The sequence below is a fragment of the Labrus bergylta genome, chromosome 3 (assembly GCF_963930695.1).
Source record: "Labrus bergylta chromosome 3, fLabBer1.1, whole genome shotgun sequence".
In the NCBI taxonomy this organism is placed as follows: domain Eukaryota; kingdom Metazoa; phylum Chordata; class Actinopteri; order Labriformes; family Labridae; genus Labrus; species Labrus bergylta.
The window spans coordinates 17,635,201-17,696,148 of NC_089197.1; the positions used below are offsets into that span (position 1 = coordinate 17,635,201).

The window sequence follows — 60,948 nt, forward strand, 5'->3', positions numbered from 1 at the left end:
CAAATGCAGGTTTAAAACACTTTCAGATTTTCAGTATAACGAAGACAAGATGGTCACTCACCTGGAAAGTAACTGCGCATGTACGTGCATCACTGCTTGACACTCAGAATCAGAATCAGCTTTATTGGCCAGGTATGCTTACACACACAAGGAATTTAACTTTGGTGAACTGTGCGCTCTATGTACAAAAGAACAACATTAAATTTCAAAAATAAACACAAAATAAACACAAATAAGCAAAGACTAATATGTACAAGACTGAATAAGATAAAAGTGCAGTGGTGACTCCGGAGGGTGATAATGCTGGTTGTAATCCATATAGCAAACTCTGCTGGTAAAAGAGAACTGCTAGTGTAATACAATGAAACTCAAATTAAATGCAATTTGATTGCTCATCAAAGTAATATTGGCACACATCTGCGATAAATTAGCCGCTACCGATAGTCACTGGATAAGGTAATATCGGCCGATATTATTCGCTGGTCGATTAATCGGTCAGGCTCTACTTATAAGCTCTGTTTAGTCTGTTCTAGCTCCAGGATGACTGATGAAAGTTTTCATTATGGTTTAACATACCGCCTCTATGTATTCCTTTCTGTATTAATGTTTTTCAGTGTTTTGCACCTATGTGCATGTTCTGTTTATGTGTTGTTGTTGTTGTTGTTGTTGTTGTTGTTGTTGTGTTTTAATGGTTGTAAGTAGCTGCAACATCAGTTTCCCCTTGAGGTCAAAAAACTTGATGTTGGGAATTTAAAGGATAATCTACAGGGTCTGCTATGTTCAACAACTTGTTTCTCACTTTCTTTTGTCAGCTGTCCATAGCAGCAAGAAAAGGAGGACAGGCGGCACACTTAGGAGTCCCACAGAAAGTTTAATAATCACAAGTTTCAACCAAACAGTCATCGCCCGGGGATCGTATGGTCGAAACGTTGTGACTATTTAACCTTTAATGTCATTGAGAGTGTGCAGACCTTATTGCTGCTGATATGTAATTGCCCTGCTGCACCTATGTAGTGTGTAAATAATATTGCAACCCTCTTTCAGCTGTCCATACAGCCTACAGCAAACATTGCATCAAAAGAAATGTACAATCACAGGCCATAAATCTAAAACCCCTAATATATTACAAGATTCTGTTGTGCTCTATGGAGCTGGGGGGACTGCAGAGTTTGGTGATGATCTTCTTTTTTTAGAGTCAGCACTTTCCAAACATAGAGGAAAGGATTTGTTTAAAAAAATATATATCCCTATAGAAGTTGACTGGCAAACCTTAGAGACAGCAGGTCACATCAGCTGTTGCTAATTACTGTTCATCCCGTGGTTAACTCAATAAAACCCCAGAATCAAACTTCTGTTGTGGAGTTGGTGTGCTTTTTACAAGCCTGTGCCTGTATTCAATTCAATTCATTTCAAAAAGCTTAATTTGTCCCCGGGGGGCAATTCAAAGGCACACAGAGCAGTAAATTAACAACAGTGCAGGTAGACGAAACATTTTAACCTAAATATAAAGTGTCAATTTAAATACAACTTAAAGCTTAAACTTAAAATACAAAATATAAAAAGAGTAGATATAGGTGGACAGTGGTCGGACTAACAGATGTAAACAGATGTAAACAGAACTATGTGCAGTAAACGACAAATAAATAAATCCACCAAAGATCATTTTTGAGGAAAGCTCCCAAACTCTGTAAGACAACCAAACAATCCATGAATGTTTCTGTAGTCCCAACAACTCCAGGCATGCTCTTCTAGATGATCACATGCCATCCATTTAAGGAGGTGTGTTATATGCCATTGCATCATTAAGTTGATCAGAGTTACAGTAATGAATCACAACCTGCAGTGTTTGGATCAAGCATCTCATTAGCTAAAGGTGTTCCCATAGACAATGCTTTTCAATGTGTCCAATGTTTCATTGACATATTTAACATATATTTTAACATATTTAATACAAGTATCTCAGCCATCAGGTATCCAATGTTTAAGGACTCAGATCAAGATCAGGGCCAAATAATGTAGATCAGAACATCCCTGATGATTATATAGTAATGTCTGACTGCTGTGCTACCCAATATTTAGCTCAGTCTATACTATAATGAACAAATTAAAATAAAGATACAACTTTAAATTAAAGCTTGAACATCGCATACAATGCCCCTTATGTGGGACACACCAATGTATCGGTTGAACATTTGTAATGGCCGATATTGACCCTGTTGGTAGACATCGGCCCAACTGGGAGGGAAAAAAAAAGGTGGCAGTCACCAATGCAAGTATAGGTGATTTTTATCTGTTGTGTCGTGTCAATTTAATGTTTGCAAGCTAGCATACCTTATCAACGATTCAGAGAGGAAGTTTTTTTATTGAGGAGAAGAAATCAACCTGTTGGACCAACACATTTTTTTTCATGGTCGAATGTGAAAGAAAATGTCTGCAGTGTGGGAGTGTTACAGCGTCTCTGGGAAAGATCAGAGACATGCAGTTTGTAAGACATGTTCCAGTGAGACACTACTAACAACAATTTAAATACAATACATCAAATCACATAAAGCTTATTTGAAAGAAGAATTAAGTTAAATTAGTGATGAATAAGACATTGGTATTCACATCAGCAATCAGTGGAATCGTTTTTTTTTTTTTATTGTTTTCTTTATCAGCAGTGATTTTCACAATCTGTGCATCGCTATTCTGTATGTTTCCAAAGGTTCTCCCTTTAGAGCCAATGGAGCGTATAGTAATAAGTCAGGCAGAGCAGTGGGGGCTTCCATCAGCTGATTGGAATCAGCACACTTTACAATCACCAACTCATTCAGCAGCGATGTGGCCACAAGCTGACCAGCGACATCCAATCAGATTTATCCAGAGGTACGGAGAAGCCGGTATAACCTGACACTTATCTCTCTATGTCTCTGTTGGTGCTGTTTGGTGTCACAGCTCCCTGCACCAGCGCAACCTGCCAATGTGGTGCTTTAATTTAGATTTAATGTTCAGTTACGTGTTTATTAATGGGGGATTAGTTCTAGCAGCAGAAGCCTCGCTGCTGCTCGGATTATTTCAGAGCTGCCTCAAAGAACAGAGCTTTAATATAAATATAACCCTGTAAACATTTGCTATAAATGGGCGAGTCCTTGATGTGAACATCTGATTCAAAGATTCCTAGATTCCTTTTTTCAAGATTATTTGTTGGGCTTTCTTTGTCTTAATTTGAAAGGAAAGCTAAAGATGCATGCACCAAATAGCCTCAGGATATGCTACCAAAAAGCTTAAAACCTTCAACTTTTGTAAAGATTTTGCAACTACTCAAATCAACTACAGTGATGGTTTTTGGTTTATTAATTTATTTATTTATTTTAAATGTTATTGGATGAATGTATTTTTTTTTTCTAGGGCTGGGAATCTTTGGGGGTCTCTTAATTCGGTTCAATTTCGATTCTTGGGGTCACTTCAGGATCTACTCCAGCCATCTGTGAGACTGGCTGAATTTCTTGCTGCTCCAGTTAAAGAGTCAAAGAGCAAGCCTTAGCACTCAGCAGGGAGTGACTGATTAGCCAAAAAAAAAAAAAGATTTTTGGAAGTTATGCATCTATTTAAAATCTCAGAAGATAAGAATCTTTTTATATATTGATTTATATTGACTTTTATTATATATATATATTATATTGATTTTTTCCACCCCTGGTTTTTTGTATTCTTTCAGTATTTTTGTTGGGTTGTGTAAGGACTGAAAATAAACTTTTAATGGAGTTTGTGGCTTTGAAGAAGGCTAAAGAGGCTTAAGAAGCAGCTTTTATCTCAAAAAGGAATATTTTTGTGTTAAAGAAGGTTAAATGAAAAGCTGTTTTTAAACATTCAGAGACGGCCTAATGAAGGCCTGAATGACTTTAACCATGTTCACTAAAGTTTTTATAATTGTGGTTCTTTGACCAGAATATGGAACTCATAACAACAAAAAAAAAATTAAGAAACAACAATTAATTCAAGAATATCATTGGGATCAGAAATGGCTGCCAGCTACATTTTTTTTTTTTTTTTACAGAATCAGTATCAGATCTGATTTTCTCAATCTTAATATGATGATATAGAATTAGGCTGCACACGAAATCATAATTCTTTTGCTTTGACAATATGATGTTCACAATACTCACCTTACAAAAGTCCCAATCATTTTCAATAAATCATAAAATAATTTTATGTAAACAAGCAATGCTTTGTCTCAGAATGCATACATGTTGGATGGTGGCCTATGACGCAGTCACAAGGAGCTCAAGACAGCTTCTACTCTCAGGTTAATTGATGCCAATTTAGTTTTGGTATAAAAAATGCCTTTCGGATTTATTTTAGATTCAGGTCTAACATGTTGCAAACATGGGTACATGTGTTAAACATGAAGAACAGCAGACTCAGAAAGTGTGAGTTATAGCTAATATGCACTCTTGATTCTTTTTTTTATCCCACTTCATATCAATATCTCAATGTTGAACAATGCAATCGTACATTGCACATTTTACTTATCTCATGCAGGCCAACTTTAGAAGTCATGCAATGTACTGCTAAAACAACCAAGCCATTACATTGCCAAGTGACTCGATCACTCACACAATATGAAGGCAGATATTGTTATTGGTCATATTGGTTGGTGTGACTATTTGTGTTGACAGAGAAATATTTGCTAATTAATGCATGAGTTATCCAAATTATGAACTCATTAGCATACATGATTATATGTAATGTATGATGGTGATTATAGCAGGACATGCTGTTTCGCTTGTTTAAGGCAGTGGGAGAGCTGAGAGAGAGACAGGCAGCAGGGGAGAGAGAGGACATGTGCTCAGCAGGGTTTTTGTCCTGTGCCAGCAGGGTTAACAGTGTGATGTTTCTCAGCTGAGGCCAACAGATACTTACTCCTGCTCAAGTCTTACTGAAGCTGATTCCATTTTTAAAGGCCACTTCACTTAAATGAAAAAGAAAATAACATGTTGTCCTGGCTTTCAGATGTTTTTCTTTGCAAAAAGAACTGTGCACAGAAGAAATGTATTTTACGTCAGATATACCCAGAATATTTGAGCACACTATGAGCAGATCAAAACAATTAATAGACACTGAAATAGTTTGTTTATATGCAAATAGAAACATATGTAAGCACAAATCCATATATAAATACTAGCACATTCATCCAGTACAGGTATAATACTACAATACATTACTCTTTTAAACTCAGTCAAGATCAAATTATTGCCCAAGATCTATTCTTATGCACTTTAAGACAAGGAACGAAAGTCTGCAAGTTTGAGGCTGCAGATGGAAGAGTATTCAAATGTGTTATGGCCTTAAATGAAAAAGCAGAATGTGCTAATGCAGTGCGCCGCACTGGGATGTTCAAGTTTAGAGCCTATTGAAAGGATTTGTTCATGTACTCCAAGTGGAGCTATTTAATAGTGGTGCAGTCAGGAGGTTGGTTTAATTAAATATAGACAGAGTCTAAAAACAGAACAATATTTTCAAATCTTAAGAAGTAATACTTGAAAAATGTGTGATGGTGATTATTTAATAATTTCCCATCAAAAACTCTAAGTCTAGTTTAAAGAATCTCAGTTGGTTTCACGATAGTCTTGATGGCCCTGCAAAGCAAAATACTGTACTTGAATACTTAATTAAAGTTCTTATTTCTGAAGATTTTCAGTGATTAAGTGTCTGTAAAGTCTCTATCTTTTGCTGATTGAGTTATTACATTTCTGATTGAGCCTGTGGTGACCAAATCTGCATTTTATCTTCAGTATTTCAAAACAAGGAATCCAGTCAACTTCTCTAGGAACAATCACCAGCAGGGGTTGGCCAATCAGAGCATCTGAGGGAGTTTACTGTGGTGTACCATTTTCTCTGGTCCGTGCTGTTTGTGAGTAAACGGTAAGTATAGCCAAACAAACGAACAAAGAAAAAATCAATGACTGCATAAAATGGCTCTTCAAACCAAGTGCAAAGCCAAAGCAAAACAAATGGCAACTGGTGGAGAAAACACATCATCAGCTAGGACGCTGTTTGGATCTCTGGTCGGGTTCTACTCCAAAAAAACAAGTCATTTTAATTCTTCACTTGTTATCTGTTGCCACCATATTCACATGTTTTGTTTTTAAGTGCTCCTCTCAGATTAGTGGACATTCACGGTCATTGAAGAACACCATTGCAAAAAGCTTCTTTCGTCAAAATCAACACTCCAATCCATGTTGCTTTAAAAATGGCACAATACAGGGTGCTGGATGGCCTAGCGGTTATGTTGCGCACCCCCATGTGAGCAGGATATGGTCCTTGCCACAGCGGTTTTGGGTTTGAATCTGGCCTCGGATCTTTGCTGCATGTCATCCCCCACTCTCTCCTCCCTACATTTCCTGTCTCTCTTCAGCTGTCCTATACAATAAAAAATACAACTTTAAAAAAAAAAAAATGCCACACTATTTCTCTATTACTCCCAAAAGTCAAGAGTCAAAATTAAAACACCAAATAGAGTTTTTTTGTCCGTTCAAAATATACATATGATGTTTGAGGCGTTTGCTGAGGTGGCTTCATACTGTTTTTTTCTGCCACTTTTCTGTCATCCTATAGAAGAAAAAAAACAGAAATCCCTGAGCACTGAGTGTTCGTCCTAAAATGTTATTCATTGATAGCTAAGCTTTGCACATCACATTTTAACAATAATCTATTTACCACTGCGCAGGGCTAATGCAATATTATACAGTGTTCATTCTGAAAGTAGCAGCCCCACCCCTTAACTACATATTGATCTTATCTGAGCAATTTAGCACTGCCTCTCTTTCCTCCACCTCCCCTCCCTGGAGGAAAAAGCAATACAGCCTCATCATACACACCAGCCGACACACAACAACACATAAACAGTAACACACGTATGCACATATACACTGTGGGTGTGATAGAGGGATGTGTGCGTGTGCGTGTGCAAAGGGGGGGGGGGGTCACACTCGAATACATGACTAATAGACTGTCGACATAGATAAATGACTTTTTAAGTAACAGAAAATTGCTCTGTATTCCATTCACTGAACAGTAGTTGCCTCTCTTCTCTATCTATCTTCCCTCTTTCTTTCCCTGTCTTCAGCTTGTTCATCCTCCCTTCCTTCTGCTTCCTCATCATCATCATCTCCTCCACACGCCCTCCTCATCTCTATACCTGTGCACCACAGAGTCCCTTCTGTTCCTCCAGTTCATCCTGCTTACATTTCCACCCCTGTTTCCAAAGCAACAAGTGGCAAAGTCTTCTTTTTTTTACTTTTTGTGTGTGTGTGTGTGTGTGTGTGTGTGTGTGTATGCGTGTGTGTGTGTGTGTGCGTGTGTGTGTGTCTGTGTGTGAAAAAGGAGACAGAATAAGATCTGGGACTGCACAATAGTGGAATTATGCAAATTAATCCACCCAGTGACAATGGATTAGAGCGGCCTCTCTCACAGCTGACAGAAGGAGCTCTGTGAGTCACTTTAAACGATTCTTGCCTCATAAAATCAGATTCACACTCCAGCTAAGACTTCTGCCTCCACCTTTTGCCTTTCTGCAGCCCGGATTTTTAAAGAGCTGCAGGATGTGTGTGCCGTGTAAACAGCCCTGACATCTGAATACTAGATGCAACAGTTAAAAGAGCACAGACAGAACCTTTGCACCACATAAGGAGACATTATTATTGAATCTTGACAGCTCTGCCGCGACACAGAAAATCTCCAAATGCATGTTTTATAAGTGCGTCTGTTTGCTGTGTGAAGGTGTGACAAATTATGTTTTGATGATTGGATGCAACCTGTTTTTCTCCTGTCAGACAAATAACACACACACCTGTGGCACTCCCACGTTCCACTATTTTATTTTCACCTTTTTATGTGTATAGCGCCTTGATAGTTTTATTTACATGATACAAATTCTTTGAACACCAAACATTTAGCTGCATTTTCCCTTTCCACGCTAAATCAGAAGAGTCTTTTCTTTATCAAATTAAGGAGAACCTGACAGAAATGTTAACAGCAATGTTCAATTCTTACTTTTTGTTCAAAACACTGCCGACTCTGGAGAAGCCATAACAAAGCATGCCCTTTCTCTTTGAATTCAAAATGCGTCATTGTGAGGAACACACCACAGGCCCTAGCTGCTCAATTTCAAACAGGCTAATAATAACATGTGGACTTGGCTGTTTATGTTTAAGTGCAATGTGAGCAATACCAGAATAAACAACAACAACAAAACAGCATAATAAATAAATTGCAGAAACATTAATTTAGGTAGTGCAGCGTGTTTATTTAGCATTTACACTTTCGCCCGTCTAAAGCATCTCTCAGTGGCTCGCTAGGTGGTTTGAGGAGTTGAATCTTCACACGTTCACTGTGCACATCAGAGGCATTAAAGTTGAGACTTTTATGTACACGCTCCATATTAAGAGACAGGCTACAGCCACACCAGCAGTTATGTGAGGCTGTTCTTAGTCACAGCTGTGCTCTGATTTGTAATGTTTAAATGTCAACACACAAACATGATCATGAAGACATGGCTGCTGATGATTAGAGCTGAAGGTCCTGGACATGTGGCATGTATACACAGAAATAAAAAATAAAAAAAGGTGAACTGCTGTCCCAGGCTGGTGATACTTTTACCTCTTGTAGCAGAAAAACTAATTAGCTAGAGAATGCTAACATTAACCAAACCAACTGTAGCTCCACAGTGACAAGTGATGTGGATTTTAGACAGGAAGTCAAAGTAAATTCAAATAAGCATTATGACAGGTTTTATTTACCCTGTCAGTCAAAATGACAGACAGCGAGTAAGTCTCACACAACCTCATAAAGCAAGAACAACTTCTGGCATCTTCACTATCTAATTTTAGCATTTTGTTGTAATGATTTTACATATAAGAAGTGAACACAATGTATATCTAAGCTGCTGAGATACACAATAGCTTTACATATACAGTATTTGTCAATAAACCAAAAGAAATATGACTGATGCTACAAATTTCATGGTGATGTCGTCAAACATGTGAATCTTATGGTGGCCACAGATAACAAATCACAGGGATCCAAAAAGTCATCAAGGATTCATCCTCTGGGTTTGTTTCTGAGGGTTGTCTGCATAAAAATATCAAAGCAATCCAATCCAACAGTTGTCTATAGATATTTAATTCTGGGAATAAGACTGAGCATGAGACCAAAATTGTCATCCCTAAGGCTTCAACATGCGCATGGCTAGAGGCAAAAAAAAACAAAAAACGTTGAGAGTCAGAGATGATTCATACAGGCTGAAGGAGTCGAAATGCACATGACACTTCAGTGATGGAAATCAAACGAAAGCATACAAATAGAAATACCTTGAATGTTGAGTTGTGCTCCTCTGCTGTGCATTCCCTCAATATATGATAGATTCTTGCATTAAGATTTTTTGATATTGCAGACTTGTTGAAGACATAACAGTTATGGTAGACACGTGTATGTCACCTCTTTTTGCACATTTGTTTGCACTAAAGGCTCATACCTTACTACAGCCGTTAACTCACTTGTGTGAGCTTAGATATCCTGTCAGGAGCTTTGGAGCAGCATGACAGCAGGTTCCTGGTGTCATGGTGCAGTGCATGCTGTGAGCCCTCAGGTGTACATGTTCAGGATATACAAAATAAACAAGATTAGTGCCCTTTCTTATATGATATAGCAACTCCTCTGTGCAAATAGGCAGGGAGACTGCACGCTGTGTTGACTGAAAAACACAGACACAGGTGGTTTGAAGCTGAACATGTTTGTATGTGTGTGTGAAGATAGCGTGGTAGATAAGAGGAAGCTGAAAGGGGGAAAGAGAGGCTCAACATTTAGCGCTGCATCTCGCTGCATCCTCCCTCCTTCTTTCTATGTGGGTCCAATAGAGGGCAGATTTCATATCGGCCTAATAACACCCTCCAAGGGGTCTCAAGATGCAGCTATTCCATCTCCGCAAGAGCTGCCATCATCTTTACCTTGACAATCCTGCCCCTGTCAACAGCCGTCAACCCCTGCCACCCCTGAGCCGCCTGATATTGACAATAAAACAGGAGGCAGGATCAGCGGGGCGGTGTGAATGTGTGCACACATGCGTGTAAGTCTGCGTGTTGGTGAAAAGGTCCAAGAGTGGACACTCAGTCCCAACAACAACACCCAGAGAGAGCTGGGATTTTTGCACCTGGTAGCTCCACTCTGGCAGGGCGGGATAAAGACAGATTTCATGGAGGCATGGAGAGGAATACAGAGAGGCAGCCGCACAGAGAGAAAATGTATAATGATCTGCGTTGTCACAGCCATGACTTTTGGACAGCTCTGGTTACTCTCAGCGGCCCAGTGGAGATGGAGAATAGTAAGCCTTGTCATGCATCATAAATGTAATTCCATATGGGAATGGAGCTCTCACACACAAAAGAGAATAGGAAATTTGTGCACCCCCATGAAGAAGAATGTATTGCCTTTTACGAGGTAGCAGAGGACATATTGTGTGGCAGGCCTCATAAACACATGCATGTTTCTCTCATGAGTTTTTCTGGGATTTGAGAGAAGGCTGTACCGAATGAGGGAGCGGGATTAAGAGGCAGGAGAAGCATAGACACTATTTACAATGAAATGGCTGTACTTGGTGAGAAGGGAGAGGATGAGGAGGAGAGGTCGGGAAGAGATGAGAAAGGAGATGGTGTGATCTGGGATCTGAATGTGAATGGGGAAGGAGGTTGAAGGTGCAGGCAGAAATAATCAGGTGTTGGATGTTTGCGCTGATAGATACAAGATCAGCATGCATGCCATTTTGCTCACCCCTGCCCCTGAAGAGCTCTTCTGTTGCAATCTCAAAGCCCCCTTTCTTTACCCCTCCTAATATTTGTTGCAGAGGTATCAAACAAAAAATGGATCTCCCGAGAGTGGAGGGGTTTTCATCTCGCTGTCTCTGGTGGGATTGTTAAAGCAGACACTGTCTATAGATCTTTAGGGGAGGGGGGGGGGGGGGGGTCATGGCATTCAGAAACCTCCATTTGTTGGCGCCATCATCCCCTCAGTAACGATAAAGGACAATCAGTGTGTGTGAATCAGCTTGTGGCGAGAATCTGGACCCTTGCACCTCGGGGTGAAGACCTTATCATCGTCTTAGCTTGCTGCACAGCTATGACGAGGGAGAGGCAAAGCTTAAGACATCATGCTCAGATTTGGTAGTGCTTACTTTCAGTATATCTGGCTATTTCACCGTCCTCTCCCTGTGGCTTAGCTGCATCTGCAGTGAGGCTGATCAATAGATCACACCAACAAGAGGTCTTGAGGCCAATTAGGCCGGGCAGGAGAGCTGGTGTCAGGCCACGTGTCAATACCCAAGCTTGTCTGCCTTTAGGAACAATGGATAAGGACTAGAGGCAGAGAGATATAGCTGAGTGTGTGTGTTTCAGTGTGTTAATGTGTGTGCTGCAGACACTGATTTACATTGAATGACCAGCAGCCCATCCTGGAGAACATCTAGCACGTCTTAAGCTCTTGACCGCACCCCGTTTGCAATAAATGCCTCCTTCAATGTCGGGACTGGTGCTACATACCAAACAGAGCAGAGAAGTTTGATCTGGGAAGCTGGATCATATGTCATTGTCCTGCTTTCATGTACTATACTTTAGCGCCCTCTGTTGGTTTAAGAGATTACAACCGTTTTCATCTATGTATGCAGCAAAGTTCATACAAATGAGCTTTTGGTGAGCACATTTCCACCCAGCTCCTGACAGAAAATAATTGTCATCCCCTGAACCCAACATATTACAATGTTGGTTTAATTTCCCCTCGCCTTTAGCAAAAATCACTCCAAGCCTGCCCAATCCTGGAAAATAATTTATCTGTGTCTGATACCTATCTTGGATTGATCATGCAGGTGAATTAGTTAACCTTAATTGGAAGCTTTACTTAGTGAAAGGCTGCAGTGTGCTGGGGGTTCACACACAGGGAGATACCATCCAATTGATTCAGTATTGGTTTGTAAAAGACCTGTGGACAAGCGATAACTGTGCGCGCGTGTGTGTGTGTGCCCACTCACTTACACACACACACACACACACACACAGAAACACACATTCCCTTTCTCTCTCTCACAGTCAAGTTAATTAAAGAAGTTGCACAATCAGGTAGTCGGAGTAAAGGCAAAATTAGTTGCCCTCAGGCCAAGCCCTTTAAATCTTAATCAGACGTTCACTAATTTAACTTTATTCAACAACTAGTCATAAATTAAGTATGTTTGCTCTGACAGTTGTGTGTATGAGGTTATATGCAGTGTTGGGTGACACCTAATGCTTAGTTGTGATGTTTAAAAAGACAAAATGATCAACATGTGTTTGTTTGGTTTGTGCATTTTTGCACAGTCAGTTGCACATATGATAGAAAAGCCTGAGTGATCATCAAGATCTGCAGCAATGGAAAATCATAGCACAACATAACTTATTACATATTGCAATTGCAAACGTATGTAACTTTGTTTTCCTATCATTGGATCAACAAATAAAATCTGCCACAAACAATCTGCCATCAAAAATGTTATTGCATATTTCCCTTAAAAATTTAGCCCTTAAATCATCATATAACAAGTGACAAACATACATTACATTTTCAATTTTCACTTTCTCTGAACTCATATAAAAAAGAGGGAGTCATTACCATTAAACCTGCCTGCTCCTAAAGCTAATGTACCTGAACATAGCTGTGCCCACAGAGCTCTTTACACAACAGTATACATTTTTATAATCGAAAAGAGTCATGGTGAGAAATCTATTTTTTAAGAGTGAGCTTCATGTGAGGTATTGTCATTTCTGCCGTCATCAAAAGGAAAATATAGTTGTGTACATTCTTTAAATTAAATATTGTAAAGTAAATGATGCCTATTTTTAAGACATAGGTTTCCAAAGTTTATTCGACACCAAATGACAAAAGTAGGCTAATTCCCCCCCAAAAAAATATGCCAAATTAAATTAGGCTTCTAGCTTGTTTCTCAAAGCTTGACTAACCAGTCATGTCATAACAAATCCTGCTCCGGGCAAACACACACTTTGGTGCTGCATGCTTTGGCATCTTAACTGCTCTGCGTGTCAGTTCAGGCCATGAACAGCAATCCAGCCATTCTCAACCTGGGGGACTCCAAACTTGGAATTCAGTTCATGAATCATGCAGACCCCGGGCTCCGGCATGAAATCACTCATTTGTTCCATTTTTCCACAGACGGAAAAAAGTTGGACTGTGAACGCCACGAGCTATAGCAAGAATGAGGATTTTACTAGCTCGTAATGCTTTCAGGAACTACCCACTTCACTGCGATTCTATGAATAGAGAGAAGATTGGGAGCAGGACGATGGAGCTGAGGGACTGAAAGAGGAGGAATGGAAGAAACGTACAGCTGCATCCCTGAGAAATAATTTCATCTTGTATGTTGAAGCACTTCCTGGAGAGTGACCGGCCTAAAGACAGACTGCAGACTGTGGTTATCAGGTGCTTTTTTTCTCCCCTCTGATATCAGTGTTGTTAAGTTTTACAGCAGGGAAGTTTCGGTGGTTTGACGTTCACAGACGTCTTAGCTGCTGCTATATTGTCCTCTCTGTCTGCTGGATATTGAAAGAAGGGATTCGAGATTATTCAAAATATAGATCAGAACTGACATTTGGAACTCAAACAGGTAAGCCTGTTTGATCTGTATCTGGATTTGACTTCGAAATAACATATCAGTCGTTATTTTATTGCAGATTATGGTATAATTCAACTTTTACGGTTGCAGTAAAGAGTATTTTATTCCACACTGATCATAGGTTGCACCATTAAAGTTAAATATGAACATAAGCAAAAACCTAGGTGTTTCTGGCTTGTATGTGGTTTCTGGCTTGTATGTGGTATTTTAAACTGCATGTAAAACTACTATGTAGCTTACTAGGCAAGTACAGGCAAGAACACAAAGACCCTAAACTATGTTGCCAGCGGGGAAATGGAGAAGGTAATGTCAGGTAATCATTGACACAGCAAAACTGTTGACATTTCCAAGATCATAAAAAAAATGCCTAGACTCTAGATGCTGTGTACACGTGCATGAATGTCAGCTATCTTCTTTAGAAAAAAACTCACTTAAACGGCCATCAATCAGAAACAGCAAAATGTAATCACTGTGGGCTATGAATTTCTCTCTTTCTGCAATGTAAGCGTTCTTAAGGACGTGCAATTCACACATTGTTGTTTTTTTCATTTAGCTGTCGAGGAGTTCAGTACATGAGCTCAAAAATCCTTAACAGCAAATCCTCAAGTTAAACTGAGAGTAGTGAATCAACAGAGAACAAATCAGGAGGTTTTTTTTTTGCTTCAGAGCTCCACTCACTGGAGGCTGAAAACACCTCTGTCTGCTCCATATGACATACTTTGCATTTATCAACACTTACTCTGTCAGGCCTCCTCAAGTCCTGGCTATAGTGTCTTTTCACAACAGCTGAGTTGCAGCTACTATATAAGTGCTAAAATAACACTACCTGCCTGTATTTAAGATGCATTTATAGCTGTTGAAATGTCTTCCCTTAACAATTAAGAGATTTCAGTTACAGCCCATAATTCTCTTAGAGCAGCAATCCTAATTGTGCTTCAGGTGACTGTTACCTAAGTTTTTCCACATCTTTAAGAATATGTATCCTCTCCATCAACTGTAGAAACAGAAGTTGTTTGTCAGGACTAATTACAAATGGTGCAAAAATGTTAAATGTCGTTGTTATGAACCCTCCTCTGTTGCATAAACACATGGTAGTGATGTAAAGAAGGACAGGGAATTTGTACAGAAAGCAACACCCATACCCGCACATTCACACACACCCCTCCACTGCAGGCACTGAGGTCCCTGCTGCTTCCTTTTTCTCCCCAGGTCAAAGGGATTTCTCTGTGAAAGCTGCACGTCAGCCCACCACACGGTCATCATGCATAAGCCGACAAAAGGTAAGATCCCTGCAGGTAATGTGGCACAGCTCTGTCCCCTACTGCTTAGAGCTGCTCCATTTTTATTTTCAGTTTCAATTTTTTCCTGAAAATAAACACATGTGCTTTTCTAACATAGGCTTAAAATATATAAACATAAGCCCCATCGTTGTTGTCAATGCCCCTTCTCCATTATTATTACAGTCATCATTATGTCATATTAATGGAAGATATAAGGAAACAATTGTCCCTTGTGCTGTTCTTTTTCATGGTGTTTGTTTGTATAATGATTAAACCAGCAGTCAAGGTTGGTTTGTACTTGTGCATTTTGCAGTGTGTAGTAAGATTTGGTTCCTTTAGAGTTTTTAGTTGCATTTTGCATTTTAATTACTTACCAAAGTATCTGGCTGCTACTGACAGTCAGGATTCTGAGAAGACACTTGGTCTAGCCTATATAATAGAGACTCTGAATACAGAGATTTTATCACCATAACATTATTCAAGATATGTCTGCCACATAAAAAAAAAATGTTCTTCTCGAGTCTTCACCCTTCTTTTTCTTTTCACAGCTAATGATGACAGTTGCTTAAAAACAAAATGACAGCAACAACTTTAGAGTTTAAAGAGAACATTTTCCTGAGACGTGTGTGAATGCTCACCAATCTGCCTGTATGAATCGCACTTTCATTCCCCAGTTGTTGACACGTAGTTCAGTATTAATAAGCTAAAGGTATGTTTTGGGTAATCATTAATCCTGTGAGCGTGGTTACCGGAGGATCCAGTTGTCTCAGTTTTTCATGTGACTCATTATTCGAATGGGTGTGTCAGATAATCTTTCATCTTAGATTATGTGCAATGCTTTTTGCCAACAGCAGACTGTGGAAATAAAGCGTGAATTATTATTAAGTGTTTACAAAACTAAATGTGAACTCCTCAGCTGAGTGAGTAATGCATGCTGTTTTTTGTATCTCCTTCTAGATGAGATTTATGCATATGCACTGTCAAAGACTCTGACAAAGGTTTCCTCACCTGCGACTGTGGGACTCTACTCTTCATGTGAGAACCGAACAAGCATGATTCTCAGGCGAATGGAAAGTATGTTATGTTATAACTTTGTGTACCCCAGCATATTGTATCTTTCACCACTTAAAATCATGTGATTTCAGTGCGTCTATGGTCCATGGGTCAAAGGACTTAAAAAAATTCTTACATGGGCACCAAACACAGAAAAGTAAACTTGGAATGACTCCCACACTGTGTTTGTTTTCTGTTTTCACCACCCAGTGTTAGCTGTAAACACAACTGCAGTGTGTGAAATTATGGTATGTTGACCGTGGAAACTGCACCTGTTAGCAACAGAAATGCTGTGGCAGCATGTAGCGCCACAGGCATTGGAAAAACTTTTTTTAAAAAGAGATGTCAAAGAAAAGGTCAACAGGCAGTTAAAAAAAAAAAAAAAAAAGTGGCATTTGTTTGCAAAAAGATAGCTGAAAAAGAGGAGAGAGAAAAAACAGACTCAGGAAAATTCAAGAAAACTAAGTAAGGCTGAAACAAAAAAAGGAACTGCAAGCTACAATTCTACAATTCACTTAGCAGACGCTTTTAACCAAAGCGACGTACATCAGAGAGTAAGTACAACACAAGCAAGAATCTATAAAAAAAAAGGGGAACAATGTCAGTAAGAGCAAACGATCAGCTTTAAGTCCGATTGGACACACTGTGCCAGGCATTGCACAGAGGCAAAGCACAACATTGACAGCAGTTCTTGAGAGCTCTAATCAGTATAGAAACCATCTTATAAGTCGTCGTTATCAAACAAAAACAATCGTCATTACCATCATCATCATCAATAATATCGAGACCATCATCATTAAGTTAGTAGGTATTCATGAAAGAGCTGGGTCTTTAGCTTTTTCTTAAAGCTGTCATCTCTTTCCTGCCACTGCTTTAATGAATGAAACTTTACATTCTCAGCCTCCTCTAACTGGAACCTAGCACCTGCCCAGGTAAGTGTAGGAAGAGATCAGGCCTTCAAATGGTTCAGAATAACAAAACATTAACCTCACATTTCCCTTAATTACCTTATGGGTACCAACACACACCAATGAGTGCTTACAAATTTCATTTAAGTGTAATTAAGAACAGTATTTTCAACTATCATCCCTGAGGGCATAATGATAGAAAACCATTTTCTCTATTCCCGACAGAGCAGCAGATCTACCCAAAGATCACAAGCGGAACAACAAAAACTTAACAAGCACAAACAGGGTGTACCCCTTGTAACATATCATATTTGTATGAAACAACAAAACAAGCTTTGAACAAGCTTTTGCTATTTGTATGACCTAATACATAATACATCAGCCCAACTGAGATGTAAAAATAAGTAAATATACAAAAAACAGAATTAATGTTGCCAATCAAGTAGAAAAAAGAGGAGAAAAACACATTTGCACGTATCACAATCCCATGTTGAAATCTTTTAAAAAATGCAACAATATAAACTTCACGTTTGTTTCTTGCACTGACTTTGCCACTGCAGTCAGAAAATCAGTGAGCTATGACTGAGCCTGTGACCGACCTGTGCAGCTCCTCAGAGCTGGCTGCTGCTTTAATTAGTTTTTCACAACCGAATGATTGATTGAAAAGTGGACATTGTATTTCTGTCCTTCAGGCCTGTAGGGGATCTCTTTTGCCTTTAGTACACACATTCACAAATTCTCCTTAACACTGCATATATATCCTGGCAATCAGAATAAGAACACTAATGTTTTATATGAAAGGTGGTAAATAGTAGTAAATATCCATAGTTGCCTTCAAGAGAATGTGTGCCACTCTCAGAGTGTCCATACCATCCAAACAATCCCCATCACAGATGACTTTAACAGAGGAAATGCAAGCAAAACACACAGAATCAAACTGTGTTTTAAATCCCTGACTGAAAATTCATGAGCATATTTTCAACTGATGAAAAAAAGACAAGCAGGTGCAACAGTACGTGGTCCTTTCAGTGAAGAGCTCCAAAAGAAAAGATGGTTTTAAGGTTGTTTCTTTATGTTACCTAAAAGGTCTTGCAGTATACATGGTGCACTGTAAGGTTGTCACAATGATTTATTTCTCAAACCTTGGTTAAAAAAAAAAAAAAAAAAAAATATATATATATATATATATATATATATATATATATATATATATATATATTGCACACCTAAGACCAAGTTCTATGTTCACATATCCAGATAAAACATGATGCTTCCAGTTTTTGTAAGACTACCAATAAGTATGCTACTGTTATTTAAGAAATGTCTCATAACTAGGGGAACTACAGAAGGCTGGACTGTGTGCTTATGATACTAATGACACAATGATGATAACTGACACAAAAACCACAAAAGATGGCATTACTACTGAAAACCATTCAATTATCCTGGGAATATAATCCAATTTCACGTTACTAAATGTGCACAGCAAGCACAATCATGTGCAAAATTGAACTAAACAAAGGCAGAAAACAAGTAAACAACAACAACAACAACAACAACAACAACAACAAGAACCAAAGTTCACACAAAATAATTCAGCTTATGTCCATAGCACTGCTTTGGTTGAATACTTTAAAGTCCAGCAAGTGAATTTGCAGTTGCGTGACAGCTTTAACTAACATTAACCTGTGGGTACTCAGCTCAGCAAGACTAAAGAAACATATTACAGCTCATGAGGCTTACTTACAGTTTTAATGCTGCTTCTTCAGACAGTCCTCTTTTCCCCTTTCCTCTTCATCGTCCCTCCATCTGTGGCATCACGATTTCTCCATGTTAGCGTCCCCTTTGCTGGAAGTTGTCCATGATAGTAACCAATATAATCCACTTTCCCTCGTTTCTTACCTATTAAAAGTAATGGTGTAGGCTACTTTCTGTGTAACAGTTAACTTTCACACTCTATATTTAACAGACTTGTTTTCGCTGAACCAATTAAATCATATGAATTAACTTCTAGACTAAACAGACTCACTCAGAATTAAGTTTGTTTTTAGTCCCACACCTGCATCATAACGTCCTGCAAGTATAAAAACCAACCAGCAGGGGTCCCATAAATAATCAATCGTTACAGTTAGCTAGGCTACTTACCGGTAAATAAAAATAGTAATATAAATATAACATAAGCTAGCTTGATGTCAATATCAAAGTATTTTTAAAAAAATTGTAAGTATTTTACATTTTAAAATTCCTGGGGAAAAACAAATTCCTTTTCATGTCTGTGTTTCTGTAGGAAACTCAAGGTGTTTATTTTCCCTGTGACTGGTTTTGGGTGAACTGCCATATTATAGGCCTATCATAGTTGTCAAACGCAAAATAAGTAAAACTAACCAATTTACTAACTTAAAAACCTTAACTCCATTGTCTTCTTTACATCTCTGCCAATACCCACATGTTGTTTTAGTTGTCATAGGTTTGTCCTTAGATTTACCAGCTCGCTCAATTACCTTAGCTACCTGTAATACTGTGTTTTTTATTTTTTTGTTTGTTTCAGTTCACATGAAGAGGGAAACTTTGAGGATTGAGCAGGAACATGAAGGGAGATCCAAGCCCCGCTCAATTCCTCCCTCAGTCACTGACTTTCTATGGCTCATTTTCCGACTGCTCTTCTGTAGGCCCATTTGGACTGAAGAGAACCAGCAGCACCATAACGTCAGGTTCATTTATGTACATTTTAGTGCCTGGCACTTTGCAGGCAGTGACCTGCTATGGGCTGGGATTGCCATACGACTGTTACGTGCCATGCAGATGAGCTTTGGGAAATTACAGCTTGTACTATACCGTGTTGCTCAACATGATGAAGAAAAGGAAGTCCTGAAAAAGGTTTGTGATTTTTTTTTTCATATATTTGGTCATAAAAGTATTACATTCACCACTTCCGTTGCAACCTTTGATGGAAATAATTGCTTATTTATCCTTAGAGGAACATGAACATTGAACCAAATATCAATACAATCTATCCATAAGCGGAGATATTTCTCAAAGTCATTGGGATTTACTGTCTACACTATAAATGTAGGTACAAAAATATGTACTATTTAATAGATATATCGTTTTGAAACCTAAAAGTTTAGCCAACCGTTTATACACCCAAATTGCTATTGTAACAAAAATATGAAAGTGCTGTGGCCAAGTCGATAGGACGCGTGCTCCATACAGAGAGGTAGTCCCCGGAGCGGGCAGACGGGCTCAAATCAGACCTGTGGCTCCTTTCCGACATGTCTTTCCCCACTCTTTCTGTCCCAGATTCACGACTCTATCCACTGTCCTATCACTACAATAAAGGCATAAAAAGACACAAAATAAATCTTTACAAACAAACAAACAGTGTAAGTGATGTATAACATGCTTCTCTTGGTTCTGTATTTTCTTGTTGCAGAAAGTGGAGGATAGTCGAAACAATTGGAGGTCCATAAAGATTTGCTGCTGCCCTCTGTGGTTTCTCCTGCTGTCCATTCTCATAGTACCAATGGTAATCCTGGTAGTCATGTTGACTCTTGGTCCTGCCAAACCTGAGATAAAACCAGATGAGGGGGAGAATAACACAAAGGGCCAAGTGGGTGTTCTCGAGGGTCTGTTCATTGCTGCGTTAGGAGTCCCTGCTGCAAGCGCATTGAGGTTTGCCTATCAGATGGGCAAGAACCTCATCTTCAGCCAGGATCTGAACATCAAGAGTGGGATGGACAATGAAAAGGTCAGCAGCCAACTGGGTTTCATGAACGAAGTGAGGAAGGAAATGTGGTTTCTGAAATGTTTTATCCAGTTTATGGAGGTATTCGAGAGGAGGAGGATCCGAGTTGTACTAAAGATCACCAATCTAGATCGGTGCTCTCCGAAGAAAATCGTTTCAGTTCTGGATGCAATCAACATACTGCTTTCAGAAGAAGAGAGTCCCTTTATTTCCATTCTGGCCGTCAACCCTGCTGTTCTTGTACAGAAGGTGAACTTTGCAGATGGATGCTTCAGCAAAGAGGACAGAGCTTATGCACTGCTGAACTCTATCGTGACACTGGCCTTCACAGTCCCTCCACTGGGTGACGATTCAAAGCGCAGTTTGTTTGACAGCCTGACCAAAAATTCCAAAGACGGATGTAGAACTGGGGGTCGGAATGAGAAATCTTCCTCCGATGTATCATTAATGGAAATTGTCTTGGAAACCAAAGAGTCAAAGCCATTGATTGATAAATCTACTGCGGCACCGGATGTAAAGGAGGAGGAAGTGGAGAAATTTGTGAGGAGTGTCTTGGCCAGCAATGAAAGGAATCTAAACCAGTACATGGTAGATGATGCCATGTCCATGAGGAGGGTGATCAACTCCATCAGAGTGACCGTGATAATCATGAAGGCCTTAAATGAAGAACTTCCTCCACCAGAATACATTGCAGCATGGGTGGTCTTGGCCAATGAGTGGCCCTGTCGCCTCAGCTGGATCATCCAGTGTGTGGAAGACGCTCAGCAGAGAGCAGATATCGATGGGAAGAAAGTGGACAACACTGATGAGTCAAAGACCTTATGGGACGTCTTCACCGAGTCCAGGGCAGAGTTGTACGTGATGAGTTCACAGATCGAGGACCTCCTCGAGCAAGACGGAGATCCTGAGATGTTTGAGAGGATCCTCAAAGTTGATTTCAAATTCACTGTGAAGAATTTGAAGACTTTTGAACTGGCGACGGTGAACTTGGATCATTCGATCAGGAAGGAGCTGGCTCAGATCAGAGGGACATCCAGTCTGAAAGATTCTGGCTGGATGAGGGACCTTGCTCCTCTGCCAATCGCAACCATCATCAAAATGGATAAAGAGGATGTTTGTGAAGAGGTAAGACCCTTCGAAAGATTTCAGACTAGCTTGACCTGGAAGTATCCATGGTGACTGGTGGGAACAAACAAATGCTGGGTAATCAAAGAAAACAACACTTGCTGAGCAGCTGCGTTATCAGTGTTACAACAGAAGAACATCTTGTGTATCGGTTTAAAGAGCAGCCTAACAAAAACTCTTCTTCGTTGAATGAGAAAGTCAGCCAATAATTAGTCTTCCATTCATACCATGAGAAACTACAAGATGATTTTCACACAGCGTGAGTATTTTTCTGCACAGCAGAAGGGCATAGTGGATTTGGTTTCCCTGCTGAGCAGTTGGAGGTGTACAGCTTGTTGTTGGCAGCTCTTTATTCAAACCCTCACAGTGGCTGCTTTTTCTTGTTCCACTACTTTCTGAAATATTAAGCTAGATGTGCTCTTCAAACATGCAGTGAATAAACAACTTTTACTGTCTCATTTGCAAATACCGTACGTTGCATTTCTTTGCAATCAATGACACCCCATTTGTCACCACATTCATTCTTCTAGTTTTAAGCAGCAATTTAATTTAGATACAGATAAAGAGATGAACGGATTAACAGTAAACATTGAGGCTGTTAACTGAATGCTGCTCCATCTCCTGGAAAACCTTGTGTGGGGTTGACGATTTTAATAAAGTATGCAGTTTCAAGCATTACATTGAACCGAACTATTAAGATGTTAAAACCTTAAATGGCATTTTCTGAAAATGCGGAACATAAATGTATTAATGCTGGGATTCATTTCATAAACATCTTAAAGTTTATGGTCTGATTTTAGTACATTTTGTAACAATGCTGTATTAGTTGATTAGATTCTTCAACCTCACAAAACGGAACTAAACAGAACTTTATGAACTCTTGAAAATGCAAAAGAAAAGTATTTTCAGATCCATCATGTCATATAAGTGAATACTATGGGACTACATCTTGTTCTCCTCTGCATGTTTAACATTAAAATATTCTTGTTTTCCCAGTTGCAGAGGTTGAAATATCCTCCTGAGTATATTGATATTGTGAAGAGGAATAACCTCAGTGGTTCGGCACTGATCTTTGGTGATGCAGATGATCTTAAGGACCTCCTGAATATGACCTTTGGTGAATGGGCAACTTTCAGACTGCACTTCCTTCCACACTTGCCAACGCAGCTCCGACCACAATACAAGAAAACAACGTCAACTCCTCCTCACCCTCAGAACCGGCTGTCTCGATTACATGCTGCCCAGCATTACTCGTCTAACCCCAGTCTGGTTAAGAACTGCATGTAGGAATCCACGACAGAGCCATGAAGTCTGGCATCTCTAATATTGTGATTTAAATATGTAAGATTTCAATAACACCTGTGCTTTTAATACAGTATATTCTAACAAGTCAAAATGTTTGTTGTGAAAAGGGCCTGGACAACACTGCTGTATTTTTATAATTAAATGTGCTATGGAAGGTGGAAATTGAAAGTTAGCAGGGCGACAAACAAGCTGTGAAATATGTTAAGAAAAGGAAAAACATAAAGATTAACCAAAATATCTGTGAAAAGCTGTAATTTACTCATGCATAAAACTTTAATAATGTGTTGTCCTTGTTGCTACATTTTCTAATACCATAAAGAATGTGTTCTGTGCCTTTACAAAAAACATAAAAGCATGCTAGAATTTTGAATCTCTTGTACTGTAAAAAATAAAAGAACTGAACATTTAGGTTTAAGAAAAGCTGTAGTAGCTTCTGTATATATTTTCTTACAATTGACATAGATTGATTTTAGATATAATTTACTGATAATGAAGATAATAAAATACAGCGTAAGTATAAGCTCCAGTAAACCATAATGCTCTTTTTAATGCTAATCATTGAAACAGGTCAGGCAGCAAATGAAATGTAAGCTTATGTGTGCAATAATTAAACTGCTCATCAAAGTGTTGTTGGGTACTTGGTCAGGTTAAAAGGAGCACTAGGAATATGCTGATTCACCAATGATATTCGAACATCAAAGTAAAAAAAAAAAAAAAAAGAAAGTCAGCTGAAGGTTAATTTCATCCGGATTCCTTTGAACTTGTTTCCCTCAGAAAGCTGAAAAGGTTCATCCGTCTAAAAATATCAGAATAATAACCTCGGGCATTTACAGTACCAGCCAAACATATTAGTGAAAGTGTACAGTAAATATGTGTCTCAGCACCTGTTAGTAACTGGAAAATAATCTTTTTGCAGCATTTCTTATCATTGAAACATGATTTGTCCAAACCAAATATTCATGTTTTATCACACTGGGAGCCAGGGACCATCAGTGCAGATGAACAGCTAGGGAGTAATTCTTCATGAACTATTTACCTGAACATTAGAACCTCTGTAGCTCAACACATGAACAGAGACCTACACAGTATACATCATTATCTAAGATCAAATATATGTTGGAAACAGATTAGTATTAACATATCCAGTGGATTATCTAACACTTGGTCGTTGATTGAGGCTTCCAGTAATAACCCATATTACAAATTCAAATTCAAAATTCTTTATTTGTCCCCGGGGTGGGGGGGTGGGGGGGGCAATTCAAAGGCACACAGAGCAGTAAATTAACAACAGTGCAGGTATACTAAACATTTAAACTAAATAATAAAAGTGTCACGGGACAGATTACCTTTTCCAGAAAATGTTTATTTCTTAAATCAGAAATGAAGAATCACAGAATCCTAAAGAATAAAGTGTCTGCTTTGTTACTGTTCACACATACTGGAAGAATACAATCTGAAATGGCAACAAGGCTAGTAAAAGTTAGCTTTTAGTATATACTTTCTCTAGATAAGATATATAAACTAAGGCTAAACTGTTGGATGTCTGTATGCCAGTTAGATTTGAACCATTATTTGTTCTTTAAGACACATAGTATATATATATATATATATATATATATATATATATATATTCAAGGCACAAGGGTTATTCAATATAATGCCAAACAACAGTCTATTCAAGTTCAAGAAAATCTTATTTTAATCTACGATATATATATATATAGAAGTTAGCTACTTTACTTTAGTAGGCTTCTGGGTAAAATCAAAATATAACGGCACAACAAATGTCTTGTTTAAAATAACTAGAAGTGGACAATTTAGGAATAAGTAAAAAAATTAAACCAAACTGTGTATAAAAACAAACAACAGAAAGCATCTAATAAGCAACTTTTAGACAACAGCACAGTGATTGACATGTATACGTTTGAAATGGATCACAGATTGAAATGACAAACACTCATATCATGTTTGATTGTGGGTCTTTATGTTGTGAAGCAGAAGCACTCGTTGATATTTTAGCATCGCAGGCATTAGTAGGAACACTTCCACATTGTTTGGTTGGAAGCAGCTCACTTGCGTCCTAATGACTCAGCCAGCTTCTTCAGCCTTTTCTTCAGCTCCAGGGGGAACTTCTCATAACACTTTTTACAAACGGGCTTCATGTCAAACTCAACAAATTTGTTCCTGAAAAAAAGAAAGAAAAAAGAAGACCATGTCAGTGCCAAAAATTCAACATTTTCATTTTACATTTCCCTCCAGCATGAATCATTGATATCCGAGAAATATCTTGACATCAGGTTAACTTTATCTGAAGACACAACCTCTTGTTTTAAATTCTATTAGGCAGCAATGTCAATCTTCAAGTGTGGAATTACTATGATAACCAATGAGTTTTGACCTTTAGTGCAATGAGCAACAGCAGTAACTTTACTCATCCTAACAAAACCTCTAATCAGCTCACAGAAAATTAATCTGTAATTGTTTTGTTAATCACTTAACCATTTAACTTAAAAAGCACATTTAGAAACATCTTAACTGATTGAACAGAACATGCAGCATTAGGAATATAAAACAAATACAATCAATGCTTTGTGCCACTAAGAAGATGCAACTGGGAAACTGAAGGATAAACGTGGCTCTACACGCTCGGGACAGGTTACTTGTTGCTGTGGTTTGTGGCTCATGAAGTTAAATAGTTTGATCATCCTTTACTGGTGTTAGGAAATGAACAAATTACATGTTTAAGCTTTCAAATCTGCCATGGCATTATTGAGATTATGCAGCTTCAAGTATTTTACTGAACACTAGTTTACTTATCTCAATCATGCAATATGAATGTTGAGCTAGATGAACGCATTGTGCATTAAACTCGTTTCTTATCTGTTCAGTGTCACTTCATTTCTGCATGTGGTTGTGTTAACTGTATGCACAAGATGGTTTGTTTTTTTTTGGTCTTATACTGGTAATGTTGTTGAATTGATGCAATTTGTTTCTACTCGTTTGATCAAGTAGTGTCTCTGTAGATTTTAGTTTTCGTTTTTTTGTCGTATAATTTCAGAGTAAATCGTTGATTGACTAAAGATGAAAATCATTGCAGAAGCCCTGAACTCTGAAAATTACTAAATGGGTGTCTGATTAAAAAAAAAATGAAACAATCAATAAACAAAATAATCATTAGTTGCAGCCTCACACCTAATAAATCAATGAAGAAAAGCTCATGCTTTATATATACGTATATATATATATATATATATATATATATATATATATACACACACACACACAATATAATACATGCACACTTTTGTGTTTGTGTAAAACCAAAAAAGCATGCCATAGGAGTAAACAAGGAACAGCACAGAAAAAGAGGAAAGCAGAGGAAGAACACACCAAGAGATGGAGTGCTGAGTTGTTAAGAATAATAACTCTACAGACTCGAAGCAGGTTTTTTCTTGTGGCCTTTGGCATTGCGCTCACGTCGGGCCAGACGCCGTTTTAGCTCCTCAGGCATGCGCTCATAGCAGTGCTTGCACACTGGACTCAGGTCAATTTCAACAAACTTATGTCTGCGTTACCATGGAAGCAGCAAGTGAAGCGTGTTAAGAGGAGAAATTGGAGGGAAAGGAAAAAAGAGGGACGAGTTGTAGCCAGAGAGTGAAATACACAAAGACAGGTTTAAACATTAAAGTAGTGGTTAAAGTCATGTTTACATTGTTACAGATCGAGGCAACAAACAATTGGCTGTTAGTATTGTACACAAAAAGTTAAAGAAGCAATTAATGAGCCACATCACTTACTTGAGAGTGAGTTTGGTGTTGCAGGTGGAGCAGGAGAAACAACTGACACACCAGGCCTTGTTGAGAGCAGACACCACTGATGGAACCACAAAGAAAAAAATTAAATGATTAAAATCCAGCTCCTAGAAATCTTCAAGCAAAATTTAATGTAAATGTCTACAAAAAAAAGTCAAAATAAGAGCGTTATCATACTGTAGTTGTACTCACCATCACCTTCAATCACACGGTTGCAGTGGTAGCACACGTCTCCAAAGAGCTGGACAGCGGAACAAGAAGATTTATGTTTATGTACAGCAAACATACTTTTCCTTACGCAGAGCAATGAGGGATTTATTGCATTGTGTTATTTGAGACATGACGCTTTGTCGTGTCCCCCAAAAAACCTTGACATGATTTGGCTCCTTGTTCCTTACCTGGTTGTAATGAGTCTCACAGTAAGCCAGCCCCTTCCTCTCGTAATGCCGATGACCGAGGAACGGCTTCTCACACTTGGCACACACAAAATGCTGTAAACAAAAACAAATGTTGCTGAGGGAAAGAGGGAAAACCCTTAATGAAGGCACGTGAAAGAGGAGCAGATGTCAACACACATGGAGAGGGAGCTCATTTCTTTTTAGTAGTCTGAATAATGAATATTTCACGAGCATTACATGAATATATTTATGTTATAGACTTAAACTGTAAAAATAACAATTTCCATAGTAAGCTTTCATTTTTGTTTTGTTGTTTCCCTATCAATATCTCTGTAATATTAATAATAAAAGTACTTAATTTAATGTCTTTTATTTGAATGGTACAAAATTTGGTAGCCTCCAGATGGACGAACATACAGCTTGATGAGGAAGAAGTCATTTTCTAAAGACGTCCTCCTGCCTCAAATCAGCTCATTACTAGTTCATTGGTTCTGATGAGGCTTTTTCATGAATTCTATTTTCCTGTGCTTGTGAATTTGGCGCAATGGCGACAAACATTACGCTTAACATCATCGATAAAAAGGTAATCTGTGAAACATTTAGCCACTTTCGTTTATGCATGTGTTTTTTTTTTGAATGCATACTCTCTAAAGCTGAAACCTCTCTCTGGGAATCTGGACAACACATCCACTCATTGGAAAGATTATGTCCATCATGGCCACAGCAACAAAAAAAAGGTCATGATTACTAAGGTAAACTTTTAATGACCAAGTTTTCTTTAGAATTAAACTCCCTGTTTAAACTAGCTCTTCAAACAACAAACAGCGACAGGAACTTTTAATTGTTTCAAGTATTTATAGTCTCATTTTTGCTAACAAACCTCCACATGCCACTGCTTGCCCATAGCATTGACAACACGCCCCTCGATGGGTCTCCTACAGGCTCCACAGATTGGAACACCCATCTTGTCGTGGCAGGGCAAACAGAAGAGCTCTCCCTTCAGTTCCCTGGCTTCAACTGTCAGTTCCTTACTGCATAGAAACATAGTAACGCACATAAGAGAGAGAATACAGGTTTTGAGCATTTGAAACATAATCAGCCTGAGAGTGTGTCGTTTCTCTACTAAACTGACACGATAGGTGAAAAACACTGACCCACAGTTGCTGCAGTTGAAGTGGTCTGGGTGATAGGGGTCGTTCTTAAAGATCAGAGGCTGCTCCTCAATGATGGCATGGCACTTCTGGCAGATATACTTACCCAGGCCACGGGCTTTCTCGCGGTTATGGCAGGGGCGACACAGGTGCCTGAGGTAAGTGGAGGAAAGACAAGAAAAACAGGGGTGTCAAGGGAGACTGCCTCAAATAATGTTTTGACATACTCTGTCACAGCTGCTCAGAATTCCATTATTTATAAATACACAAGTGTACAAGTCACCAGGTTTGGCGTGTGTGTAACCACCTGCTTTACAGGCTGTCACGGTGTTATATTAAGACTGTAATAAGATGGGAAACTTACCTGCCAGCATTTTTGACAAACCCCACGTCCGCAAGCACAGCCTGGCAAATGTTGCAGCAGAAACAGTCCGGGTGCCAGCTATTGTTCATGGCCTTAATGACACGACCAATGATGAACTCCCCTGAAGGAAACCATGAGTGAGAGATCAGTTTAACTTTGACATTTCTAAATGAGGTTTGGACTATATGCTATGTTGTTGGTCGTAATCGTAGTGCCTTATGAGCAATCCTTTCTAGAGTCCTAGTGTTGCCACAATGCTCTTCAGTGCTTTCTGTAGTGTTCTCAGAGTGACACTTCAATGTTGAATGCATTTTAATAGCCAATTTGATTTCATTAAACCATGCTGGTGTCCCTCCCTTGAGGAGTGAATTACAAGGTTTAAAATGCATTCTATACACAATTAGGTATTTCTGAATGGAAGTATGAATAGATATGAAGATCAGAGGGGAAACTCTAGGGTCTTATCTTTTCAGAGAAATTAAATAGAGTTCAGGGATGCTTACACTCACATGTACCATTGCGCGCTACAAAAGAGAGGTACAGTGAAGGATGAATGTTTGGCCTGCAAAGCATGGAAGAGTGTGTGAGCGCTTTCAAATAATCACTGAGCAGGACAGGCTAGTGGTGGGCGATATGATGATCTTAAAACGTGAAGGATTTTAACTTGCTGACGATCTGCCAAAGCAGAGAGATCGTAGAACCGGGCTAATGTGTTTATTCTATCATGCTGCAGTTTATGCTGTTACACAGACGTGTCTCCCTCCCTCCTTTTTTGCTCCGCAGTGGAGAAAACGAAACTTTTACCTCGAAACCAAACGAAACTCCATCTCGGTTATATGCAAATGTTCTGATATTTTCTCAAACCGACACGCTGTGAGCAACAGTTAACTTATCTGCATAGTTTGCATAGTTAAATTTACATCTCAGATAGCGACACAAGAAACCGTTAAAGAGCCGGAGAGACGTAAACAGTCTGCAGAGAGACAGACAGAGCGGAGCTCAGACAGACAGTGATGAGAGATATAACCCCGGTGTTTAAAATGTTGCTGTCTGTCTTTTCTGCTCTCTCTCTTGGTTTTTAAAAGTTACTATCAAGCCTCTCCACCCGAAGCTCACCTGTTGTGATAACTGAATTTATAGGGATTAGGCTAAACGATGTTACAAAGCAGCAGGCAGGTGAGAGTGAGTAACCATGGTGACTGTCTGTCTGTCAATCAACAATGTCCCGCCCCCTCTGTGAATTAAACTTCTAATTCACAGTAAAACTTACTTTGATCATGTGTCACAGAATGAACACATTCTGTATTATGTTTTATTATATATAAACCAAACTAAAGTTAGTCCAATGATGTCATAAAAAAAAACAAAAAAAAAACAATGGCTGCAGAGCCTGTATGAAGCTCCAGCTGTAGGAACTCTGAAATGATTGTATCAATAATAAAGTGGTCACAACTCCCTCTTGGCCCACATAACCCCATAAATATAAGCCCTGGATAGCCCCTTCATTGAGAGGCCGTGTGACACTCACCACACTGGTGACAGCACGGAGCAAAAAGCATCTGGAAGTCATGTTCACAATATTTCCTTCCTTCAAACTGCAAAGAGGAGAAGATCAGAAACATTCTCTGTATGAAACATGAAGCGCACTAAGTATTGCTCATTATTGTGTTGATAAGAAAACAAGTTGTAAAGAACATTTGAGTACATTACCTCATAGAAGAGGCCCTCTGGAAACTGCTGGAAACACTGGGCGCACACAAAGCAGTGTTCGTGGTACAGCTCTCCATTACTATTGACAATCTTCTCAGTGGCGGCAAAGCCACTTTTACACCGCTCGCAGGCCGCATTGGCCAGGGCATTAGCAATGCTGTTCCACGAGACAAGAATATAAACGTTAGTGCGTTACTTGTTACAGAGTCCCACAAGAAATGTTGGGCTGACAAACAACTGGGGCGCGAGGCTGCACCAGTGTTTACCATTTGTCACATTGCTCCTACATTAACTGCTCTGCGTGTTTCAGCAGCTGTTACCATGGAGAATGGAAACAATATGTGAATCAGTTTGACAGGAACTCACTAACATACTAACTCACAGCACAGTCATCATCACCTAATTTGGTCAAGGAATAGAGGTACTGAAACCTAACAGAGGGGCACTGCATTTCCTCCACACACACACACACACACACACACTTTGTACTTCATATACACATTCTCACAACTTTGTTTTCTATTATTTAGATATAACTCGTTGAATAAACTCTTTAATGTCAAAGCCTGCGTGTTAATGCAAGTAGACCAGTGAAGTAAAAAGTAATTGCTGACTGAGTAAAATATGTTAATAATAGCCAAGCTGAAGTTATAATTAACATACAAAAAGTGAGTGCATGTCTTTTTTTTTTTTACAGTCATATTAGGAAACTATTCACACGATGCTGTAATCAGTACCTGAACGCCCCACAATGATAAATATAGACTGAGAATTAAAAAGGGAATTTGTCAAGTTAACTGGACTTAAAGCTACAATGCTAACTAGCTCTCAAGCCGTACAGTTACTTACAACAAATGTAGAAAAAAAACACACACACACACGCAAGGTAACGTCATGTTGCTGTTGTTAGCTGTAAGTAAAGTGAATACTGTCGCTTGGGGCCAGATTTGTAATTATAATAACATTTTGTGGGTATCCTACACACATGTCTTGTTATCTAGCTTAGCAGTTAGCTTTAGCTCGTTCCCTCCTGAGGTTGTTGATGTTTGCTACTGAAGTTACTCTCAAACTAAAGAAAACACTCACCTGCCCGTCATTCCTGCCACCCCAAGCATCACCTTGTACCACCACAGATTTAGAAATGTGGCAAACAGACGGACTTTCAGGGGGTGGGGTGGGGGAGGAAGCAGACTCGTCTCCTCCCTGCAGAGCTGAAACGTAGCTGAGGTGGCAGAGGGGGTTTTGACCACCCACTCAGGGTGTGTCCCATAGACTGTGTCCCATAGACTGTGTCCCACGGAAGTGTTTGTCTTCAGCCCCTCTCTCAGTCTGCTTCATCGAGTCGTCCAGGTATGGTCCTGATTTTGTTAAAAGCCTCACTGGGACCGTCCCATAAAATATGTGTGATATATGTGGTCGTCTCTTACCAATATATAGAGCATAAAGTCACTTTTATGAAAGCTATAGCCTATAAAGATTACCAAATCATTAGAATAGCCTATATGTGAGAACATCCAGAGGTTTTTTTTGCTTATACATGTGTATCATTGTAATGATAAAGATGTGGTACTGTGTATACTGTGGCTACTGAATTTTTATTTTGGGTCCAATTATGTACTCACTTTTTTTATGGGACTTTGTGTATACTATTGTACAACAACAATGCTGTCTGTTGTGTTTGTTGAATGTTAAATTAAAATAAAAAGTTGAATTTAAAAAAAAAGAATAGCCTATATGTGATAGTATATGTGGCATAGATTGTCCTGATTTAAGAAGACACACAGTCTGTTTATGGATCTAAAGCAGGACCTTTATGATGTTTTTCTATAGCCGAGAGGGGCGGCAGTAGCTCAGTCTGTAGGGACTTGGGATGGGTTGGGAACCAGAGGGTCACCAGCTCAAGTCCCGGTGCGGACCAAGCATGGAAGCTGGTCTGGTAGCTGGAGAGGTGCCAGATCACCTCCTGAGCACTGCCAAAGGTGCCCTTGAGCAAGGCACCAAACCCTCTCCCCACCACCCAGCTCAGGAGCGCCCGCTGTGGGCAGCTCCGTCACTCTGACATCTCTCCATTAGTGCATGTCCATAGGATCCTGTTTGTGTGCATGTGTGTATATACTTAAGCCTATGTGTGTGTTGCATGAATATAGAGTGTGAAAAACTGAAATTTCCCCTTAAAGTCAATAAAGTAAATCTTAATCTTAGCCTATATGTGCTTTTAAAACTGCATTGTGTCTCTTTAATTTAGATAAAGTAATGAAACGTAGGCTATATGATATATATGATATGGACATATGGGACTGAAATAAAATGTATACCGGTAAAAAATAAATACATTTTTGTCAGATACAGTATATGTAATTCATGTAAACATTAACTTCATAATACTCCCATGAATGTATTTTAATGCTAAACATAGGGGTGATGGATTAATGGGCAGCACCACAGTTTATGCACAATTCACGTACATCAGCTAAATTTGACTGAAAGGTCCAAACGTTAATTATAAAAATTGTATGTGAGGCAATATATCATATTATCATGTCAGGTGAATAGGATCTCTGAAGAGATTTTATTATAAAATTATAAAATAACAGCCACAAATTAAGTTTCTTGGCTACATAACGTCATTTGTGTGGGTTAAACTGGTTCTCAAATCACTCGTTTGCCTCTCTATCAGGAGTGCGCGCACACACACACACACACACACACACACACACACACACACACACACACACACACACACACACACACACACACACACACACACACACACACACACACACACACACACACACACTCTAGGGTATTGCTGTTGATTCAAGAGCCCTGTAGGCCCACACAGTAAAACTGACTGAATTCACCAAACTCTGTATTCTAAGGACAGTTTAGAAAAAGATATAGCAACATTTTTCAAACTAACAGGAGCAAAAAAGGACAGTTTGTGATTGTCAAATAAGAAATGTTTCTTCCCAGCCAAAGACCTCGGACGCCTAATCTAGAGAAGTACTGACCTCAAAGACTAAGGTCACATAGATGCTTCATTACTTTATCAAGAGTGAAAGGGTTCATGAATAAACAATACTTTATTAGTGCAATGAAAGTGATGCCTCTTTTTAACGTAGCACCTCAATCACTTTACTTCACCAACAAAGATACCAAATAAACGTATTTCTTCATTCAATTCATGTTCTTTTCATGATCTTAGCTTTTACAGCTGACTTTCAATTGACATTCAAATATGAAGTGATCATAATTAAAAATACGATTTCTTTTTTGTGTGTGAACGCTGTGTAAACAAAGCCGTAAAACCTGATGACAGCTGATGTCCTTTGTAAAACTTTTGTGTTTGAAATAATAAAGCACATGGATTTAAGTAGCACCACCTATCTGACTTCATCAGCTCTTTGTCAATACCTGAAGCTCTTCCAGCACATTTCCTATGTAAGAAATATCACTTATTGGCCTTTTAAATCCTTAAAGACTTAAAAAATTAATGAGCTGTGGGTGGAAGAGAAGACAGCGCTCAAGTTATATCTTTTATCTGATTTCACTTAATGGAGCTATTATTTGAATGTGTCCTCTCTTGCTTGTGTCTGTTTTTATGTCCTCAGTTTTGCACTCGTTTATATACCTTTTCTTCTAAGCACTTTGCTTCGAGGTAAGTGCAGTATAAATAACATTTACTTGCATTTTATTGCATCCATACCTTTTTCTCCTTAATGGCCCATTTCCAACACAGTTTAGAGCTTTAGAGTCTAAACCTTTTGACTGGCTAATTTCACATCTGTCCTGCGTTTTTACCAATTTACACCAGCTAAATGTGTCTATTGTTAACCATAAACAAATAGACAAAACATAGTTCTCATAGTGTTAGACAAATGATAAGAGGAGTGCACAAGGCAACAAAAGCATTCTTAAACAGGTCGAGAATAGAGAGAAACACAGACTTTCGTAATGTGGCTATGAACTTTACTCAAATATTACACATCTTTGGAAAAAGTACAAGCAGGTTACCGTCCAATAAATCTGATCGGTACAGAGCGGCCTTGTTGAGCTGAAATCAAAACACCATGCCACTGTACTCTTTATATAAGAACAGCAGGCCTTACTAAGCCTTTCTTTGAATGGTACAACACCCATCTATACGCACTGAATACAAATGCAATAAATATAAATCAGCAGGGGGCTTGGTTTTATAAATACAAAAAAAAGAAGCTCTGACAATGAAAGGATAAAGTCCAACACATACGATTAAGACATGATGATGGGTACAAATTAGAGGGAGACAACAGAAGCAATATTGTTGTGAATCAAAGCCTTCTTTTTTTTTTAAATCAACATTTGTAAAAAGAAAGAAAGGGATGTGTATACGAAGCCTGTAAAACCGTCATACATTTTTAACCAAATAATGATTTCCAGTCTCTTTCATTGCACAAGTCCAAGGACGTTATCTTCAGCACAGGCCAACACATCCTTGAGAAGTCCACCGTAGGACATTATTCCACTACGTTTCTTTTAAAACGACAGTCAGACATCAACTTTGATACCGACACATTTACATCAACATTCAGCTGCCCCACACTCTCCTGTCTACTGCTCCACAATAATCTCATTAACAGCATGTATTTACATTTTTTATTTTAGTCAATTACATTAACACCACAGTTTCTGGATGATGTGCACCTACTTTTTTTTTTTTTTAATACAATAGATAAATATGACCGAGGATAAACAATGAAAGCCCACCATGAACTACAGTTAAAAATAAAGATCCTTATTTAAGGCCATGTTAATTGTTTCTGTATGATAGGCTTAGAGAGTAATACTTCAAATATGCAGACGTGTAGTAACATTTAAATGTGTCTGGCTTTAATCATGTTGCCATGGAAACTTCAGTTAAAGTCACACAAAAACTGCTCTTTAAAGATAAAGAAGATGTCGCTGTAAGTGAAACTATGAGCCTCTCTTTTATGTTTTTAAAAGCATCAGTAAACATTACTCATTTTTGTCCACACTTGAACTTTAAATGAATTTTCTCATCATGGGGCCTCCTCCTCATATTTATTGATTTATTTTGCAGCTAAGGTACATTTACACAAAGTACATTATAAAAGCTAAACAACAATAAATATTTCTCTGGTAAACTATTGGCTTAGCGTGTCGAACGTTTGTGCTTACAAGCAGCTTGAGTTTGTCTAAAGTCACAAATGAAAAAGTCCACCGTCATATTCAAGGTGACTTATTAAACTGACAGATAAACTGAAAACGATCAACATCTACAAATACTATGCTATAAAGTGTGTTTCATCCTCATGTGACTTTGCAGTTCATTTTGTTAAACGTGGGTCCTTCATGAAAATAAGGGCGTCAGTCAATAAGAATATAGAAAGAGTATGGTCTAGACCTGCTCTGTGTGTAAAGTGTCACCAGATAACTCTTGTTATTTGATGCTCTACAGATAGAAAGTGATTGAAATATAGATATTAAGAATTACATTCCAAACATGGGTCAGACAATGCAGAAATATAGCTGCTGTACATGAAACACAAAAGCATGTTAAAACAACACCCTTTATGTAAATATACATTCATTCATATGTACAGTACACCAGACTAAGATGATTATAAGAGCAGCACCTTCACTATTAAAGCCTTTAGCTTTAATCCTGTTAAAGTGACAGGACAGAGGAAGAGGCAGTGCTGTTGTTGCTGTTTTTTCAGAATAAGATGCTGTGACTAGGACACATACTCTAAAGCTATCAAACCGAGACAAATATCCAGCCAACATCAAAACTATGACAGGAGACAAAAACTCATAACTTAGACATGAAACCCTCAATGAAGTTTTCTGATGAACTATCCAGTCTATGTGTAAATGTTTCTGATATAGTCAGACTGAGTCAGCACTCGACTTGTTAAGTAAAGTTATACTTTTATACCGTCTTCAAACTCTTAAGGTTTAACATTGCTGATGTTTATTCAGAGCAGGGGCTCCCAAGCTTTTTCAGCTTAAACCCAATGGAGAAATGTGAAAAGATCCAAACTTACAGAAATACATCATGTACTGGCATACCATCTTTAAATATGAACTAATGCTCTAGTCTGTTCCATTTAAATGTCTGGTTGATGAGAGAGAGGATGTTATCTTTAAAAAGTTACCACTCTCACTGGTCTTTACCACATAGTCACACTCACACACACAACATCTTTCTAACGCCCTCTTTCCCATCTCTCTCTTGCTATCTTCTCTCTAATTGTTAAGGTACTAACATGCTTTCAATCAATCAGCCGCATTCACATGAAATCATGCGGATATGAATGGCAAACTGAGTTCAAATATGCATTCGTGCGTCCATTAAAATGACTTAACGTTACTTGGGCTACTTACTTTCCTATATCAAAATACCGTTTCTTGAACCTCTTCTTTTCACAGGAACAATCATTTTGACTTTCCTCGCTGCTGCAGATGCTTCGTTTTGAGCTTCAGCTTTAATGACCGTACTGAGCACCTCACCTCATGAAACACACTGCAGGCCTCTCCCTCTGCACTTTAAAAGGCTTTGGTTTATAAACTCTTTCCTTATATTTTTACTTTGACATCATAGACACTGTACCATTCACTCACTCTCTGCATAGCGCGCAGTTAAGCCAGAGGGCCCGTGAGATCGTCACTGACCAGCAGTGTGAGTAGGAAAGAAGGAGGAGAGACAGCCCCCCCCCCCCACACAGCATGTGTAGCAAAAATGAACACCAATTCTATTTTAATAAGGATAATTAGTTTGTCAACTTTCAGGCATTTTACTTTGGGGCAACCCAGTAAAAACGGGCCTGACTCTAAGTTTAGGAAAGGCTGATTTAGAGGACTTGTACAAATGTCTCCTCATGATATGGCAAAATGTTTATGTATTCTCTTGTGTTTACTTATGTGTACATAAATGCCAATTCATTTTTTAAGGATTCCCTGACATGCCTGTTTTTTTCCTCTGGAAAAATGTCTACTCTGAATTCTGCACGAACACTAACCAATCTAAAAGATGTTGCACCTAAACAAAGACAAGAGTAAAAGGTGCTAATTGTGACAAGAGAGAAATACATTTAGATATAAATATCATATAAATATAAAATTATATACATGAAACGGTGTGAAGTAGTTGCAATCATTGCTACATGTTTCATTTCTTCAAATAAAAAAAGTAATTTTTTTGTGCATTCAGAAAGGGAGATTAGCGTAAAGACTGTGGCTGGGAAAGAACTAAAAAAAGAAGATGAGGCGCGTCTGCAATACATTTAGTTCTCAAAGTGGCACACATACACACACTCAAACTTTTGGACACAACTTCAAACTTCTCCCCGAGCTTTACCAGGTAGGCATCATGTCTGGGAACCAGACGCGACCTAAATGCTTTGATACCTCCCAGTGGATGTCATCCAGCCCATAGCGGTGATCTGGAACCAGCACCTCCTCCATGATGGATAGCTGTGTCAGTCTATCGCCGCACATCTTCACAAACTCCACGAAGGCGCTGCAGGACACCTCGCACTCTCCCAATCCGATGGAAGACAGCTGCGTGCAGCGTTGGGCGATGCGAATCAGCTCCTCATCCAGCGGCCGCAGCCCGTTGGCGCACACCACGAGCTCCACCAGACGCGGGCAGGTGAGCCCGACGCGGCCCAACACGTCTTTGCTGACGGAGCGTCCAAAGTACAGATGTGTGACAGGGATTTCATCAAGGAAGAAAGGGCCAAACTCGTCCTCGTACAGAAAGAAGTACATGACCAGACTGAATTTAGGAGAGTGTCGCACCATGGCGTCCCAGCTGCTCTTCTTGATGCTGTGGAACTGTTGGCCTGGATTCTCGCTAATCACGTCGATGCGAAGGTGCTCCAGGTGGACGTGCTTCTCGGAGGAGAGGGCGATGAGAAGCTCGTCACTGAGCAAATGGTAGTTAAGAGCTAGTTCTCTTAGTCCATGACACTGATCAGCCACACAAAGGATGCCTTGGAAAGAGAGGGAGAGAAGTTAAAGGAGACTTCAGATCCACACAGCCAAGCACAGAAAACCATCAGAAAGTGGTAGAAACTTTTCTTTTTCTCCCTGTGGCTTTAAGACTTTAATTGTAACATTAAGGAACACATGTAAAGTGAGTGCCACACTTCTTTTAAGAAAGAACAATTGTTCCAGGTATGAACCAACCCTTCCGACACCTTATTAACATTTCTAATAACTGTCAGTACCTGCAGGTGAAACGTGAGGACAGCTACTCATCTTCAGCAGCTTGAGGGTGTCACTGTTATTGGCCACCAGGACTTTGAGGGAGGGGTCGTCCACAGGGGTGTCATCAATCTTCAGGGAGGACAGGGATTTCGAGTTGACAAAAACCACCGTCAGGGCTGAGATGAAGTGAGACTGTTGAACAGAGCAAAGGAGAGGCGCATTTAATCCTCTGGTTTTGTTAGCGCACATGTTAAACTCGTGTCTCACTCGCCAGCTCATCAAGAAATTAAAAAGACTTCTAGTTTGCTGTCTGGTTCTACTTCAACATTTGCATTAGCACCCTCTGCTGGTAACAGAATGTATGTGCATCCCTGTGCATTATTTTTAAAGGTTTATTTTGGAGATAGGACATTGGATAGAGTCAGAAATCTGGGAGACAGAGAGTGGGGAATGACATGCGGGGAAAGAAGCCACAGGTGGGACTTGAACCCAGGCTGCTCCTCTGAAAGGACCACAGCCTCTGTACATGGGGAGCGCGCGCCAACCACTAAGCCACCGTCGCCCCATCCCTGTGCATTTTTAACTACATACAAACTACCTACAAATACAATCCTAAAAACTTCTTCAAATGACCAGGTGCCATTTGAAATAATGCAGTGAGTAAGCTTTGCCTGAATATAAAGATGACAGAAGGAAGAATAATCTTGCTGAGGCTTACTTTTGGCAGCTCCATGAAGCTGGGCCTGGCTGTTGAGATGAGCCCCAAAGTTTTTAAAGAACAATTGACGAGCTGAGAGAGGATGTCGCACGCCGCCTCTGCAGAATCTCTGCTGCTGTCCACCTGAGAAGCAGAAAGAGAGGGAAAAATGAACACCCAGCAGCACCTTCAGTTTGAACAGGACAGAAGAATTCACGTACGTAACGTAACCTCCCTAGCCACACGCTCAGTACGTACCTTGAAGCTGACGTACTGCAGGTGGTTGGCGTGCCTCTTGATGATCTGTTTGATGAGGTCTGGGTGCGTGGCCTTCAGGTAAGAGCTGGCTGGCTGGTTCAACTCAAACTCAAAACATCGCCACAGCTCTGGCATGTGAAAAGCTTGGTTCCAGCTTCGACACACCTGTGAGTGGAGGGCAGGGATTTCAAACAAACTCTCTTAGCTACAAACCATGTTTTTCTGGATTGAATTTTATTTTAACATCTCAATTTTGAAAACGGTTTATAGATGCAACCAAAATGACGTCATTGATGCAAACTTAATACTTTAAGGACAAACCAAAACTGGCATACAAAATGAATTTTCCTCTGAATCTATATATTTTATACAACAATTCTCTTTTTTTTCTGAAGAGGGATTGTTTGCAAAAAAATGCTTTTTGAACACCTAGTCAGAAAGTGACTCACTTGTGAGAACTAAAACCAAAGATTTACTCTGAGATGAGTACACTTAAAGCTGGCACACAAGACTTGCTGGTATAGAAAAACACCAGGTATGAGTGTTAGTTAATCTTTCCCATGTTGTCTGTTATTTACACTCACTTGAAGTTCAGGCCTGCCTCCTTATTTAATGGAGCCTTATAAGACTTTTACTGTTTAACTGCAGTCCCATGTCAAGACTAGGAGAACCTACCAAATGGTTATCTTAAGTGAATACTTATAAACCACACACTGACTGAGGAGGATTATGCAAAAATGATTCAAGGTTACCTGAGAAGCGTAAGCTCTATCCAGAAGAGGGAGGTACTGGAAGATGTGAAGCAGGATCTCCTGTGGCAGACACTCCCACTGGGCTCCCTCTCCTTCAAAATCTTTCTCCCTCCTCTGCTTGCGGGACCGTTTAAGAGTCTCCTGAGACCCTGCGCTGGTGCCACCTCCGTCCTCCTGCTGCTTATTGCCTTTCAGCGCACGTTTCATCCTGGGTAAACAACATCCAGATGGTTGGGCTGAGTTCATTTAATGGGAGAGGGAACTCTTCATTAGCAGTATTATTTATGTGCGGCTCTTTCGTCAACAGACCTGGCATGCTTAGCAAACTAAATGTTATTCCACTTGTCCTGTTAGTAAGTTTGCAGAGCATGTCTGATGGGTTGATGCATGCTGACACATGTTAAATACATATTTGTGTACTGCTACATGTTTGTAAAGCTATAACTATTTTCATAAGCAGGATCAATCGTCTAATTTCTTAGCTTATTAAATGTTTAAAATAATTAAACAATCTAACTTCACAATATGAAACAGATCACGGGGGGGGGGGGGGGGCACAGATGGCCTAGTGGTATGGGGACTACAGTCCTCCAAGCGGGCGGCCCAGATTCGACTCCCACATGTCATTCCCCACTCTCACTGTCCAATCGAATAACTGCAAAAGCCCCCAAAATATAAATATAAATAATAAACAGATCCTAAAATGTGTAATGCTCTCTTAAAGATATATTAAGTTATTTTTTTTATTCCAAACATTAACCAGTGAAAACGATCAGACTTTTTTTCAGTCACTCTATGCATCAGTTCATCAGAGATCTGCCATCAATTCTGTCTTTAATATGATAATGTTCAGTTTAATATGGACAAGACAACATTGTCTTGTGTTCAGGTGCTGCTAAAAGTGGGGAAATGATTACTTGAAGAATATTAACCAGCAAATGTGTAACTACTGTAATCCCTTTTAACAGGGTTATAAGAATTGTAAACAACACTGTTCATTCACCTGTAAAGTACTTTTACTGTACTGTGTAAGTGTGTACGTGTACGTGTGTGTGCATGTGTGTGTGTGTGTGTGTTTTACTGAGTCAGAATGAAAACATTGTTTGAGAAAGACACGCCTCCCCTTTGACTCACCTTCTGACCAGTCCACTGCTAATTCCACAAGCTAAAAGTTAACATTTGCCCATTGTAAACTACCTCTATGTGCAAATTTTTGTCACTTAAATCTTTTCCATGTTTACCGTCGACACCAAAACGTAACCACGTCAAGCAAACCAGGTGACGTGTTAGCATGGTCTCACACGCTGCTAACAACTGAGTAACAGCGCAAGGTAACTCACAGACCAAGTTGTTCGTCGCTCTCGACCTCGTCCTCCTCTTACCTGTCTTTCACCTTTTTCGCCTTCTGTCGGCTGTTTATCCACAAAAGGCGATCAATCAATCCACGTCAACCAGGACCCACACAAGAAAACTGCGTCCGAGCTGGTCGACCGATCAAACACATTGGACCATAGGACAGCACGGTGTGTCGCTTAAAGTCAGCAAACACCGACTTGCAGTCTTATAAAGCAAGTTTTTTTTTTTTTTGACGAGATTTGTTTTGTATTCCAAAACGCCTGACCTAGTTTCGGTTCCCAACTCAGCGTCAGTAGTTTTGCCTGTCAGCTAAAGATGGCGTTCGTGTTGCTGCGTCGAGCGAAACTGTGGGCGGCCTGCAGTTACAGAGGACTGTCAACAGGGGGCGCGTTTCCCCCCATAATCTTTAATAGAATATTAATTCAATTTTCCATGTTATTTTCATTTCATTTATTTATTTATTTGTTAGGGACAGTGCCTATTAATGAACAGCTGTAACAATTACAGCTGTAAAAATGCCAGAGTATAGCAGAAGTGCTAGTTTCCATCTGTTGTCCCTAGGCAGGTAAAAAGAAAGACAAATTACAAATAAAATACAAATACAATCGTCATCATTATCAATCATTAGAAAAGGAACAGCCGAGAAAATGTTTACACATATATTTCACACAATGCCAGAAATTATTTGTATTCATTTCTAAATATCGGATAGTCTCATTTTAACATTTAACTATGTTTATATGCACAACCTTAACATTGAAGCAGTCAGGGTTTTTTTTTTTGTCATTGAAAAGGAGTCTACCAATTTCTGTGTTAGAAAAGTGTTGTTATTTTTGCAGCATGATGCCTACAGAAATGTGTTGTGACTACAGAAGGCAACTGAGGTGTGTGTCAGAGCAGAGCTACAGCTTTTATTTTGTGTTTTTTGATGCCCCCGTGATTTAAAAAAAATTGTAGGCATGTAGGCTTACTTTTTTAAATAATATGTTTTCTCTTTTGTAGATCTCAGAAGACTGTTATGAAGTGTGCAAAGAATGAGGTTTCTTTCACACCAGGTAAACTGGGCGGTTACATTCGATGACAGAAAAACATTGGCACATCTCTTCAACGAGACACACATGTTAAATATGATTAAGAAAGCATAGAGGTACCCAACAATTTAACTTTATGAAGAGAGCTGTGTACAGCAGCTTTACATAACCACATTTAGCTGTTCTCTCATCCCTCCTGTAATAAACTTCACGAGTTATGTCTGTCAGGGAGAACATTTATGAGGTCCAAGCTGAATTTTATTGTTATTCTACATAAAAATGACATCTGGAATGCACTAAAAGATGAAGCAGTGTTCTGTGATGACAGACCTGTAAAGAACTTTTGGGCGTCATCAATATTCTTGACTTGAGTTTCTTTCAGGTTTGGAGAGCGGTGTCAGGATGAAAAGGTCAGACTCGTAACCTCAGCACTCAGGGGGAGACAGATATGAAAGCTGAGATTTATCTGACCACATGTTGTTTGTGAAATGGTTTTTTCTCTCTCTCCATTTTCAAACATAAAAAACAAGTTCAAGTGTTACGTGAAGTGAGATATCAAACATTGTGAAACAGACATTTTCTTTGACATCAATTCTTCGCTTTCATTGGCAATGTAGAAATTAATCTTAGGCTACGTCGATCGTCTTTTCTGGATGTTTCACACCAATGTTGAAAACTGTCACAATACATCTGATCCAGCATTAGGAACAATAATTTTGTAATTATCACCCCTAGGAAGAAAACTTAATCACACTGCTCTGACTGTCAAAGCCAGAGCAGTGTGATTGAGCAGAAGAAAAAAGAGCATTGCTTCTTAACATTTGACATCCTCTACATATTTAATTACAGTTTGTTTTTTTATGTCGTTTAAAAAGCCTCTAATGTTAATTTATTTTCATTATGTTCCACTTGTGGTTCAGTCCACCCTGTTTAAACAACTTGAACATTCATTGCCATCTAGTGGTCAAAAATGTTATTACATCTCCAACAACAAATATACAATTCAGATATTGCTAGCGTCATCAAAGCTGTGTAAAAAAAAGTTATTACCCACAGTTTTTTTTATAACTTAGACAAATTAAAAATGTTTATTCATGTGTTTGGAACACATTGCTGAAGAAAGAATTATCTTCACTGCTGCCCGGTAAAATATTCATGAATCTGGCAAACCACCCAATCAATAACTGTTTTATTGTGACACACAAACAAAGCCCAATGCCTCACTAAAATGTTCCTCAATTAAATGTGTCTAACAAATCTATTTACTTATGAATATGAAAAGGTCAAGTTAAAAATTAAACAGTGTGAAATAAATACCGTTCCACTTAAGACTTCCCTTAACCTATAATGTTACACTAATTTCTGTAGATAGCGAATGCTAAATAGTATGCAAAGAGGAACTTGAAATATAATAATGCATGACCTTTAACCCCTTTTAATAAACTATAAAAGCTTCAGTAGCCTAATACAAATATATGGTAATAAATAAGGGCAAAAAAGCTTAAACAGAAGGGGAAAAAAACAAGTACCAGTACATTTCATCAAATTCTCCTAAACTTAAGTCTACACTGCAAAATCATAAGAATTTTTGTTTTTACCCAATCCTGTCAAAATATGTATTTTTTTTAACCATTCCTTTTTGACATTTGATGCTTTATCTTTCACCACTTTTCATAGGTATTCTCCAAATAAATGAAACAATGTTCCTTTGATTTTAAACTGTGGTATATCAGTGGGTTTGTGACATTAACTAACATTAGAGCAGCACCTTTCCCAGCCCTTCCTGTACTTGGTGTTTGAACTCTGTGAATCCATAACCAGGTTGGTGGCATCATATGAAACCTCTCACACAGCACTGGAAGTCCCAGCTGCTTTGTATTGCTGTATACAAATGACGACAAGAAGACAGGTTTTTTTTTTTTTCTTCCAAATCTTTTTTTAATTCAGTGTTGTTTTCCTTTTTTAAAATTCAATGTGACCATAAAATAGTGTGACATTAGCTCAGGTATTTCCCCACGTCATCAAGGAAGAATGGATATAAAATAATACTAAGAGCATACAACCTCATCTTAGAACATTCTGTAAAATATTGGCATTTACTACATTTGATGACTATAAATATAAACACTCAACATCCAGTAGAAGCATTTATGAAGTGTTTCCTGACACCTGCAGAGAGAGAGCAACAGAGGTGCCACAAACGGACGGTACAGTCCCCTGGTGAAGGTTAAGGCCATTTTTCGGAAAGACTGTCATTGGCAACGCTTACAGTGGACAGCTGAGCCCTGAACCTAACGTGTATGAACCAGAAATAAAAACAAAACAGGAAAGCGGAGATAGAGGACAAAGCAGAAGGATGAAACCGAAGATTCAAAAAGTTTTCAGACACACACACACACACAAATCAGGTAAGTGGAGGGGGTTTTACATTCTTTAGCATGCAGGATGAATCACTAATATTAAAGATGAGAATTTTAAAAGTAGTATCTTTCAATTGTCCTTTGGCACAGTGAAAACAAACCTGCAAGGTATGCTTACCATTTACAAATGCCTTTTGTGCATTTCCATATTTTAATATGCTTTTTTTCTGCCATTCTCTGCCGTCATGATAAACGGTTAACTCCTCAAACTTGCTGTAAGATGAACTCCACTGATTTCACACATGAACGATTGTCTAGATCCCGTCTGAGCGAGTCCTTATTCATAATGTGGAAAAAGCTGGAAATGAACATTTAATTTAGAAAATCTGGGGAGGTGTTGTTAAAAAGAGACAGGCTTACAAGACCCCTGTAATCCATCTTTGCTTGAGGCTAGATGCCCAAGGCTACATTAGCACCTACTAGCATAGCCCGCTAGAATATCCAATCAGTCAGTGGCTGAGTTGCACTGTTGGTAGCATAGATAGGATATTTGACCAGCAAGGGAAATAAATGTGTGGGGTAATAGAGCGGTATCTGACATTCTGCAGCACTGATATTTTTGACACTTGGTAAAAAAAAAAAAAATTCACTTTCCAGTTCAACAATTTTCGAGTAGCAAGATACTAAATATGAAAACTACTCTTTAATTACTTTTTTTTAATTCTTTGACTTACTTTTTCACTGTGAACATCAAGTCTGCACTCAGTTTTGTAACGGGTAATATTTTGGAGGGTACAGGGTTAAAGGTTTTCAACTGCTCTGTATTGACTCAAATCAATATGGTTCTAAAAACTGCAAAGTCCTTTAAAGTAACCGTAAAGGAAGAAAAACAAAACAAGGTCATGCTTAAACCCTCTAAATGCTTTTCATTTCAGTTCAGCCCATGTGCACAAAATATGCTCACAAGTACACATGAAGACATTCATAAATCACACACACACACACACACACACTCGAAACAAAAAGAAAAAGAAGTGGATATCGTCAGAATTGTTTTTGGGATTAAAAATCTTCTAAATCGAACAAATTAAAATCTGCTTCCAAATAAAACCATATGTTTCCTTACTCACTAGAAGACATGCATATATGCAAAATACATCACTTAGAATAATATTTGTATTATATACCTATTGCATCTCAATATGTTTTGTTACGTGTGTATGTACAGTAGTTTATGACACTGTGTACAAATGCAACATTTGAAATGCTGCAGAAAAACATCAAGCACTGTGAACATTTTACAATGAAGCCTCTAACACCGCCCACAACTGCATCTGTTTTATTCAGTGAGGTCCGTTGAATGGACATCAGATGTTCTGCTCAATGACCTGCAGCATGATGTGGGTGGCCAACACCTCTGCAGGTAAGTAGAAGCAACAACCAATAAGTGTTTTTTTGCTTCTACATACCTGCTAAGTCAAAGACTTCCTGCATGCAGGACACGGACGCATCATACAGCAGGTATGAGCTTTGAAACATCCGATGCCAAAAGCTGATGGGAGAAATGACTGCAAACTGACTGTACTGATTCTGCTGCTGTCAGTGGCATCAGGTAAGGTAAATATAGAAAGGCACCTCAACACTGATTTGAGTATAAGTCAGAGCCTAAATAGACAAGACGAGACAAAATCTTAGTTTAACCAACTATGCCTGTGTGTGTAAAAATCAAAATATAAAGAATAACAAGATATAAAAGTCTGTCCGAGACTCCCTGGTAACTCGGATCATGATAACTCAGGTAGACATAATGAGAAAATTCTCATCTTCAGATCACGATGGCCTGTTAAAAGAGTTTCTAATAGAGTAGATGAGAGTCTCAGTTCTTATGGTTTGCTTGGGATGCATCCTTGGGAGTTTATACTGGCCCTTTTACAGTATTTACACAAGAGAAGAGCTTCAGGGTATCATATTTGTATGATATGGATGGAGTCTAGACAGCGGAGGGTGGCAGCTTGGGAAAGCTTCCGAAAATTTGAAAATGACATCCAAACAAAGGAGAACACCCAACTGAGAAAACAAAAAGAGATCACAAAGCCTTGGCAGGAGTTTTGAGCACTAAATAAGACGTTCAATGAGACATTAACACACATGACAAACATGACCCCTCCAGCTGTGGGGAGTGGACGCATCAAAACATTTACACTAAGCATTATCCGTCATTTTGGTGCATCTAAATGTGAAAATCCAGATGTGTAGACCATGTGAACCTGAGGGACATGACGTTGAAGTTACCATTTCATGGACCATGTATTGCCACACTGCTCATGCATGTATGTGTGTACGTGTGTGTGTGTGTGTGCCTAGAAAGGCGTGTATTCTGCAGGGTACATGACTGGGAGCCAGTTCTCACTGAAGGTGGCGCAGTGTGTCCATCTGAGGTGACGCATAAGCTAGAAAACACAACAAACAGGATTTTATTCAAAGGAAATGTTAAGCAGACATTTAGAAAACAATGTTGAATAGATATCAGCAATCACTGCTCTCATACCTGGATGCAGTTCCTCATGTTCTCTTTAGTTGGCTTCTCCTCCACCATCTTTGAGGCGTATTTTAAGGCTCGGCCGTACATTTTGTTCACAAGAGCGTGTTTGTATGAAAACATCAACACCTGAGTGGAGACCAAAGACAATAGATTCACCCAATTATTCTTGTGTGGCTAGTGCTATGGAGACAGTTCAAAGAGAAATCACATAAATACGTGATATATACTATACAAACTTCATAATGTTGTAACTCGTCTAAGATGACCTAATGACCGGTAATAGCATTTGATAAAAACAGAGGGGGGCAAAAATCACAAACTAAATGGCTATCAGTGTAGAAGTCTGGTATTTGACATTTTCTAATCGTAATCAGAAACCATGAAAAACCAAAACCGAACAAGAATAGTCCATAAAGCTGAAGCATCTGTCTCTGCAGGGAAACACAATGTTGCACCACATGTCATGTTCCCTAATTATGATGAACATGGGCACAATATTAGATCGTTGAGTCTCACACACAACATCCTACTTGGATCTTTTTTTGCAACAAATCTGTATGAATTTGAAGACAAAAAAAAAAGTGCAACAACAAATGAACTTGTTTATTCCTCTTTAAGTGGTGCATGCTTGAGGCTCCAACAGCCAGCTGGTTTAGGAAATCAATTAACCTCTTTCAAAATTATATCAAAAAACTAAACATTAAAAAAAAATAATTGAGACGACCCTGGTGTTGTTCCGCTTTGTCTGCATTCTTGTGCACTGATCTTGGGTGTGCCTGTTACTGTAGGTTGAGTGAAGCCGAGGGACGTCAGGCTGATGCAGCACACCGGCTCACTTGCACTTAAGGAGGCTGAAAACCCTCCACACTCTCTCTCATTCACAACATGTGACAGGCCAGGGAAGGAGACACACATTCTTCTCCTGGAATCTTTCGGTTTTTACTTTTGACACACACCCCACTGACAAAACAGATTTACACGATTTTCTTCATTGCTTGATTATATGGCCAAAATAGCACATTAACTGAGAAGTTTTTGTGAGCTTCCTTGTTACAAATAGGAGCTCATTTGAAACAATTATTTTAGACTGGTGGTTTCAGCTTGAACAAGCACCTGTAAAAGTGCCAGAGATTGTCTAGAGAAGCCATCTAGTACTGAGAGACAAGACTATTACATTGTTTATTTTGGTGTGCACAGGATCTTTTGACTATAATGAAATATGAAACCTCCAGCCTCACTCATTCATTCATGTCACATGGCTACATCATCACATTAGAATACTTGAAATGTTTGACTTACCTGTTATTCTTTACACTTCTAAATTTACTAAATGTTCCCTTGTTTCTGAAAAAACATGCTCACCTTAGAGTCAGTCAGCTCCGCCCACTTCTGCACCTCCCAGAATGTATCCATCAGGGCTTTAGCCACATTTTGTAGGGAGTCATCAGAGCTACTGGCCACCTGTTCCACCACCTCTTCGTCTGCTGTCTGTCCTGTTGCCACGGCGCCATCCTGCGGTGCAGGGGGCAGCACGAGCTGGTCAGCCAGAGAGCAACCTTTCCTGCACAGGGCGTCTAGTAGAGATGATTTCTGCTTCTCCATGTCACTGAAAGAAACACATTTAAGGAAGGTCGGATTAAGGCATCAGCTGGTTTTTAAATACTACTGTGTTTGAGTGCTTGTGAAATAGATTGTGTTACCATTTTAAAGGACAGAAGGTTAAGCTTTAATGCCACAGAGAGGAGACACAGTCAGCAAACCAGCTTGCAACTGTCAGTTACACAGCAATATTAATTACAAGTCTGCTAACGTTTGCTTCAATGAGCTACTGGCTACATCTAAGTAACACTGTCCTGTAATGAGACAGGATATTTCTTCTTTACACATTGATGCACTTACTTTGAAGCAGCTACTGTATCTATCACTTGATTTTCTATGTTTGATACATTCATACCTAACTACATGATATTCACTATTCTTCGATATCAAAAAGAGTCACATGTTTAATTTGTTTTTTGTGGTTGCGGGGATGTACTATTTCTGTGGTCAACCCACTTTGTCTCCAGCTCTCTTATACATCAGTTGTTTTTTCCTTGGTTGAGCATTCTGACATGAACTACAACTAAAAAAAAAAAATGTTTGGTGGCATACGTTTTGATGGAAGCAGCATCCGGCCGGGGGTCTGTCTTCATGGTGAGGTACACAGCTAAGGCTGTCTGGTCGATTTGTGAGATGACGATGTCGGCTGCTGAGGCCACTTCCCTGAGTCGTTTCACACGCTCCTGTGGACAAACAGGAGAAAAAGACATTAGAGTGAGAAGACATCATTGCAATGTTGTGACTCCAGCAAAATAATGACTGCTCCTGGAGGTCAATTCTGTCAGAGGGGAAGTGTGCCTTTACCTTTTCAGAGTCCAGCTGGTGCAGTCGTTGCACGTGCAGCGGAAGGTAATCAGAATAGTTCTCCCTCAGTTCTTCATAGATGGAGCTGGAGTCCAGTCTGAAAGGCAAAGGAGGGGGGGGGGGGGGGGGATGTAAGACGGTTGAGAAAGAATTCAAAGAATATGGCAAAGAGAGCTGTGTGCTGCTGAGAAAACAACATGAACAACTCTCACTTTGTCATCCACTGGATCTTCAAGTCTCTCATTGCTTCTGCAAACTCGTCCTTCACTTCTTTCTCTTTGTCTCCCTCCTTGTCCTTCTCCTTCCCTCCGTTCTTTGTTTTGTTGGGAGCAGGAATCAAATGGTACACGACTGGAACAATATCCTGTATGAACACACAAAAACTAATTTGGTTAAAAACTATTTATTTACTTTGAATCAGCATCTTACATTCTAGTCTTCTTCCTCAAATACTGTTCCCCATGGTTCCTCCCTTTTGTTAGCTTTATTTTAACCACTTAAAATATGTGCTTTTTTTTTTTAAACACAAAGTTATACAAGTTTAAAGTAGTGTTAATTGAGGTTCATATATATTAGTAATCTAACTGACCACCAGAACACTTCCTGCTCTACATCAGAATAAACAGTGATGAGGAGTTTTGCATATTTTCAGACAGAAATACTGACATGCTCTGACGTTGATTACACATGTTTAGCATATCCCATATCCCCAAAAAGCCACTTTCTTGATGGTGGGGGAGCAGTGGACGCTCTGTTGTACAGTGGTTCTAGCTCATCCAGTACCTTTTTAAACTTTCCTTGTCGTTTTGCAGAGGCCTGCCCCTGGTGGTCAGAATAACACACAGTAAGGAAGAGACAACACAAACACACCAAAAAGGATACTTCTGTTCTGTCGCTTCATTTTTCATCCTCACTGAGGTATAATTCACCTGATGTCACACTTAAATAAATGATTCAGTGGTTAACAATGGTGTCATTGTTTTTTGGCCAACTCAGATCAACTCAGGTTCTTTGGTTTACATCCAACAAAATCAGATTCCAATATCTGCTCTCCCAAGAGGCTAAAGCATTTTCTCTCAGTACCATGAACTACGGTAAAATAACAAAACAATTATTTTTTTTATCCACAATTCAAAACAATACACAGGCCAACAGGAATGCAAAATCTCAAACAAAACAAAAAAGAGTTTTGCGTCAAAGCAGCAGGGTCAGCAAGTTCATCAGAAAGACACAAGAAATCAGTCAAATCAAAAGGTACTAAGACGTATGTGTGAATGAGAAGCACCTGCAACCCACGAGGAGAGTATGAATAAGCACCAGACATTAAATATGTTCCATTATACAAAATAACAGAGAAGCATCAGGTGAGCACAACAGTTTTATATCACCGTCAAAGAAGTATTTCATTCAAGTTAAAAGGTATAGTATGTAGAATTGTATGACAATGTTTACATTCAAGTATATCTAAATTAATGGAAAATGGACCACAGTAAGCCTATGTTATACAGATTTTTTTGTTGAGCACTTACATTACCTCAAATATTTCCATCAGTTATCAATATATATAGCTGTAACGGGACGTGTCTTCATGGCAGTCGCCATTTAAGACACAAAATGTTTATTGTTGCCATGGAAACATCAGATGTTAAGTCAAACACCGCTGCATAAGGAAGCGTGAGCTGCTATTGAAAGCTGACGTACTGCTGCTGTGTGCACTGCTGTGATAAAAACGTCAAGGTAAATTATATTTGGAAACATCGTCAGTAAACATGTTGTTTTCCTCAGGTCTGTTTCGCCCATTCGTATTGACTAATGACATCATGTATCAAGCAGCCACCTGGGATTAAAGCTAACTTGTGAGAGATGCTGCTGGGATGGAAAGCATTCCTGTCCAGCCTTGAATGTTTGGTCACTTTATTTTGTGCAATTGACTTCCCTCTGAAGACCACACATGAAGAATCAGGGCTTGGTACCAAAACTGGGAATACATTTTTTGTTACTTCCAAGTTTGTCTGCAGCACGAAGTGTACAAATGTAACAGTTTAATTCGTCTTATTTTATAAAATGTTCCTCTTGTTCCGACACCAAGGTTTTTTTTAATCCTTGGCTTTCTGTTTTGTTTTAGGGAAAACATGCTGAAAAGGGTGTTCCGATTTTTGAGGTTTTATCTACAGTAAGGATCTTTTTGGTGTCAGCACAAAAAAAAAAAGGCTTAACATTGGCTTCATTAACCAAGCAGTAATATTCAGTACTGCTGAACAAAGATCATCTGAAGCAAAGTGAATCAATTGTATTGTGAATAAATAACAATAACTTAATTTGACCAACAGCACACATTTAGGCGTTATGGAATAATGGATTAAAATATGTCGCCATGCAGCATCAGAAAATACAGCAGCCACTTTCAGAAGCAGCGGACCAGATGCAGCGCATCTCTGAAGATGATGAGTGAGTGATAAAAATACGCCGAAAACAGAATACAGAAAAGTTAAAATCATCAGATTATTGGTCTGTGATCCTGTACTGCAGGATCTCAGGTACTTAGACATTAATGACTGTGTTTCAGATTTTGACGAGGTCGGATTAAAGAGTTAATGCACATGTGTTTAAGTCCCTGATGAATCAGAGGATTGATAACTATCATCACTTTAGATCCTGAGGATTAGGATTGATAAATTAAGAGATATAAAGGAATAAAAAAAAATAAGGCCACTCACTGCTTTCTTGCCATACTCGCTCTTGGGGACAACCAGAGAGCCTGAAAGATAACATCCTGGGCTCGTCCCCTTTGGGATCCTGGAAACAGGGAAAAACAAAAGGGAGAAAGGCGGCAACAGAGTTAATAAGGGCGGAAAGATTAAACTAAATTTGATTAAAATTCTATTCAGGAAATTGGACTGAAAACTGCAGGAATTGAGTGATTAACCATTTAAAACCTCTTAAATAAATCCATGGCTATTTTGACAGTTAACCAATCAAAGTCCTCTTTTTTTTTTTAAAAGCAGAATTGTCAGATGTAATCTTCTTTAAAGGAATTATTTTCTGTTCTTGTTTCACTTCTGAATATATTAGTTCGATCCCAATAATATGGTTCATTTCATAATATGCTGTTCTATATGACCATACAGTACACGAGAAACGTCCCTTGATAAATTCACTTACTTGTCATCTGGCAAAGATGTGACGTAGAAGGGCTGCGCGGCGCCCGGGCACAAGGTGACAGAGTTTGCCTTCTTCTTGGCCATGAGGGCCGCACGGTGCGTCTCGTACACGTCCAGACCGAGTGTGGTGGACAGACGGTGAGAAACTACAAACGGTAGGTCCTTAAGGCGCTCTAACTCACTAGACTGCTCGTGACGGACCTGCAGACGCACAGTGAAGTCGCCCTTTTCCAGCTTCAGAGAATACTAGAGACGGAAAAGAGAAAGAGGGAAGAAGGGACTGATTAAAAACAACAGATATGAGCGATCACATGGAATATGTTTGGGGCAAACTCTCAATGTGTACCTGGTGTGGGTAGGCGTCTCCCGAACCCAGTAGCCTCTTGTTCTGATCAAACAGCATCCAGAGCTGACTGTCAAACTCAGACTCATACAGTAGCTCACACAGCATGGGACAGCTGGGCGTAACCTCTCCACTCTTGGGCTAAAGACAGTTTCAAAAGGAAGATTACACAAACATACAAATAGTAAAAGAATAAGTGTCTTGATCTCATGTTCAGTTCAAAGTACCTGGTGAAAGTTGTAGGTGAGAACAATCTCGTAGAGTTGTCTGTTATTAGGCAAAACATCTCTCAATCCAAGAGCTTTTATCTTTGAACTGACAGGCCTAAAACAACAACAACAACAGGGAACAGGAAATGAAATGCCAGGATGTGGAGCAATGATACATGTGTGTGTGTGTAATTGTTTGTGCGGTTACCTGAGAGGCTGAACCCAAGACTTGAGGGTGATAGTGGGGGACACCTCTTCGTACCTCAGAGGTGACGACACTTCAAAATTAGTTACTCCCTCTGAGGCATGCTGGGTAGACACAAATGAGGGTCAGAAAAATAAGAAACTGATTGTTTCTGAGGTTTACGCTTTTCATTTTTTTCTGGTTAAATATCCATGTATGTGTGCTCTTCTTACAATGTGCAGGGGTGAAGGGGAAGTGTTGAGTCCATGGAACGAGATGCTGTAGTCCACAGTGACGTCACCAAGGCTCGCCCACCAGCGTGCGATGCATAACTCTACTATCCTACCTGACTGGAGAGGAGATAAAAGAAGCAAAAAAAATAAAAAAAATGAACCCACCATTTGACATTTATGTACATGAAATGTTGTGTATACGTATAAATGAAGTGTGTGTGTACCAGCACAGGGAACGCCTCAGTTAACGAGCCTCTTTCTAACAGTGAAGAGAACTTGTAGAACTCATTCGCTCTGTACGCTTTCTGTTTGACCAGGTGCACCGCGTGGAGGACGAATTTCGATGACACATCTCCTGAATGAGAGGTCAGAGTGATCTCTGTAGGAGGGAGACGGGGAGAGGGAGGTGGAGGAGCAGGAAAACAACAAGGTGAGAGGATGTTGTGGTGGAAAGCAAGAGGTGAAAAAAGAATGCGGGGGAGACAAAAAGCAGAAGAAGTGATGCCTTTAAGATGAAAAAGCAACCATCTATTTCTTTATATTGCAGATGGATTTTCATATTTACCCATGCTACTGTATATTAGACTTTTTTTTTTTTTTTTTATACATTTTCTACAAGAAATCTATTTGACAGAAACCCTTTCAAACTCAATTAAGAGTAGAATAATTGAATGTCAAAAGCCAAGCATTATTCTCTTGTTTCAACAAAACTCTTTGACTTCATTACACACACACACAGAAACACTGACCTGCCCAGGAGGCTCCTTGAGGAACAGTGAGGAAGTGGCGTCTGATCTGGCCTGGTCTGAAGTGGACGTCTGTGAAACACAACTCCTGATTCCGACTATCTGTCACTCTGTTGGATCAGAGAGAGAGAGAGAGAGAGAGAGAGAGCTAGCTGTGAGACACACATAAACCTTTAATTGGAGGTAAAATGTGGTTTTATGGAAACACTTACTTTGCGGGAATAATAACTGTGATTGGAACTCTGAATAGAGGGCCACAGGTCGGAGCCGATGTGTCATAGCCGCACACCTTAAACAAAATAAACAGGTTTACATTGATAAGACTCAGAAGCAGGGACAATATTTTCCTACACTTTAATTTCCCTGCCATTACCTCTGTGTAGTGCACTCCTTCTCTCAGTCCCACAGGATCGATGCGGACATTGACGTGACGACATTGGTTCATCAGCTCCAGGTGGGAGGGGCACTGAACCCACGGGGCGGCACATGTGAGAGCCAAGTGTAGCTGCAAGGAGATTCGCTCAGAGTTTCCTGTGATGGACGTAACAAAAATATAATTATTGTAAAACTAAAAACACTTTTATAAAATGTTTTTTTTTTTTTTTTTTTATGTGTAACTAACTATGACTAATACCTGTGTTCTCTGGGAAGATAGGTTCGATTCCTACTCCATGGTCTGAGGGTGAAAGAATTTGGGCTGGGTCCCTGAGGTAGATGCCTTTCTGTGCTCCTACGCTTATTGAGAAGCCAAGATTGCTTGTGGGTAAAGAGGCATGTTGAGTGAGGTAGTCTAAGGCCTTGTCAACCTGAGAGGGACACAGAAATGTTGATTTCAATAACAGTAAAATAACTTTCTAAGCCCCTTTAAAAGACACAAAATGTAAAGGTTCATATTATTTTTCCATATATTTTTAGATTTCCTTAGGTACATATTACAAGTTAAGACACTTAAAATGAACTATAACAGTTCTGGAGTTTGTAGTAAAGTAACTGCAATATTATTTCAGAATTGTGGATGTCTTCACTACGTTATAGTTTTGTGTAGTTTTAGGTATAGTGAAGTTTAAGAATGAATGAGAAATTCAAGTTCAGTAACTCAAAACAATACATCGGTGAATTAATTGATGGGTGGTAATTAGGAGAGGTGCAACGGATCACAAATATTACCTACAGACATTTTAAAAATCTTTTTCTTGCATGAACACTTCACATACACTCACTGTTCATATAGCGAATGTGTGTGTGTCACTGGATCAGATCATGGACAAGCTGTGATCCGCCTCACCGATAACACCAAGTAATATACAACAACTGAGAAAGGGAGTGTATTCCCTGCTGCATCTGTAGTCAATCTACCTGGATTATTCCATGGCCCTGAGCAAACACCTCAATGTCATCGACCTTCAGAGCTGTGTTTTCAAGCGCTCTCCTCACGGCAGGAACAGAGGGAGGGATCCCATTCTGCTTCAGTCCTTTACAAACAAATAAGCATCAGTCCCACATTTCTTTCAGTGCTACATATTGCTATGTGGACTTTCAGTCTGTGTCCGTGGAGTCACCTGAGAGGATAAGTGCGATGCCTCCGCAGGCGTTAGGCGATGACATGGATGTGCCGTTCATCAGCTGGGTCCCACGAAGAGTCCAGTTGGGTACAGATGCAATGGCACCTCCAGGGGCACTAATGCTGACCCCCAGGGCCCCATCTGTGCTGGGGCCCCTGGACGACCAGGTGTACTGGTTAGGAGGCAGCTTCTCTCTCAGGGAATACTCTGCCACCATCATGTCCGGAGTCACATACGCTCCAACTCCTAATGACATAAGACAGGAGGAATTATGGGAAAAAGTTAGCAAAACTTGTGCTTTTTCACACATCGGGTGTATGAGGTTTTAATGTGTTGTTGAATAGTAAGTACTTTGTCAGAGGGGTTCAAAAACATTGGATATGTCAGTGTGTGTACCTATAACACTGTTGGTGGTTCCCCCCGGGCAGCCAACCGTGGAAAGGCAGGGGCCGTTATTTCCTGCACTTGAAACAAACATCACATTGTGCTTCTGCACAGCCTCTGTGATCACCTCGCAAATCCTCCTGGAACCAACAAATAAGACAAAATGATGTAACCATATGTGCGACATAAAATGAACCCACACAAACACACCCCTTGATTAAATACTTACCCGGAATTGGGCCAGTGTGTAGCTTCCCCATAGCTATAATTCACCAGGTCACACTTGTAGTTTATGACTTCAATCATCTTTGAGTGGCAAAAGAAATGAAAGAAATTGAATAAAAGTTGTACACAAAATACTAATCTTTAATTGACACAGTTTGGTAAACATACAGCACGGATGAGTCCTGTGCCAGTTTCCATGGTGCTGAGACGGGTGTCTCCAATCTTCAGCGCCAGGATTTGGGCACCAGGCGCCACACCGTTGCGCTCAGGTTCCTCTGGGAAGTAACCTGCTGCAATGCTTGCCACGTGTGTCCCATGAGCCCCTTTAAATACACATAAGGAAGGTTACTCTGGAAAATGCACTGCATATTTCAAATTACCCTGTCTTAACACTCTGTTACACTGAACATTTCGGGTTAGATATGAATCATATAAAAAGGCGTGCTTGCTTCAGGATATATTACCTCCACTGGTGACGATGCAGAGAGTGTTTCCCTCATCGTAAATATTGACAGAGTAGTTAAGCATCTCAGCATTTCCTAACGTGGCATACTCTTGAGACTCTCTGTAAGATGTCAGCACAGTGCACTGGGACAGATCTCCACACTCTGAAGTGTCAACCACAGCCCTTTAGAGTTTAAAAAAAAACAAAACATGACAGATATTGTGAGGAACAGATTAAAGTATTGTGGGTATTGAAGAGAAAAGGTAGAAAAAAAAAAGAGGAAAATATATAGTATTGCTTACTTCCAACTGACGCCGTCATCCCAAAGTACACAGTCATAAACAGGACCAGGATCACTGTACTTCTTTTCTAGTGATGCCAGCAGCTCTGACTGACTCTGCAGCTCTTCTTTCTGCAACTTCTCCATCTGAAGGAGAAGAAGTAGTGTAAAGGAATTACGTGAGGTGGAGAAAGGCGAAAAAAGGCAAGGTATCAGAGTAAGGAAATGCAACATTATAGTGACTATGAACTGCGCATAAACACTGGCAGGTGTACAAAGGAATCATTTTTTAAGGTCTGACCTGTGAGGGTGTTGGATGAGAGAGGTCAAACTCTTCTGTTTTGCGTGAAACCTCAGCCATTGCCGCTCTGTGTGGTGGGTCCCACATCTTTTCCTTTCGTTCTTTCTAGTAGGCCAAAGTAGGAATGTCAGCAAAAAGTATTGAAAAGGCAGGCACACTCACACATTTCCCCATTACACATCAAAAATCCAAAAACAAACATTTGTCTGTGTTTACTAATCTATAATAAAGTTAAGTGTTGCCGCTGCAATAGGGAGCACATACAACCACAAGTGAGTCTCAAAGACTGACGTTTTTCTCAGCCAGTCCCAAACATCTAGCGCTGCACTAACCACCAGAGCCCTCAGGTCTTTTCACATAGAGTTGCAAACTCAAACCCATTATGCACACACAGTACAGTAATAATGTCAGGTCTTCCCACCTGTATTCTTTCTTTGAGTGCCTTAGGGAAAAATTCATAGCCATTTTTAACTCCAATGCGATACTTCCCTGATGGATTGACCCAGGCAGGAGGAATCTGGAAGACATCAAAATAACACTGTATGAGTCAAATATGATGAAAAATCCTTAAAAGTTCAAGTTCACTTCGGTATGGTTAGTTATTTTCAGACTTGGAATAGGTCAACAAAAATAAAATAAGTCACAGCACATCCACACATTATTGGACCTATCATAGCATATATCTTTGTCACGGCTGTTTTTCAGTGAGTCTTAAAATCACAAAGGTGTCTACAGACCTTCAGTATTCTTCCAGAGAGGCCAGTGATTGTCCCATCTTTGGGTTCTGCCAACGTGGTCATATTCACATCACCGCTGCCCGTTGTATCAATGATGTCAATGATCTTTGGCTTCCCTTCTGTTGTAACCTAAAAGAAGAAAATCAGAAAATAATTCAGAAAATCAGGCCCCCAAAAAAGGGTTGCAAACCACACTACCAGTAACATGTGGTTGAGGAGAATCATTAACATTAAATAAAACCTTTCATTTGAAATCTTAACCTTGATCTGCGTTACATGTAAACCATTCTCCAAGTGACTTGCCAAAGCAATATTTGTATCCACAAAGTGAGGAGGACTGGTTAAAACTCTGCCCTTATAAGCACAACTGAAGCAACATGAGAAGTGGTAGGAACATAATTGTTTACCTCAATTTAGGCTTATGGTGGGCCAAGCCATGTAACTCAGACATGTTTATAAATTGTATTAAAAACTCGAGTTATGAAAACCTGTGTAGCTCACTAGAGTCCAGTGTGACTTAACAAAACATAAACTAAAGGCTCCTGACAGTAAACTAACTTACCTACATTTATAAAAGTTAGTTTAATCGCTGTTTATTTGGTCGCAGCAGCAGAACTCTGCTCAAAAAACCTAATTGGACAAAATGTTCATGCGGAAAAACTGGAGGAAATTTGAAGCGTACAAATTCTGGCACACAGGCTAACCAGGCTAAAGGTAAATCATTTAGTAGTAAATAAGTCCAGCACCGACTCGCGATGTAACGACCGGAGAAAATACCTCACAACATTTCGTTTTTGTTTATTTGATTGTCACTACAGCTGTCGATCCAATTGTTATAGTATTTCTGCTGTGTGTCCATTCACCAGCGCTAGCATGTTAGCTCCTCGCCGCTGGGTGACTGGGCCTCAAAGCTAACTAGCTCAAAGCTAGCGAGAGGCAGCCGGTAAGATTTACCTGCATGCCGGGGGCCCCGGGATCCACGCCGGTGTCGAGGATAGCGATAAGCACTCCTCGGCCATCGTACTCGGGGAACCGGGTGAGATAAGACGAGGCACCGGTTTCTTTCTTGGGGAGCAGCCCGTGAAAGGGGAACGGCTCTTCAATTGAATGAGCAGCCATGACAAAAAAGAGCGACAATGAAAACAAAGCAGCGAAATGGGGAAGAGAGAGCAGGACGGTGGGAGAGACGTGAGCTGTTTAAAGGGGCAGTGCGGGTCCCACTGTAAGGGTTACTCAACAGGCCTGAAACATAATGTCTCATAATGTTTTAACTATCCAATATATATGGGTACACTGTGGAAGCCCATTCCCGCCAGTTAAAAAATTAAAATAATAAAGTCATAATAATGAGATAAAAAGTCAGAATTATGAGATAAAAAGTCATAGTAATGAGATAAGTCAAAACAATGAGATAAAAAGTCAAAATTAAGAGATAAAAAGTCATAATAATGAGATAAGTCAAAATTATGAGCTATAAAGTCATAATAATGAGAAAAAAAGTCAAAATTATGAGATAAAAAGTCATAATAATGAGATAAGTCAAAACAATGAGATAAAAAGTCAAAATTAAGAGATAAAAAGTCATAATAATGAGATAAGTCAAAACAATGAGATAAAAAGTCAATATTAAGAGCTAAAAAGTCATAATAATGAGATAAGTCAAAACAATGAGATAAAAAGTCAAAATTAAGAGCTAAAAAGTCATAATAATCAGATGAAAAGTCAAAATTATGAGATAAAAAGTCAAAATTATGAGATAAAAAGTCAAAATTATGAGATAAGTCAAAATTATGAGATGAAAAGTCAAAATAATGAGATAAGTCAAAATAATGAGATAAAAAGTCAAAATTATGAGATATAAAGTCATAATAATGAGATAAAAAGTCATAATAATGAGATAAGTCAAAATTATGAGATAAAAAGTCAAAATAATGAGATAAAAAGTCATAACAATGAGATAAGTCAAAATAATGAGATAAAATGTCAA

At 39.3% G+C, this 60,948-nt stretch overlaps 4 protein-coding genes across 8 annotated transcripts; 1 reads left to right on the top strand and 3 right to left on the bottom strand.

Annotated features, from left to right (window-relative positions):
* The first annotated feature begins 13,091 nt into the window (after positions 1 to 13,091).
* Positions 13,092 to 23,731, top strand: nkpd1 (NTPase, KAP family P-loop domain containing 1). 3 transcript variants are annotated; one of them, XM_065952842.1, is made up of 6 exons: positions 13,092 to 13,494; positions 14,897 to 14,967; positions 15,925 to 16,041; positions 19,477 to 19,805; positions 20,362 to 21,798; positions 22,795 to 23,731. In XM_065952842.1, the coding sequence occupies exons 1-6, from the start codon at positions 13,433 to 13,435 to the stop codon at positions 23,083 to 23,085; spliced, it is 2,307 nt and encodes a 768-aa protein (XP_065808914.1). In that variant the 5' UTR covers positions 13,092 to 13,432; the 3' UTR covers positions 23,086 to 23,731. The 3 variants fall into 3 exon arrangements, with proteins under 3 accessions (XP_065808914.1, XP_065808915.1, XP_020491556.2); XM_065952843.1 differs by lacking the exon at positions 13,092 to 13,494 and adding an exon at positions 13,515 to 13,678 and having other exon boundaries at positions 14,861 to 14,967; XM_020635900.3 differs by lacking the exon at positions 13,092 to 13,494 and adding an exon at positions 13,515 to 13,678.
* A 576-nt stretch (positions 23,732 to 24,307) lies between these two features.
* On the bottom strand, positions 24,308 to 31,825 carry lims1 (LIM and senescent cell antigen-like domains 1). Of its 2 annotated transcripts, XM_065952844.1 has the most exons (11): positions 31,625 to 31,825; positions 30,539 to 30,695; positions 30,357 to 30,423; positions 28,829 to 28,949; positions 28,468 to 28,617; positions 28,194 to 28,344; positions 27,314 to 27,406; positions 27,108 to 27,156; positions 26,901 to 26,976; positions 26,494 to 26,669; positions 24,308 to 25,287 (listed from the first exon to the last, which is right to left on the bottom strand). In XM_065952844.1, exons 1-10 carry the CDS (start codon positions 31,651 to 31,653, stop codon positions 26,531 to 26,533), a joined length of 1,032 nt encoding a protein of 343 aa, XP_065808916.1. In that variant the 5' UTR covers positions 31,654 to 31,825; the 3' UTR covers positions 24,308 to 25,287; positions 26,494 to 26,530. The 2 variants fall into 2 exon arrangements, with proteins under 2 accessions (XP_065808916.1, XP_020483067.2); XM_020627411.3 differs by lacking the exon at positions 26,494 to 26,669 and having other exon boundaries at positions 31,625 to 31,804.
* A 3,031-nt stretch (positions 31,826 to 34,856) lies between these two features.
* LOC109985522 (F-box/LRR-repeat protein 3) lies at positions 34,857 to 42,163 on the bottom strand. Its single transcript, XM_020635887.3, has 6 exons — positions 41,842 to 42,163; positions 40,460 to 40,667; positions 39,708 to 39,872; positions 39,471 to 39,593; positions 38,773 to 38,944; positions 34,857 to 38,535 (listed from the first exon to the last, which is right to left on the bottom strand). Exons 2-6 carry the CDS (start codon positions 40,664 to 40,666, stop codon positions 37,895 to 37,897), a joined length of 1,308 nt encoding a protein of 435 aa, XP_020491543.1. The 5' UTR covers position 40,667; positions 41,842 to 42,163; the 3' UTR covers positions 34,857 to 37,894.
* Positions 42,164 to 46,112: 3,949 nt separating this feature from the next.
* Positions 46,113 to 60,168, bottom strand: tpp2 (tripeptidyl peptidase 2). Of its 2 annotated transcripts, XM_020635878.3 has the most exons (29): positions 59,916 to 60,168; positions 58,962 to 59,090; positions 58,646 to 58,741; positions 58,225 to 58,329; positions 57,946 to 58,070; positions 57,663 to 57,826; positions 57,367 to 57,521; positions 57,203 to 57,279; positions 56,986 to 57,113; positions 56,587 to 56,835; positions 56,384 to 56,499; positions 55,662 to 55,833; positions 55,401 to 55,558; positions 55,240 to 55,316; positions 55,031 to 55,137; positions 54,506 to 54,660; positions 54,282 to 54,398; positions 54,073 to 54,173; positions 53,883 to 53,979; positions 53,659 to 53,796; positions 53,314 to 53,558; positions 52,869 to 52,947; positions 50,935 to 50,973; positions 50,364 to 50,515; positions 50,152 to 50,248; positions 49,900 to 50,030; positions 49,111 to 49,354; positions 47,755 to 47,874; positions 46,113 to 47,656 (listed from the first exon to the last, which is right to left on the bottom strand). In XM_020635878.3, exons 1-29 carry the CDS (start codon positions 60,078 to 60,080, stop codon positions 47,567 to 47,569), a joined length of 3,828 nt encoding a protein of 1,275 aa, XP_020491534.1. In that variant the 5' UTR covers positions 60,081 to 60,168; the 3' UTR covers positions 46,113 to 47,566. The 2 variants fall into 2 exon arrangements, with proteins under 2 accessions (XP_020491534.1, XP_020491535.1); XM_020635879.3 differs by lacking the exon at positions 50,935 to 50,973.
* Between the last annotated feature and the right edge of the window lie 780 nt (positions 60,169 to 60,948).

Bases quoted from the DNA above. Each gene is read 5' to 3' on its own strand.
- LOC109985522 (XM_020635887.3), bottom strand. From the start codon at position 40,666: ATGAAACGTGCGCTGAAAGGCAATAAGCAGCAGGAGGACGGAGGTGGC. The intron at 39,594-39,707 runs GTACGTACTGAG...TCTGCTTCTCAG, and splicing joins TGCAGTACGTCAGCTTCAAG to GTGGACAGCAGCAGAGATTC. The intron at 38,945-39,470 runs GTAAGCCTCAGC...TCTGTTCAACAG, and splicing joins GCTTCATGGAGCTGCCAAAA to TCTCACTTCATCTCAGCCCT.
- tpp2 (XM_020635878.3), bottom strand. From the start codon at position 60,080: ATGGCTGCTCATTCAATTGAAGAGCCGTTCCCCTTTCACGGGCTGCTC. The intron at 58,071-58,224 runs GTCAGACCTTAA...CTTCTCCTTCAG, and splicing joins CTCATCCAACACCCTCACAG to ATGGAGAAGTTGCAGAAAGA. The intron at 53,559-53,658 runs GTACACATTGAG...TTCCGTCTCTAG, and splicing joins GAGACGCCTACCCACACCAG to TATTCTCTGAAGCTGGAAAA.
- lims1 (XM_065952844.1), bottom strand. From the start codon at position 31,653: ATGCTTGGGGTGGCAGGAATGACGGGCAG. The intron at 30,696-31,624 runs GTGAGTGTTTTC...CTCGTGGAACAG, and splicing joins GTGGCAGGAATGACGGGCAG to CATTGCTAATGCCCTGGCCA. The intron at 30,424-30,538 runs GTAATGTACTCA...TCCTCTTTGCAG, and splicing joins CAGAGGGCCTCTTCTATGAG to TTTGAAGGAAGGAAATATTG.
- nkpd1 (XM_065952842.1), top strand. From the start codon at position 13,433: ATGTTGAAGCACTTCCTGGAGAGTGACCGGCCTAAAGACAGACTGCAG. The intron at 14,968-15,924 runs GTAAGATCCCTG...ATCTCCTTCTAG, and splicing joins CATGCATAAGCCGACAAAAG to ATGAGATTTATGCATATGCA. The intron at 16,042-19,476 runs GTATGTTATGTT...TGTTTGTTTCAG, and splicing joins GATTCTCAGGCGAATGGAAA to TTCACATGAAGAGGGAAACT.